The 72089-nt window shown below is 33.8% G+C and overlaps 3 protein-coding genes and 1 long non-coding RNA gene across 4 annotated transcripts; 3 read left to right on the forward strand and 1 right to left on the reverse strand.

The window, feature by feature from the left end:
• Positions 1-6258: 6258 nt before the first annotated feature.
• Positions 6259-8115, forward strand: LOC127811405 (flavonoid 3',5'-hydroxylase 2-like). The gene is made up of 2 exons (XM_052351638.1): positions 6259-7194; positions 7369-8115. The coding sequence occupies exons 1-2, from the start codon at positions 6301-6303 to the stop codon at positions 7999-8001; spliced, it is 1527 nt and encodes a 508-aa protein (XP_052207598.1). The 5' UTR covers positions 6259-6300; the 3' UTR covers positions 8002-8115.
• A 406-nt stretch (positions 8116-8521) lies between these two features.
• Positions 8522-9662, reverse strand: LOC127812104 (uncharacterized). The gene is made up of 2 exons (XM_052352783.1): positions 9053-9662; positions 8522-8741 (listed from the first exon to the last, which is right to left on the reverse strand). The coding sequence occupies exons 1-2, from the start codon at positions 9269-9271 to the stop codon at positions 8694-8696; spliced, it is 267 nt and encodes an 88-aa protein (XP_052208743.1). The 5' UTR covers positions 9272-9662; the 3' UTR covers positions 8522-8693.
• A 1947-nt stretch (positions 9663-11609) lies between these two features.
• On the forward strand, positions 11610-16423 carry LOC127792941 (uncharacterized). The gene is made up of 2 exons (XR_008021247.1): positions 11610-12618; positions 12711-16423. It is a non-coding gene; the product is annotated as an uncharacterized LOC127792941 (long non-coding RNA).
• An 11176-nt stretch (positions 16424-27599) lies between these two features.
• LOC127808828 (uncharacterized) lies at positions 27600-30298 on the forward strand. Its single transcript, XM_052347518.1, has 2 exons — positions 27600-28111; positions 29650-30298. Exons 1-2 carry the CDS (start codon positions 27600-27602, stop codon positions 30296-30298), a joined length of 1161 nt encoding a protein of 386 aa, XP_052203478.1.
• Positions 30299-72089: the final 41791 nt, after the last annotated feature.

Here is a 72089-nt window from a genome sequence, read left to right on the forward strand (position 1 = left end):
GTCGTTTAGGCCATCCGAGGGCACAATCATGGGCCCTACGGCATGGGGAATTGATTGGAACCGAGTATGGGCCGAGGGGTGGTCAAGAATGGTTGAGATTTGACGGGTATGGCCGCGATAACCGAAAAATCAGGGAAGGGAGAAGTCATGCAAATCATCACGATTTGGAGCCAGGGAAGTTCATATCAAGCATTAAAAGCTCAGATTATACTAGGTATGGCTTGATTTGGCTCCAAAATCAGGAATAAATAGCAAGGGTTGGGGTGACCAAATGCATTAAGGTTTAAGCTCTGATTTTCTCGCGTTTGAGAGCAAATCAGGAGTCGTGGATAAAGGGCTTTTGCTCTTGAGTGTGTGAGGTTTTTTTCTGGAGATTTTGGGAATTTTTTGAGTTGGTTTGATGGTGTTTTCAAAGGAGGTCGGAAACGTGAGGCGGTGGTAGGATTCAGTCTGTTTTTTGGCTTTTTGGGATAGCTCCGGTGGTTGTTTCAGGCCAAGAAGGGTGCTAAAGGGATCAACTAGAAAAGGGCTATCGAGTGGTGCAAAGAAAATCGAGATCGGGTAATCGTCGAAGACCGGCACGTGGTTGTCATGCGCAAGTTGATTTTTTCAGATCATGTGTCAGTGTGTGGGGCCGAGTGCCAGGTTAGAAAACAAATATTTGAACCATTTGGTCAACTATTGAGCCTGTGGGCTTCCTTTGAAATGTATGCTTGATTCGTAACTTTCACATTCCTTAAAGTTCGTTTAATCTTAAATTTTGAAAACGAATATTTCCACCTTAACCCGATTATCAAAATCATAAAATAATTGCACTTAATTGATGTGATGGAACCTAATTAAATGTTGAATTGTGTGAAATAGTCAATAATCTTAGAGGACAAAAATTGAGGGTGTGTGAATGTTATTTGTTATAACTTTGTTTGTGGTTGCATTACATTGGGTTACTATATTGCTTCGCATTATGATGTTGGGCCAGTGGGGAATGATCTAATGTATACCTCTGAGTTCTCAGGTATTAGCCCTTGCGGGGAATGATCTGGTGTATATTTCGCCTAGGTTGTGTAGTATTTCCTATGCTTATATTTGACTGCTCTCTCACCCTGCAATTAAAACACAATAAAAATAAAATAAAAATTTTATATTTTTTTATTTATTTTGGTGAGAGGTTTATACTCATTAGTGTATGAGTGCAATTGTAGTCCAAATTTAAATTTGTATTTTCTGGATGAGTCCAAGTCGTCCACTGAGAGATTTATTTATGACAAATAAAAAAGAATGTCACACACACACACGCATCTGGATGAATTGACAACATGATTTTTTTTTTTTTTTTTTTTGTGGATTTTCAGATAACGGATGCTAAGAAATAAAGCAAGGCGGAAATTAAAATAAACACTGAATGTAGAAATATAAAATTGGATAAGACTTGAGTTAAGGAAAATTCAGCACCAACCCGCTGATCCCCAATTTTTAGCAGAAAATATTAACAACATTAATTTAATTTTAGATATGAGGGTTTGCTATTAAATGCAATTAGAGATGATGATAGTTCTAGTTTAAGCAATCCCCATACATAATATGCGAGATTCTACTTTAAGCAACTACCATAAATCCGATTGCAATTAATACATAAAATAACTAAATTAATCATCCAAGTTTGGGTATGATACCGTTTTCAGTTTTAGTAACTCCCATACGTGGCATAAAAGCTCTAAATTAGGCTTACGCTCCAATTCAAATCTAGTGATTTCTCACTAATTAATACACTTCATACTGACATTTAAATTAATGTCACTAATTTAAAGCGAAAGTTTCTTTGGGAATCATTGGCGTTGGACACTGTCCTTACCTTAACCCAAGATTGGATTTAGCTACTCATCTTCATTCAAAAATTAATTGACAGGAATTTAAATGGCGTAATTTAAATAGCAGGATTTAAAACAATAGAAATTAACTGGTCATTTAGGCGGTGGATAATAAAAAGACGTGAATTAAGAATTGCAGAAATTTAATGGTAGAAATTAACCGACCATTTAAGTAGTGGATAATAAAGTAATAATAAATAACATGAGAATTCAAGAGAAGAAAGAAAATAAGAGAGAACAAGAGCAATTCTCAAAGAACACAACTAAGATTTCATTCAAGAATAATAATAACCTTACAAGTGCACCCAAATAAGCTATTTATAGTCCACAAAATGCAATAAGGACCACACAAATAAAATTACCCCATTATCACAAAACATAATCATAACTAAGTTAATGAGGCATTTACCAAAAAAAACAAAAGACTTTAACTAGTGGAAAGACACAAAATACAAAAGACTTTAAGTGGTAAAACACTCATAAAAATACAAAAGACTTTAGGTGGTAAATTATTCATAAAAATATAAAACAAAGAAAAGTCTTCTACAAGTTGGGCTTTTGTTGGGCCTTTGGTTGGTCTTGGGCCTTCTATGTGATTAAAATGATTGGGCATTCCTTGTGTTGGATTCATTAAATAGTTGAGCCAAGTGCACTTGAAATATCTTTTAGACTCCATAATTAGCCCTTGAATTTGAGCGGCAACAATGGGTCATCCAACGTTTTCGATTTATGCCTCTAATTAATTGTAAAAGTCAACTTCCTCGCTTCATCCTAAAAATAATATGTAATGAGTATAATTATTTATTTTAAGCATAAATATAAAATCAAAATGGGGATATAATTCATTAAGATTTAGAAAATATTGACCCCTCATCAATACTTCCATATAGGATTTTGTTTCAATGGAATTGATTACAGATACTACTTGAGTCTAAGAGATAAATTTATTCCATTCTAAACTTATTTTGATTTTAGAAGAGTCATTAATTATATGATTTTGTGCTATGCAAGAAGGGAAAATCCTAATAAGGCAGTTCATTCACATTGTGTTGCTTGAGATATGTATTTAAAGGCCTTATGGGCCAACTTATTAAGCTTGTGCTTATTTGTCTTATGGAATTGGATATATGGTTGATGTTATATAAAGAACTCATGTATCAAGAAAGTGTTGTTAAGCAAAAAGGCATGTTCTAAGTAAATGCATGAGATGCATGTGGTGCCGATCTATTATGCATGTGTAGGGTCATCTTGTGGGTGTGAAAAGGTATTTTGATAAAATGTAAAGATTTGTACTTCTTTGAAGATGTTGTTAAGGATGGAAGGCATGAACCCAGTCGATGTCTATATGTCGGGTAGTGATTTCCCTTGACTATATATTATTCATACATTTATATATCGATCTATTGATGTTTCCCTTTGTTATATACTTGCTGAGTCTTGTGACTTATTTTTGTTTCTTTTATCATTCCAAGAAAGGGGAAATAGTTATTTAGGACGAGTCCCGATTAGATGTGTACAAAGATGTCTCGATCTCAAGATCCATGGGCATAGTTTTGAGGGCGGGAATAGAGTATTTCATTTTATATTTAAAGTCTTAATTTCCTTTTATTTTGAAAATGTATGGGTGGTAAGATTGAGATGATGATGTAAAAAATATTGTAATATTTATTTTGACTCTTATTGATAGTGAGTAAATATGAAAATAAAAAGAAATTTTTAAAAATTTTGAGTATTTTTGTATCTATATCCATTTTGAATGAATCTTCTCTCGGACTTCCTATACTAGTAGGTAAATCTAGGAGTAGGTCTGACAACTAGGGGTCAAATCCCATGAACGGACCAATGGATGAAGAAGAGGGGGATGAATGTTAACTTGATTAGAAATTTATAATAAAATTTAATTAGTTTTTATGACGGTTAGTATATGTTGACATCATAATTAATCACTGCTAATTTTTTATGAACTATTTTGGGGATCTAAAGAAATTTTAGAGTAGAGCTACTGTAAATATGCAAATCTAAACAGAGTTTCCTAATATTATAACAAAAGTTAAGGAGTTGTTCTTTTTACTGTTTTCAAGTTATTTTTAGTTTTTTAAAATAGTGAAAATGTGTTTACTTTTATATTTTTAAAAATGCATTTTCGAAAGCAAAGAAAATTTTTGTAAAAAAAAGTCAAAATAATAAAAAGTCATTTTGGTTGTTTTCATCACAAACACGCTCAAAATTTCTAAAATACAAAAAATGCTATAGATAAAAAAGATGCGTTTTTAACAATCTCAAAACAAACACTCAAAACATAAAAATAAAAAATGAATTGAAAACTAAGAATTGAAACACGAAGAAAATAACTCCTAAATTTTTTATCTTTTGTCTGAAATCAAAACAACAAAAGTGGAATAAAATTTTTTAAGAAGAGAAAAGATGGAGGAAAATTTTAATTAAAATTAAAAATTGTCAAAAATTAAATACTATTTTATTATTTTTCGAGATTTCCAATTAATATTGATGCCAAAATATTGGCGTCAATATTTTATGATAAAATATTATAATATTAAATAAAAATCAAATTTCCTAAATTTTTTCATCAAATCAAAATAGTAGAGGTGAAATAAAATTTTTTGAGGGAAAGGATGGAGGTAAAGTTTTAACAAAAATTAAAAATTGTCAAAAGTTAAATATTATTTTATTAATTTTTAAGATATCTAATTAATATTGGAACCAAAAATTTGGTGCCAATATTTTATGAAAAAATATTCTAATATTATAAAAAAGTCAAATTCTTAGATTTTATTTTTAAATAAGAAATTTAATATTTTGTGTCAAATCAAAACAAAAAAGGCAGAATAAAATTTTTAAAGAGGAAAATTATGGAAGGAAATTTTTAAGGAAAATTAAATTAGCCAAAAGCTAAATATTTTTTATTATTTTAATTTTTTATTTTAGAATTTATTAATAAATTTAAATAATATTATTTATTAGAAATTCAATATTTCACCATATAATTGAAAAATAGTCAAATGAAAGGCTAATCAATTTAGGACTTAAGATGATTAAATAATTAAAAGACCTTTAAATTAATTTAAAAAAATGTTAAATAAAAAAATTATCTTGATTAGTGGAAAAATGTATATAGATAATATTAATGACATATTACATATACAACAATAGATATAGTTAATTTTTATGTACTAAAAATATATAATTAATTTTTATATATGAATCAATATTTAATAGTGGCAAAATAATTTATATTAAATTTTTCTATGAAAAAATATAATGACTAAAATTGTTTTTGACGAAATATGTTTGTTAAGATATCTAATTAATATTGACACCAAATATTTTATGATAAAATATTTTGGTCACTACATGTCTTTATTTTTTTATTATGACAAAATATTTTAAAAATTTTTGTTTTGTCACTATATTATTATTATTTTTTATGCCTAATATGAAGTATTTTTATGAAAAATGGAATTAGTCGAATTTATTTTTGTCAAAAAAAAATTGAATTTTTGAGACATGCATTTTTTTGTTATACTTTTTAAATAATATTATGTCGTGATAAAATATTTTTATAATTCAAATTATTATTTATTGTGACTAAATTTTTTATAATTACATCTTATATGATTAAATACTAATACAAAATTTTTTATGACAAAATTATTTTGTCTAAATTGGATTGATGCCAAAAATTATTGTCCCTATAAATTATCTACTTTCCTGACAAAATATTATGTTAAAATAGTTTTTGTCACAATTTTACCTATTTTTTGAATTTTACATAAAAAAAATTATTTTATCACAAAAAGAATAATTTTTATAATAAAATTTAATTTATTACAATTATTTTTTATTATAATATACTAAAATTCTTGTAGTACTGGTCCAGAGAAATGGAATGATTAATGCGTGAGAGGTAGTTGGGAGAACCGACGGCTGAGGGGTAGCTGACCCTCACATGAGAATCGATGGATGAGGGGTAGGCCCTAAAGTGAAAATGGGTTGGGTAGGCCCTTAGGTGAGGATTGATAGACGGGGCAGTTAGCCCTCACGTGCGGAGTGGTAGGTGACGGGTAGCATAGTTAAAATAATCTTTAATTGCGCATTTGAGCCTTAAATGTGGAGATTTTGTTTTAATTTTAAAAAATTCTTACCCTTATTGCGTGGATTTTGGACTATATAATAATATAAAAATATTTAAAATATCCTTAAATCTGACTGTGAGGCGTAGTCAAACGTAAGGTATTTTAGATATCTTTACACTATTATGTAGTTTAAGATATACACAATGGTATAAGAGTAGCATAGCTCTTTAATTTTTTTTTATCAACTTGTATCACATTAAATAATGTTTCGGTAGACCTTAAATACCACCCATCACTCATTCCGTTGCACACATCTGAGCTTCGTACAAGAGACAACCATGGCCGCCAACACAGTATGGTTTTGGGAGTTGGCCGCAGCAACCCTTCTCTTCCTCATCACGAAGCTCTTCATTTCCGCATTCTCAAAGCCCTTCCGCAGGCATCTGCCGCCCGGGCCAAGAGGGTGGCCGGTCATCGGCGCTCTCCCGCTCCTGGGAGACATGCCTCACGTTCAACTAGCAAAACTGGCCAAGAAATATGGACCTTTCATGCATCTCAAACTGGGAACTAGCAATGTGGTTGTGGCGTCGAGTCCAGACGTTGCCAGAGCCTTCTTGAAAACCCTAGATACCAATTTCTCAAATCGCCCTATTCATGCTGGCCCTACCCATCTGGCCTACGATGCTCAGGACTTGGTTTTCGCAGAGTATGGACCAAAATGGAGGCTCCTCCGGAAACTGTGCGATTTACACATGCTTGGCCGGAGAGCTCTAGATGACTGGTCGCATGTCCGAGTCGTGGAGCTTGGGCATATGTCGAGAGAGATCTGTCGCTTGAGCGGTAGAGGTGAGCCGGTGGCGTTGCCGGAGATGCTAAGCCACGCCATGGTAAACATGATGGGGCAAGTCATACTTAGTAAGCGAGTGTTTCCCGACAAAGGCTCGGAGTCTAATGAGTTCAAGGACATGGTAGTGGAGCTCATGACCACTGCGGGCTACTTCAACATTGGCGATTTCATACCGTCGATAGCGTGGATGGACTTGCAAGGGATCGAGCGGGGTATGAAACGGTTGCACAAGAAGTTTGACGCCTTGCTGACGAAGATGATCGAGGAGCACACAGAATCGGCTCATAAGCGTCAAGCTAAGCCAGATTTTCTTGATACCCTCCTCATCGCCAGTAGAGAAAGCTCTGGAAGCCTTAGCATGATCAACGTCAAGGCACTTCTTTTGGTACGTACATATATATTCTGATCAAAATCTTGGATATCACTCCTTGCATATATATATATATATATATATAGGCTATGTTTATAAAAGAGGATTTCTGTAAATGAAAACTAATGGTGTTTACTTATGGCAATATATATGACTTAATTTGTTCTGCTTTCCTTTAATTTGGTATAGAATCTGTTTACTGCTGGCACTGATACATCCTCGAGTGCAATTGAATGGGCACTTGCCGAGATGATAAACAACCCGAGCATCCTCAAACGATCACATGAAGAGATGGATCAAGTCATTGGTCGAGATCGACGATTGGAGGAGTCAGACATTCCAAAGCTGCCGTACTTTCAAGCTATAGTAAAGGAAGCCTTCCGGAAGCACCCATCCACGCCCCTTAATCTCCCGAGAGTTTCAAACAAGGCTTGTGAAGTGAACGGCTACTACATACCCAAGAACACCAGATTAATGGTGAACATATGGGCGATTGGGCGAGACCCCAGCGTTTGGGAAAACCCTTTAGAGTTCATCCCAGAAAGGTTTTTAAGCCCAGACAAGCAAAAAATGGAGGCGCGAGGCAATGATTTCGAGCTAATTCCTTTCGGGTCTGGGAGAAGGATTTGTGCGGGAGTTAGGATGGGCATTGTGATGGTCGAGTATATTTTAGGGACATTGGTGCACTCATTTGACTGGAAATTGCCGGATGGGATGGTGCAGTTAAACATGGACGAGACTTTCGGGCTCGCATTGCAGAAATCTGTCCCTCTCTCTGCCATGGCCACTCCTCGCCTCTCTCCAGCAGCTTATGCTGCCTAATTAATCCACGCATGTTGCAGCTATCTTAATTCCTTCCCCAAAATAATTGATCCAAGCTTATGTTGCGTAATTATTCGATGATTACTGCCTATAATAATATGCTTGGTTCTTACATCATTCTTGCAAAGGAATGGGTAATGGAATAGGCATTTAGTCAATTCCATTGCATGCATTTATATATTTGACCCATCTTGCCATCTTTGCATCGACACAAATGGACATTAATCAGAATGCAATATATTATTACTAATTGAAGTCTTGAAATGTTTGCTTGCATTAATTTCCAAATGAGAAGATGCACATAAGGGGTCTTTTTTCTCCATATATATTCCAAATGTTTGTAACTTTACTAATATTATCAAGCCTTGCCCTCTTTATATATTTATGATAAAATGGAAGTTTTTTATATTAATTATTGTGTTTTTAATTTTGTTACCCTCCTTCATTTCAAGTTGAGGAAAAATAAAACAAAACAAATATTCAAGAGAGATTCAAAGGTGCAGAAGAAGAAGATGATTAAGATGCACACACACACACAGAGATATAGGTAACTGAATTATTAATTTTTATACAGCTTTTGACCAGCTATGCCGTTACAAAATAAAGTCATGTTGCTCCCAAACCGTAGCAGGAAACATGCTATATATATCATTTAGAATCCCCTGGAAATTCCAAGACTTTGATGCAAATCATCAAGGCTTAAAACAGCAGCTAAAATAGTTTACACCCTTCTTTTTTCTCTGCACAGAATTGCGAACATCAAGGGATTACTGAGCAGAACAACATGCATACATATATATATATATATGTGTGTGTGGAAATACTCTTAATTTGTTTGCTAATTCACAAGATCAATGTACACCAGCGTGTTTTCGATCCATGTGTGTCGTTTAGCAAAGGGGAAATGGATCGAAACACAGCCTGGATACACTAATCTACTTATCATTCTCCATCTATCGTACTATTATCTTTCAAGTGGTAAAAAAAAAGCAGTATATATATGCATGGAATATGAATAAATCTACATATCAGAAAAGAAAAATTCTCTTACCACGGCATGATCTTTCGGATAAAATAGACGTTGTTGTTGTTGTTGCTGCTGCTGCTGCTTTTGTTTGATCAAAATCTCTTGTTCGTTCCCAAGGCTAGCATGTCGTGGATTGCTCTTATGCTCCTTCCTGTTGGCACGGGCTTGAGAAAACACCACAGAGTAGTTTGTTGCTTCTTCATCAGCGCTACGATCCCACCCTCCAAACTCAGGAACTGACATCCAACCAGGCGTCTGCCAAATATGTCAAAACACCAAACAATGTACTGTTAGTAAATACATAACATCTTTGTTAATTACTCTTTCAGAAAGTTCTTAATCATGCATTATCACTGCAACAACTTAATGCATGCTAATTAATGGAATATTTCATCAAGATATATATATATATATAGATACTTAATATTATATACTTGAGCTTGCATTAATTGGTTGACATCCCCTGGCTTGACACACATCAACCAATGCAAAGCAACTCGAAGTATTTGTTGGATTTAGGATTTTGTACTGTACTTTTGCACAACAAAAGAAAGTCAAAGAAGATGCATTAGAATTCTAATGGGGAGGAAAAGGTGAGCTTAGATGAAAACCCTGCACAGAGCAAGCCATTTTGCTTAGTAAGGGGTGTTGCACGTACGTAATTCTAGTACAAAGAAACAACATTAATTTATACGAGAGTTGGAAAACAATATCTAGCTACCTTGTGTGTTCGGTGATGTGGCTTTAATTCTCTAGCCTTGCTGCCAGCACTTGGATGGTTCCACATGGTAGGGTCCATGGTCTTTAATTAAGAGGACTAATGATGTTGTTGGAGTTATTGCAGGGTATGAGATTGGATGAGAACAAAATGTGGTGTTTCCCATATTCCTCCAAATTCCCTGAAAAAATAGCCCACGAGTCAGTAATTTTTCACTATTATACTTGGCAAAAAAATAAAAAATAAAAAAAGGGTGGGTGCTGGAAACGTAATGCTCACAAACAAATAATAAGAAAAATATGAGAAATGGGGTAAAGAAATATATTTATATATATATATATATATCAAAGAGTAATGAATTAAGTAATAAAATCACAAGATGAAAATAAAATGTGAAATCAATATATATATATGTAATATCAGAGATGGAACAAAGGAAAAGAGAATTGTTTATGTGAGGTCTTGATAATTAAGAGTCACTCTTGCATAAAATTACCTCATTTCGTCGTTTTTCCTCATTGGATGGAGGGGAAATATTTAGTGAGAGAATAGAAGAGGAGGGAGCAGTTTGAGAAGGGCCATTATGTTCCTTCTGATTATATTAGCATAATAATCTGGTCATCAGCTCTAATATTTATGTTGAGCTAAAGACACAACTTCTTAATCTGTTAACTTGGGGGCCGGGTGGCTGCATTCTTTCTGGGTGCAATATATATATATATATATATATATAAAACACCTTGCCACATTTTGCGCGGAGAACTCTTGGCATCCATTGAAGACACACAAACCTAATGGTGGATCTAAAAAGTTCTAATTTTAGATGTTAATTTGGAGCATAGATTAGTTTGGTTTCTTTTCCTGCATCCAAGCTGCCTGCTGATCCGGTCAATAACAAGAAAAATCATACACATATGCATGCCTAACCTAACCATATAGAATTTAACATTTCAAATTTCAAAATTATTTGTTTAATTAGATATATATTCTCTAATAAATCCAACATGGAGTTGAACCAAAAAAAGAAAAAAAAAAAAAGTAAACGAAGCAATTCAAGCAACACGGTTGCTCGGTGCTGTCGTCTGCTCTCATCCTCATTGTTGCAAATCTCAACCATCGATCTATGGGGTCCCCTTGAATGAAAGGTGCTTAGTAAGGTTTCTGGCCCACATGTAGCACAAATTCTACATTTTGACTACTAAAGTACATTTTCAACTGATAGTTTTGGTAGCTTTGCTCATTGAATTTATGCGAAATGAAAAGATCTGTTCCAACAAGACGTACAACCAAACTAAGTTATAGAATGTTTTTTTCAACTAACTTGGTTTCTGATGAAATAAGCATAAACTAAATAACATATATACATTTTATTTTTATATATAAAGAATATTTAAACAAATCTCAATATAATATGTGATTACAAAATATACAGTTTAACAAACCTATTTTGTATAGATACTTATATATGTAAGAATCATGCTAGATATACACCTATTTTATACATTTTGGACTACATAAGAGTGTATTATGACCAAAATACCCTGCGCCTCACTTGTGCCTCACGCGCCTCTATGCGTCTCATGAGAGATTTTTTGTCATAATACCCCCTTATGTAATCCAAAATGTATAAAATGAATGTACTAGTAGCATTTTCCTATATTTTCCTATATGTAATATGAAAACTGTTGACTCAAAATGACTTGGGTCAAATAATTAAATATATTGGGTTTGGGCCGCTGGTGTATGCAGCCCAGCAAGCCCAGCCCATGCATTTTATCTTTCCTGCTAATCCTAGCCGTGTCCGTTGGCCCACATCTATATATATGGATGAAATTGGGGAAATCAGAAAAAGCTTCACTTTGGCACACCGACTGTTTACACACGCACGAGAAACGCTAACTGAGAGCGAGAGAGAGAACAGATTCAAGAAGCAAGATCGGAAGAAGAACGAAAATCGGAACTGAGGAAACGCAAGGTAAATCCGATCTCACTCTCTGTAAGTATGTATTACTTGTTTATTCGATGTTGTTGGGAGCGAGATTGGTGAGATGAGAGTGCTGGGATTGCTCGGGTTTTATGGAGCGATGTACTCTGTTATTTGTGCGTGTATGGTTTATGTTTTCTGATCTTGATGTAATGTTCTTGAGTGTTGTAAGATCTTGTGAGAGGTTCTTGTATCTCTCGTTATAATCGTTTCTGTAAATATGTTCATGCATGTTATAGTGGATTGACTAGGGTGAATCCTTGCCGTGAGTAGGATCTTCTGATCCGAACACGTAAATGCCTTGTCCGATTTCTGTTTCGTTGTGTTGTGTATGTTGAGTTCATTTTCGTATCTTTGATTTGTTCGGATTTCTTGGATCGTTGGTACTGCTGTGGTTGTTTGGTCGTGTGATTTATTTCACAGGGATTCTTAACAAGTGGTATCAGAGCCACTCGAGGGCGAACCAAGATCGCGTACTGCAAGATCCAGTCGGAAGGCGATCGGAATAACGGAAGGACAGATGCAAGACGACCAGAGCGAACGAAGAAGACCGCAAGGTGATTCCAATCTCGACTCACTGTAAGTGTGAATCACTGGGGTTTTGTGAGAGAGATTGAAAGGTAAGAGTGTAAGTGTGAATCACTGGGGTTTTGTGGAGTTGCTCGGGATGTGTTTGAGCGATTGTACTCTGTGTTGGTCTCTGTTTCCGGTCTCTGATTTGTTTGTGGTCGTGAGGACTTTGTGCGTATTTTATTCTTTGATTTTCCCCTAATCGTTGCTGTGTTCTTGAGCTTTGTATCAAAACCAAAGGTAGTGGACTTGCTTGGGGAAGATCGAAGGTCGCTGCCAGTTCCTGTTACGAACAAAGAAATCGGTCGTTGTCTCTCTGTAAGTGCGATTACTCCTATTGTAAGTGTGAATCACTTGTTTTTGTGGGAGTTTTTTTGGTAAGATTGATTGCGTGTTATTACTCGGTATAGTTGGAGCGTCGTAATCATATCTTTGTACTGTTCTTGAGAGAGGCCGTGTATTCTTGCGTGTGATCGTTTGGATTTCTGTTGACTTTCAAGGTATTGTGTTCGTTTCATTTTCGATTCATATTCTGTTCACATGCTTGTATCCTGTTGGTTTGTTTGTGGTGTTTGCGTTGGCTGTGGCTTCTTGCAGTTGATTTCTTGCTGTTTTTGAATTTTTTTTTTAAATCAAAATCAAGATAGGATTTGGAGAGATAGCTATTGTTTTGTAATTTCTGAATTGGATTATCTATCTCGCTGTTGTTTCCATTTACTGTAGCATTTCCGTTTACTTTCTGTTGTAAGTGTATATCACTTGATTGTGTCAGAAAGATTGGTAAGGTTGATTGCATGTTATTGGTCAGTGCACTTGGAGCGTTGCAATCCGATCCTTGTACTGTTCTTGGGGCTGTGTTCCTGTGTATTTCCACTGTTGATTTTGCCTTTGCTGATTGGCTTTTCATGTTCTGTCCATGCACTTTGTACGTTGTTCATCTTGTGTTGTTCTTGTTCCATTTTTTCTTTTTAAATTCTGTGTTGCTGCTGTGACTTTGTTTTCCTTGCAAGAACCAAACCAAAGATGGCACCTATGAAAATGGAACTCGAAAAGTTTGATGGCCATGGGGATTTCCACATGTGGTAGAAAAAGATGAAGGCTGTGTTGGTCCAACACAAATGCGCGAAGGCCTTGACAAAACAGACAGAAGGTAAGAAAGAAAAGGAGACACTGGGGGGAATGATTGATCAAGAGAGGCAAGAAATGGATGAGTTGGCTTCTAGTCTGCTCATCCTTAATCTCTCCGACAATGTCCTAAGGTAGGTAAACGATGAGGAAACCGTTGCAAAGGTATGGAGTAAACTAGAGTCTTTATATTTAGTTAGGTCTTTGTCTAATAAGATTTATCTAAAAGAAAAGATCTTTAGTTAATTTTAAGATGGACCCTTCAAAAACCTTAGAAAAAAATCTAGATGATTTCAAAGTTATCACTATAGGCCTACCAAACATAGATGAAAAGATTTCTAAACTAGGCTATTATTCTCTTGAATTCCCTACCAGAGTCGTATAGGGATTTGAAGAATGCAATAAAGTATGGAAGGGAATCCGTCTCCTTAGAAGATGTCTTGTTAGCCTTAAGGTCGAGATCTTGAAACTAAGAAATAACAAAAATCTAGTTTTTGTTGAAGGTCTATATGTTAAAGATAAGTCTAATTAGAAATTTCATTCTAGAGGTAAGGGTGAGTCTAAATCTTAGTCTAAGGGTAAAGAGAATTCAAAACTTGTGATCTGTTGGCTTTGTAAGAAAGAAGGTCATCTTAGGAGAAATTGTCCTTCGAGGCAGAAAGAGTATAGACAAGAAAATGCAAATCTCTCAGATGGATACGAGAGTGAAGAAGGGTTAAGCATTTAGAAGTCTTGTCATGATAGATTGGGGTGCATAGGCTTGAGAGGATTGTAAGAGTTAAGCGAGTTAGGCTTGTGGATTCAAAATAGATTGGTAATCTAGAGTCTTGTGAATCCTACGTTATAAGTAAATCTCATGGATGGTTGTGTTATGGGTGAAAATCCCATATGTTGTAGTTTGCTTACCATGTCTGTAGGGTGCTTCCCATGTTCTTTACTTTTCTTTCTAGGGCCCAGTGTTCTAAAAGGCATTAGGTGCCAGGCCCCAGCCTAGTGCTTAGGCGGGGCTTAGAAAAATTATTATTTTTTTATTTTTTAATTTTGTGATGTAATTTGATGTTATTTTTAATTAAATCAAAATTGAAAAGCATCAATAATGCAACATAAACTAATAATACAATAAAAAAAATAAATAAGTGAATAACAAATAACATTAATTAATAATAATAATAATAAGTTAATAACAAATAATCAAAGTTAAAACATTAATCATAATAATTAATAAATATTCAAATAAGTGAATAACAAATAATCAAATATTAATATAAATCCTAAATTAAATAATAAAAAAACAAAAGAAAAACAAAACAGGCAACATGCAACAGCAAGCAGCAATAACGGAGGCGACTCTGCAATTGGTGTGCGAGCACGAGAGAAAAGGGGAAATCGGTGGCGGTGCGCGAGCACGAGAGAGGCGACTCTGCAACTACAAGAATCGGAGGTGACTTTGCAACTACAAGAGACAGTGGCGGCGTGCGAGCACAAGAGCGGCGACGGCGACTCTGTAATAGACTGTCGGTGGCGGTGCGTGGGAGAAAGAAGGGGAAATCGATGAGAGAGAAGGGGTAATGGGTAAGGGGAAACAAAAATCTTAATAAATCTATGCTAAATCGATTCATGTGGTCTAGGCGATCGATTAGACCATAATTGGTCAGGCGGTTCACGCGGCTAGGCGTCCGCCCTGACTACCTAGGCGCTGTCTGGTACCGATTAGCCGGGCTAGCGCCTAAGGTGGCCGATTTGGCCATAATCGCGGCGGCCAGCAGTCACCTAGTGCCTAGGCAACTGCCCAGGCCACGTTTTGATGGGTGGATATTCTGAAAAGATTTGTGGTATTCTTCCTTGGGCATAAAAGTGAATCTTTTGAGAAGTTTAAAGAGTGAAAAATCTTAGTTGAATATCAAATAAAGAAGATGATTAAGTTTGAAAAATTGATAGTTGGCCTAGAAATAAATGTCTAATCTCATAGGATTAGTCAAGTTTAAATAAACTGATGATGATGATGATGTTTAGTTTAAGGTGGAATTTAGGAAATGCTATGTTTGGTGATAGCCCTAGTGTCAGCCTTGATTATAGAAGGCATGAATAGAAGCCCTAGTTGGACAAGAAGAGAACTCATGCAAGCAGAAGCAATCTGGAAATTTGGTTTGTGTCTTTCACTATTAACTCAAGGGGTTTGAGTGTGAGAGATGTTTAGAAGATTGGTTGTGAGAGTGCTTTAATCGCTGGTTTGACTTAGCATTGTATTCTCGGTTTGTATTATTTTCTTGATCTTGTTGCCTTTAGTGGTTTGTATTAGTTAGAGTTTGTATGGGTTAATAAGTTTGAGCAAAGCAATAAAATTTTGCTCATTGTGCTCTTGATGTAATTAGGAGAGTTGTAGGGTCTCTAGTCAAATCCATTGTCAATCCATTCTTAAGTCAAGGTGGAATTTGTTATGTGTGACTCAAAATGAATTGGGTTAAATAATTAATTGTATTGGGTTCGAGCCATTGGTGTATGCAGCCCACTTAGCCCATGCATTTTATCTTTCTTGTTAATCCCAGTCGTGTTCCTTAGCCCACACACATATATATATATATGTAGATGAAATTGAGGAAATTAGAAGAAGCTTCACTTTAGTACACCCTAATTGAGAGCGAGAGAGACAGAGAGAGAACAAGAGAACAAATCCAAGAAGCAAGATCAGAAGAAGAACAAAGATTGAAATTGAGGAAACGCAAGAAGATAAATCCGATCTCACTCTCTATAAGTATATATTACTTGTTTATTCAATATTGTTGGGAGAGAGATTGATGAGATGAGAGTGCTGGGATTGCTCGAGTTTTATGGAGCAATGTACTCTGTTATCTGCGTTTGTATGGTTTATGTTTTATGATCTTGATGTAATATTCTTGAGTGTTGTAAGATTTTGTGAGAGGTTTTGTATCTCTCGTAATCATTTTTGTAAATATATTCATACATATTATAGTGGATTGATTAGGGTGGAGTCTTGTCATGAGTAGGAGCTTTTAATTCAAACACATTTGTCCAATTTCTGTTTTGTTGTGTTATGTGTTGAGTTTATTTTTGTATCTTTAATTTCTTAGAATTTCTTGGATCATTGGTACTGTTGTAGTTGATTGGTTGTGTGATTTATTTAGCAAGGAAACAAATAAATGTTATAAAATATGTATTTTATATAAATATAAAGTAAAAATAAAATATATTATAAAAGGGTAAATTGGAATATACAAGAAATTATTATTTTAAACCCAATATCTCTAAACTAAATTCAAGTGGGATGCGACCCTAAGGCCTATTTCACTTTGAATTAAATTTACCAAACAAAATTTTATTGTTGAGAAGCAATCTAACCCCCTCGGTAAGCTTTAAATTTATGTTTAATTTCAATATTTTAATTAATCTTGTTAATATTACTCATAATGCGTGAGAAAATTAGAGAATGTTACAGTTTTTACACTGTTTATGTATTTATGATTTAATTACTATTAACTTTTTAGCATTCTTGTATGTGTTTTATAAATGTAATCTTGCGTTTATAGATTTTTTATTTGTCACTTGATTTTTCTAAGGACTAGTAAATTTTGAATAATTTTAGATTATTTTTTATTTAATATAAAATACTATGATGAAATAATAAAAAAATAATAAATAAATAAACAGTGAAACATGGGGAATGGGCAGAGCCCAACCTTTTTTCGGTCCAAAGGTAGAGGGGGAATGTTAGCCCATTTGGAATAGGGAATCACTTTAAAAAGGAAAGAACCTAATGGTTCTTATTCAACTCAAGAAGCCGCTGATAGCGGATCAGCCTGTCGCTCACAAAGCCGAGGCGAGTCTGATGGTCAGAATCTATTGTGACGGTGACCGAAAGTCTTTGTGAAAAAATGGAATTCCTTAATGAAAAATTAATTTTTAGACGTAGATGATTTGATTTTTGGATATGTGAGCAACCGAAGTGGTGAAGTTGGAATTTTTATGAATTGTGTCTTGATTCCTGGGTTCCATTTCTTTGATTTTGTCTGGTTTTTAAATGAATGGGTTATTTGGATCTTGTCGATTGGTGGGACCGAGTCGGGTGATGAGTCTTCAGTAAAGAGAGAGAGTTTTTGGATATGTTGAACACCATGATTGGACAATTGAAACAGTGGGGTACGTTCACCGGAGTACCGACCGTCCAAAGGCTGCCACCGGCGTTTGGGTTGTTGTTCCTTGATATCCTGATAGGGGTTGTTTAGTGAAAGAAAATGAATTTGTCTTTTAACTTTACAAGATTATGAATTGGCCCTTAAGTTTATGAAATTAGGAATTAGATATTGAAGTTTTGAAAATTTTAAGACTGACCCCTAAACCCTACACTACACTTGAACTTAAAAGTGTAAACCATTAAGATTACTGTGTAATTGAAACGGGACAAAAACTGAGACAGTATTAAACAAAATCAAAGAGAAAATAAAAAAAGGAAAACATGGTAAAAGTTTAAGAAAGACAATAAAGGGCATTTCTAAATTTTTAGAAATAAGATTACTTAGATTAAAAATTTAAAATTTTAATATGAATTAAAACTGAATCTGTTATGAATAGTTTCCCACACTGAGTTAAGTAATTGTCTCACGGAGTCGATTTATAACCGTCAATCTATTTAGAATAAAAAGATTTTATTTATTGCTACAACTTTGTTTTTACTTTGAAATTTTTGGGTTTCCTCAACCATGGCTTTCAACTTTTGTTTTCCTCATATTGGTTGGTCGGTCGGTCAACTTGATACATTAAGATGGTGGTCTCGATGGTGAAAATTGTACAATTTAGATTTTGAACGGTTCATGTTGAGTTGACGATGCATGTGGTGAGAATAAAATTCAAGATTTTTTTTTTTTCTATTGAAGCATTTGATTGATTGTTAGGTGACACAACTAATCAATTGACGAATGAGATCAATATTTTATTATTTTAACTTTCTTTCGTAGATAAAAATTATAGTTAGATTGAAGGTAAAGATAATTCTTACACTTGTTTTCTCAATTGCTTCACTTTCTTCAAACTTATTTTGTGAATATTCAAGAATTTTAGGCTGTGTTTTATTTATTTTTTAATTTTTAATTTTTTATTTTAATAGTCCATTTTTAGAAAATTAAAAACATATTTTCTTTGTCATTTTGAAAAATTATTTTTTAAAACAGAAAATTAGAAAACGTGTTTTTTTTGAAATTTTAAAAATAAAATTTTAATAATATTTTATTCAATAAATTTGATTATTCAGTAAATTAGAAATATTTAATATTAATATATTATTAAAATATATATTTTTTAAAATTAATAAATTTTATAATATTTTTTTTCATTACAATAATAAAATATGAATAAAGAAATAAATAAATGTGTTTTGATTTTAGAGTTTGTTTTGGATGAAAATATTCAAATTAACTTTTTGTTGTTTTGAGTTTTTTTTACAATTTTTTTTATTTTTAAAAATATATTTTTAAAAACAGTAAAAAGAACGCGTTTTCATTATTTTAAAAAATCGAAAACTAAAAATAACTTAAAAACAGTAAAGAGAACGCAACCTTAATTTTTATGTTCTTGCACTATTTGGTGTGGCAACTTGGTTATTTAGACCCATTATTTGTTATTATCTTTTGTATAACTTATATTTGCTGGTTCTTGGTGTTGCAGTGGTGATTGCTACAAGGTATTTTTTTTCTTAACAAGATGACATCCAAGGAGCTACGATGTGCGAAAGAGAATGCGGTTTGGAGCATTTCATCGGTGTCAATTTGGTCAAGGTTGTGAGAAAGCGAAATTGATGTTTGTAAATTAAACATGTTGCAACTTATAAGTGGTCTGGAGTTTAGATAAGAGAATGCCTAGTTTTAGGGAGTCATATGTATGTTTGTTGTTCGACCTTTGCCATGACAGGTGCGCTTGCATGGCCGGTCATCTCTCAATAAAAGTATACTTTTTGGTGTTTGAGGGGAGATCGCACGGGGCTGTTTTTGCCTTGGGTTCTCTCCTCAAGTGTGTGTTCTTGTTGCTTTCTTTTTCTTTTTTATGCTTTCCTTTCTCTTGGATAATGGACCGTTGCATATTTGAAAGCAAGCTCAACAATCTCAATTGTATTCTCTATCGTCAAATGAGACATATTGTCACACCTTGGTTATCTTTGGTATTCATGATTTGATGAAGCAGTGAAGCCGAGAGGTTATTTTAGAAGATTTTGAAAGTATGTAAGAAATCTTAAAGAAATCTAAGTCTTTTAGATAATTTTAAAGAATTCTTTTAAGAAAATACTTTGATAATGTATTTTAGATAAAAAAAAATTATTTTTTAGAATGTTCTAATTGTAGTTAGATGATGAGAAATAAATATGATAAATCTCACACTTAAAATTGTAGTATGAATCTTACTTATCCTTTAAAATAATAAAAAATAGAAAAAATTAAAAAAAAAAAATGCACTGTTCAAGAAGAATGGCACTGTTTAAAATTCAAGGATAAATCTGTAGATAATGTGTACACACGCATGTATACACATATATATATAAATTTAAAAAAAAAACATAGATTTGGAGATGACTTGTATATTTCAAAGATATTTTTGTTTAAGGAACATGAAATGACTGATCAACCAGAAATTTAAGAGCATCAAAATATCATAAATTGTTCGTTTGAATAAATTTTTCAAAAATAATAATCGGCATGTGAAAGTCTATTTTTCACATTTTATCAGATACTATTCGACATAATGCTGCACAATAATGTATTTTCTTGTCAATTTATACAAATAAAATGATTATGTTTATAAAAAAAAACTAGAGAAATCTTCTTTCAATTTCTTGTTTGTGATCTTGACATCCAAAAAAATATTTTACTAAGCCTTAAATATTTTTCGAGCACTTGATATTCTTCTAAATATTTTTACTCATTTTTTTTGTTTTATTTGGTCCATTTTAGGATTTTATTCCACTTTTTTACATTTTTATTTCTCATCATTTTCTTTTTCTTTTCTTTCGTCATTCTTTTTCCCCATTCTGGCTCTTCTACTGTGCTTGTCCTATTAACGTGCTCCTTAACCATCGTTTCCACTCATCTTCTCCAATCATCTTTTGTCATTGGCAATTATTGTATCCTATTGGTTTCTTTTTTTTTTCCTTTCTCATCCTCTTATTTTTTTTCTTTTTCCTTCATGTTTGGCCAAAAAGAACTTTGCAGCTACAACTTTCAACTTGTCGAATTGGTTTTTCTAGTAAAAACGTGATTTTTCAAAGAGCCTAAAAACATGTTAAAACATATTATTTTCTCCCAATCGCTTTCTATTGATATTTTCTACCAAATTTCTCAAAATCAACCAGAACAAGATCAGTTTGCTTTTCATTTTCGACCAAACTATTGCCTTTTTAAAGTCAATTTTACTAGCCTAAATCTTTTGATCTGTATCATTCATACTTCTCTTCTTCATCCCTTGGTCCGTTCATGGGATTTGACCCCCAACGGGTGCAAGTTGCAAGACAAGTTGGTGAATTTAGAGAAATTACACTTATGTCCCTCAAATTTGGTTAATTCTACTATAACCCATTGTTTACAACCCTCAACCTTTGGATTGCTGCACTATGACTTCCATAAATTATAAACTGACAAATTAAGTGTTTGCTGAATCCTTGAATTTTTTTTTCAACAATCTTTAAAAAATTAGACTGAGGCCTTATACTTAGGGAATTTATATCAAATGAAATCGATAGATAAATTGTAAAAATACCCAATGATTCAACATAAAAAGGGGTCTCAAATCCTTGCAGTATTACCAGAATGCTGTTAAATTATAACAAATTACCATCAAACCTATTTTTGAATTAATAAATCCTAATTTCTAGAATTATATTAAAAATTCTAAGTATTACAGGTGTTTTGTTATGGTAAGGACTACTTAGAGAAAAAACACTTTTGTATTGCACAGAATGATGGTTTAAGTTTGAGTTTATGAGAATCGTCAATTATTTTTTTATCTATTATGCATAATTTTTTTTTTTTAGTTTATGCATGTTTTCCATTTATAAATTGAGGGCTTCAAAATGCCGAACCCTCCCACCTTTGGAGTATAGCAATTGCATTTATTAAATATTATTAAAATACTCAAAATACAATTAATTTTTTATAGTAAATTCGTGAAATTAAAATGTAGCCTAAATTACTATTAGGAAAAAATTTTAAACTTTCAAAAATATATCATTTTGTTTGGATTCATATTTCTAGCGAGTTGGGTTGTAAATATTTGTTGAGTTTAAGGGGACTTTGATATATTATAGTTTCAATTATTTATGAGTTATCATAACTGTGTTTGAGATAAAAGTTGACAATCATCATTACTGAATCCTATACGTTCTAGGTGATGTGGGTGAGATAAGCTGAGTTTGATTATATAAATACATTTAGTAATTTCTCAAACTAAGCAGAATTTTAATTATAGCCGTTTGGTAAAATTTGTGAGGACCCAAAATTTCTCACCTTTTTTTTTTTATAAAACCAATAACAACTTTTCATTAAGCAACTGAAACCTTTTATAAACATTGACATCATCGTTCATTTAACAAATTCTTTAGGGTCTACCCGTCCATACATCTAAAAATAAATGACACAAAATAAAATACAAAATTAAGCTCATTTCTATTGCCCTCAACACAAACCTCTACGGATTTTTTAGTCAAAATTGCTCTGTACACATAACTAACCCATGTGAGTCAAACTTCGTTAGACACACTCTCATCCAAGGCTTTTCTCTTATCTGGAATTATGCAAAACAAATATGAGGTATAAGGCCTAACAAGTATAATATAGAATAAATGGGAAGCAATAATAAAGGAAAGAATGACAAAATTTCCCACTTACACTAAGCACCCCATTATGCTTCATAATATCATATAACATAAAAGAAGCAATGGAGAGAGAGATAATAAGATTTTTTCCTTTTTTACTAAACACAAACATGCCATGTTATACATCATCATATTCCCGTCCATATGCTATACCACATCATACGCCTATGCCATGTTACACAACATTATGCCCCCATACTATGCCACATGTCATCTTTGCAACACATGCACGTGCTTAAATATATGCATATGACCCTTAGAGCTCACCATTACCAATATACTCAAACCATGTATACATCCCTTAGGGCTCACAAATATCATAATGGCACCAAGGCCTCAAGATACATACAAAACCATATCTGCAAATATACAGAGGTTCTTAGCCATAGTTCCCCCGCGTCAAGTACTCGCCCACCAAACATTTGGATATCCTTTTCCCCTCTCGCGGTCATAGTCGCTATGCAAAATAATAATTACACAAATATATTTATCATGTATACAAACTCAATACGTAAATATGTATAATTTCATGCATGATCACATGCTCCCAAACATTTCATGCAAATGTTAACCAACACATATAAGCTCCATGGCAACCAACTAAAACCTAATGTTAATAACTAAACATATTGATAATTAATGTGATTTCGATTTATATACATAAAATTACACGTAATCATAAGTATTTTACCACTTCACTCTCATGGTTGTATAATAAATTCAGCTTAAGGCCCATATTGAAAACTTCGATGCATAATAAATTCCCATGCATAATCTACTCAATGCACGACTCCAAACCAATATTAAATTTAACGAATGAACTCATCACTAATTAACAATGACAATTGGGGGTAATACGAAAGCTAAACAGGAAAAATTAGCCGACAATCAGGGAAGAACTGTCAACGGATACATCCCAACAGCCGTCCGCCAGTGCCTGACCTCATAATTGGTTGACAATCACATCCCAATGGTCGACAGTTAGTGCCCATACATCCAACGATCGACTGATAGACCCCAGCAACACAAATGACAGCCACGAGAAACCCAGAATACAAGCAAGATAACACCAAGATCTCGCATAATTTGAATCCTAATCAATCAATGCATCATTCCTTAAGAAATATAGGATGAATCGAATCCTATTTAGGCTTTTGAGAAAGACACATCAAGTATTCAAGGGAGATCAACAAGATTAAACATGATAAAATAGGCAATGATCATGATTTCAAACATAGGAAGAATAACCAATACAAAAAGGATTAATTAGGCAAACTTTCACAAAAAATTCAGATTTCAAATGGTAATTTCAAAGGCCTATTTCGGACTCGTATCTTAATTGAATGTTATGAATAATATACTCAAATCAAAGCCCTGGATCTAGTTTCTAAAACAACAAACGGATTCAAAATTAGAAATAACCACAAGAAGTTATTACCCAAAAATTAAAGCAAGGCAGATTACTCGGACAGTAAAATTTCTAGATTTTTGGCAAAGATTAACAAGGTTGTTACGAGCTCAAAACGTAACCAAATCATGCAATTAATATATTGAAATGAAATTTAGGACGTCTAGTTTATGTAACAAAAAATGGATCTTAAATCGAATATAATTACAAAAAGTTATACCTTAAAAACTGAAGCATGAACATATTACATGAAAATAGTAAGTTTCAGATTTTAAACAGAGATTGATAGGATGATTACAAGCTCAAAATTAACCAAATAATTTATGTAATATATCAAAACAAAACCCATGAAGTCTAGTTTACAGAGCAACAAACGGATTTCAATTTGGATATGAACACATAAAGTTACAAGCCAAAAACCGAACCAATGACAAATTACATGGAAACAGAAATTTCAGATTCGAGTGGGTATTTCACAGGGCACTTACAGGGTCAATACTTGGCCAAATAATCCAAATTATATATCAAAACAAAAATTAAGAAATCTAGTTCATAGAGAAATAAACATATTTTAATTTGGATATGAACACAGAAAGTTATACAAAAATAGAAAAACTAAAGCAATAATAGATTATACAAAAATAGAAATTCTAGATTCAAGTAGGTATTTCACATGGTACTTACAGGCTCAATACTTGGGCAAATAATCCAAGTAATATATAAAATTAAATATTATTAAGTCTAGTTTACAAAATAATAAACGAATCTACATTTGGATAGAAATACAACAAGTTATAGCTCAAAATGTTCAACATGCGCAATTTAGCCGAAAATTTAATAACTTCGAAATGAAGGGTACGAAAGGAATGGAACTTGTCTTGATTGATTATTAAATTTGGAGAAGAAACAACATGTTGATTGTTACAATTTCACTCCTTGAAGCTCCAAACTAGAGAAAAGAAGTAGAAGAAGAAAACAATTGGTGGAGAGATAGAGAAAGGGACAAGAAGGAAAAGAGGGAGGGAAATGAGGAGGAATTTGGGGAATGTCCGTCACCTCACTTCCCCAGTTGGTCATTCCCAAATTTTCCCCTCCCACTTGCACACATACACATTTAAACTATGCCCCTTTATGTCTTTTTACTTTTTTTTATTATTTTCTTATTTTTTTATTTAATCCACTTTAGACAAATTATCATATATATATTATATATATATATTTCTACATTTGACAAAACATGAAATATATCTAAATGTGTACATACACACAAAGTCGACCAGTCAGTTAAGCCAGGAAGGCAGTGTAACGCCTAGTCAGTATGGTACTGTTACGTTATTATTTTGGGAAATTTCCTTTTATTTGAAATAACACTAATTTGGGGACTTAATTTGGTAGGTTGAAGGGAAGGTGTTGACTAGTCAAGAGAGATTGAAAGAAATTCAAAGTCAAGGCAAGAAGTGAGCAAGACAACACAAGGGTAAGTTTGGAATGTTTAAAGTGAGATAAGTGGGCTTCTAATTAAAAGGGGATTAAGGGGTAAGAAGAGAGGATTAAGGGACTTAAGTGGGCTGGATATTTAATAATAAAATTAAAATAAAATGAGGGAAGTATAAATAGAGATAAGTTAAAGAGGAAGAGAAGCATGAGGCGGTGGAGAGCTTCGGGAGTGAGCTTCCAGCTGCTAGGGTTCTCCCTCTTCTTCATTCTCTTCTTCTTGTGGTTGCTAGAGGTTTCAAGGGAAGAATTCAAGGTATGGAACCTATCTATTAGCCCTTCTTCAGCTTAGAATCTAGCTTGTCCCCTATTCTGTAGATAAGAAGAGCAGAAAATTCCCATGTATGGTAGGTTACGTAAGGAGTTAAAGGTTAAGAAAGGCAAGGGATTGTTAGAAAAGGAATCTAAGGCAAGTTCTAATCGCTACTTATGGATTTAAACCTGGAATTTCAATTGTTGAAAAGAGTTTTTAACAAACCCTCTATTTTTTGAATAAACTCCTATATGGTTGTAAATTACTTGTTTCTTTTTGTTAATTCCATTTCTTAAAGCTTCCAAGGGGTTTTGTTTTCCCCAATCTTGCTTGGGAATGATATGTTTCGTTGGATTGAAGATTAGGCATATAATACCCCATATTTTCGTAAAGTTGCCATGTATTTTAAGTGAGTTTAAAATATCAATAAATATACTTGAAATGACAACAAGTGACCGAATTAACTACAAGGAGTGCCCTGGAGCTTAGATACCTAAGAACAAAGATATATCTTTGACGAGCGTCTCGATACGAGATTTATGATGCTGAAAGAAATTAAATCAGAGACGGTTTTTGATTCAGTTAAGTTGTAGCCTAAAAGATCGAATGATGGTAAGGGGCTTTCGGGAAATCAACGAAACCCTGAGGAGGCTCTAATTTGTAAATAAAACAACCCTGAGATAGTTTCGGGATGAAACAAAGGTCCTGTGAGAGACTGGGAGGAAATTGTATTTATCGAGTAATTTTAAATTATTAATTTTGGATTTTAAGTATCTCGATGAGAATTAATTTGATGTTTGAGAGTGTAATTGTAATTAGAGAATTATCCAAACGAAATAAGAATGAAATTAAGAGTTTATGTGATAAAATATCAAAGTTTGAGAACTTGAAATAAGGGTCAAAATGTCATTTTGAAGAAGTTTGGGGTATTAGCTTAGATTTCAAAAGCCATTCAATTATAGCTTTGAGTCTTTGGAGTCTATGGCTTAGCTTGTGACAAGTGGCACCTTGTGATTGGTTTAAAGAATATAAAAATAAGGCCATGGGGTTGTCTCCAAATCATTCCAAATGAGTTTGATTTTTGAGAGGTTCTAAGGTGGGGATCTACTCTTGAGAGAAGAAAGGGAATTCTGCAAGAAGAAGGGAAGCAAGCGGTGGAGAAGCGGGGGAGAACGAGCCTCGCTAAAGTTGCAGCTCTTCGCCGGAGTTCACCAAAATCAATCAGAAAAAAAGTGAGACAAGTCCCTTTTCTTTTTTATAATCTTGTAGAGGAGAAAGAGAGAGTCACGTAGATTCAAACGGGGGTAGAATCGGAGTTAAAATGAGGAAGTTATGGCCGAAAAACTAAACCGAGGCGAAGCTGTCTGAAACTGGTAAGCGGCGCGTGAGATACACGCGCTGGGAAGTGCTGCGTGTGAAGGCGCGTGGCCCACCTTCCCAGGGAGCGTGAGAGCGCGTGAGGGGCCCATTTTTCTTCAACTTTTCCAATTTTTTCTTTAATTTAATGCCCCTCAACCCTATGTAAAAATATTTAAGCTTAGGTTTATCAAAATGCGTATTTTCTGCAAAAACCTAGGCCGCTTGCAGTGAAACCGTACCGTCCAAGAGATAAACCAACAAGTTGAGACTCCTATACTCCAAATTCTATTTTTTATTCTCTTATGAGAGACTTCTATTGCATGAGATGTGTTTTGTGAAGTTCTTGTACGTAAACTCTTGTTGTTTTCTTACGTGAAATCATGTTACTTATATAAAATATATTTTTTGAAAAAAATATATGCTGTTAGTTTTTAACTATTGCGTTAATAAAATTTGTGTGGCCATACTGTTACACCTATTGTTGGTCGAGGACAAAATTCGGATATCCCCCGAGAGGCGCTATGCGTGCGCCATCGAGAAAGCTCCCGAGGAGGATTGAGGCCAACCCCGAGAAAATCTGAGCTCTACTTGACATGCAATCGCCCACCAAGACTAAGGAACTACAAAGCCTAAATGGACAGGTCTTTGCCCTCAGCAGGTTCGTCTCCAAATCATCCGATAAGTCCATCCCATTTTTCAAAGTTTTGAAGAAAGCAAATAGCTTCGAATGAACAGAACAGTGAGAGACTGCTTTCCAACAGTTAAAGGAATATATAAGGCGGGCTTCCCTCATGTCAAAGCCAAAGGAAGGGGAGGAACTGGTTGTCTACCTGGGGGTGTCTAAATACGCAGTTAGCGCCGCACTGGTGCGAGAAGAAGACCGAGTCCAATGCCCAGTAAACTATGTAAGCCACAGACTACTTGACGCCGAAACAAGGTACTCCCCCATGGAGAAGCTCGCTTTTTCCCTGGTGATCGCATCCCGAAAGCTACGCCCCTATTTCCAAGCTCATCAGATTAGCGTGATGACCAAACATCTATTGAAGCAGATCTTACAGAAGCCTAATTCATCCGGTCGCCTACTCAAGTGGGATATTGAGCTCGCCCAATTCAACATAGAGTACAAGCCAAGGATGGCCATAAAGGGTCAAGTACTGGCAGACTTCCTTGCAGAATTCACAGGACCAGTGGAAAAACCAGCCCCCTTAACCTCTTCAATCTGGGAGTTATTCATCAATGGCTCTTCCAACGAGCATGGGTCTGGAGCTGGTGTACTCCTAATAAGCCTAGAAGGACATAAGATGTTAGAAAATATTGATCTGATCATACACAGCGAAAAATAAAATATGATTTTATTGGTATCACGTTTTTCAAATCTTACGGTTAAATCGAAGACATAAAACGAAAAGTTACCTCGAAACGAAATCTGATTTCGTTGCCGATAACCTGCCTGATATCTCTCACGCGTGAGATGCCGAGTCGGTCCACCCGAAATCGTCAAGACTTCAATAGACTTGAGAGAAAAAGGGACTCGGAAATTTTCTCTAAAATTTCCGTTTTGATTCAACTAATTGATTGATTGGATTTTGGGTTTAATGTTATATTTATAGACAAGAAACCCTAAAACCCTAAATGCTATTGGGCCGGGCTTTAGGTGCTAGCAAAAAGCCCAATCCAAATTAATAATTAAATAAATAATCATATTACTTATTTAATTATTCTTATTTCTTAAATAATTGCATTTATAATTTAATAATTCCATAATTACTAAATTTGCCCCTTTTTCTTTTAAAATGACTTCTATTGGGTGGGACTTTCTGGGTTCACAATTAAATTGGCAATGAGAATTAATCAATTATTAATTCTCGTAAAACATGAGTGACATCTAGCAATATGTCATGATTACCCAATTTAATGTGAAGCGGGAATGTGAACCTTACACTACGGTGCCCTATAATACAGTCCCTCTATCATACTATATCCTGACGAGATATGAAATCACGGTCAGTAGGTCAAATCTCTCGATCTTGTCGTATGACCAAATCCAATAATCACACTTGACTAATATGACACACCCTCTACGGAATCCAAATTCCGTCGTCATATTACCTCGGCCAAGGATTTATCGTCAAGTGACTATTGGATCGCATAGGACATTCTCCTCGTATATCTCGAGGTGATAGATTCCATGTCTGATGCACATATACCTCGTGTGTCACTGAACTAGGCACATAGATACCTACGGCTATCCCTGATTAGGACAACCATATAATATCTCTGATATCCTAATCCACTAATACACAGATATCCATGTCATCTCAAGTCTAAGAACTAATGCAAATTCGTAGTTAATATTAAATCATTGACCCGTGAGATAAAACCCATGTGATTCAATATTAATAGTCTCGTTCAGTGAACTCGTTCCTATAACGAGCACCCACTCGTCTTCCTTCTGTATCTTATACAGAGTGGTACGAGACCCACCAATCTTGTCTTTTGGTATCTTATACCGAACAAGGAGGAAGACGATGTGCCAGCCTTTGCGAGTTACTAATTATCCAAGTTAGGAACTCTATGGCCAAGAACATGTTTATAGTATAACGTATTGTGGATTATCCATCTCGATTATTCTTAATAATTAAGAATGGTATTCACTCCTTATTATACTAAAGGATATTTGTATGTTCAATTCAAATCATATTGCAATTTCAATTAAACATAAAACTTGCCATTAAATAAGGTTTGAAGAATTACAAGATCAAGCCCTATTGTGTCACTAGAACTGGTCTTAAGGGCTTATATCTAACATAAGATTCCCCACGCACTAAGGTTCGGTTTCAGGGCGACCAACAACGAAGCGGAGTACGAAGCACTTCTAGCTGTTCTGCGCTTGGAAAAGGAAGTCAAGGCAGAGCGATTGAAGATTTTTAGCGACTCCCAGCTTGTGGTCTGTCAAGTACAAGGGGAGTATCAGACAAAGGGCCCAAAGATGGTAGCGTACCTCCAGAAAGTTCGGGAATTGTTCCACTTCTTTAAGGAGTGTGAAGTAAATCAAGTCCCGAGGAGCCAGAACTCTCACGCCAATGCCCTAGCTCGTTTGGCGTCGGTTGGAGAGGCAGACTCATTGGGGGCCATCCCCATAAAGTTCCTAGCAACACCGAGCATGGAGGAAAAAACTGAGACATTGACAATTGAGCTAAGGCCAGATTCATGGATGAAACCGATTGTTGACTATTTGCAAGGAGGACAATTGCCAAACGACAAGCTAGAGGCACGGTGTATTCGAGCCCGGGCGGCCAGATATTGTATTTGTGATGATGTGCTATATAAGCGAGGGTTCTTAGTCCCGTTACTTAGATGCATCGACGAGCCTGATTGCCTAGTGGTTCTCACTGAAATCCATGCCGGCCACTATGACAATCATGTTGGGGGAGTATCTTTGGCTCAAAAGGCATTTCACCAGGGTTTTTTTTGGCCTACCATGAAGTGAGACGCTACGAACCTAGTGAGGAAGTGCAATGGATGCCAAAGGTTTGCGAAGGTGCCACGAGCTCCCCCCGCCTATCTTCAACAAATGAGCAGCCCTTGGCCTTTCGCCATATGGGGCATCGACCTGATCGGCCTGCTTTTAACAGCTCGCGGCAGGTGTAAGCATGCTATCGTGGCCGTAGATTACTTCACCAAGTGGGCAAAGGCGAAGGAGCTCGCACAGATATCTACCGCGAAGGTAGAAAATTTCGTATGGAATAACATTATCTGCAGGTTCGGTGTCCCTCAACAAATAGTCACTGACAACGGGACCCAGTTTACCAGCGAGCAGTTCATACAATTTTGCAAGTCACTAGGGATCAGAAAAAGCTTCACAGTCGTGGACCACCCACAAGCCAACGATCAAGTCGAAGTCGTAAACAAGATAATCAAGCAAATATTAAAGACCAGGTTGGAATTGAGAAAGGGAGCCTGGGTGGATGAACTACAAACCGTGCTCTAGGCCTACCGAACTACAGCTCGCACAACCACGGGAGAAATCCCATTTTCTAGGGTATATGGATCTGAGGTAATGATCTCGGCGGAAAATGAAGTAACAAGCCAGCGAAGAGCTACTTTCGACCCAGAGAATAACGACCAACTACTAGCCTCAAGTCTCGATCTGCTTGAGGAAACGGGGGAGACAGCTCGCTTGAGAGTGGCAACTTACTAACAACGCGTGGCAAGATACTATAATCGGAAGGTCTGAGTCCAATGCTACAATGTCAAAGACCTCGTGCTGTGCCTTGTCCTCCCCGGAGCTCGTAAGAGTAGCGAAGGGACATTGGGCCTGAGCTGGGAAGGCCCCTATACTGTAAAGGAAAACCTCGGCAACGGAGCATACCACTTGGCTGACATGGACGGAGCAGCTCTCCCGCGAGCTTGGAATGCGGAGCATCTGAGACCGTATTTTCGACAAGCAAACATTTTTTCCCTTTCTCGCATTTTCAATTATTAATTGACGTCTCAACTTTATTGATGTTTGCTTTATTGAATCGAGCAACAAAATTCTGTTTGAACTATATTAATGTGTCTTTCATCTTTGATAAATCTTTTTACACCCACACTTTAGTTGTTAAGAATGAGAGTCAGAAAATAATTTGGGGGGGGGGGGGTTAGAAGACTATGGTTTGCGAGCTGGGGCCCATTCAACTTAGCTAACGTTCCATGGTTTGCGACTTATCTGAGCATTCATCTTAGTCTTTGCCCCAAATCGTGGTTGGCAAAATGAAGCCCATTCATCTTGACCGCAGTGTCATGGTTTGACGCTAAAATGAGTCATCGCCCTTAAAACTTCTGAGTCATGGTTCACCAGCCGAGGTCCTCTTATCTTGACAAAACTCATGAATGTAAATAAGAAAATACCCCCCATTTGGATTAAATAAAAATATCAAAAAAATCAAAATCCATAACAATAAAAAGATAGAATTTTGGTTTTAGTACAAATTCACGAATTTGCGATTTTACCACCCTTGAAATACATAGTTTCCGTTTTTTGAAAAAATCATTAAAAATCATTCTTACAACAATGAAGGCTGGTTATCAAAATACCGGGAGTTAGTTTTCAAAATGAAGTAATTTTCAAAAATGTGTTCTAATTGGTCCTTCGCCTTAGAAAAATTTCAAGATTATGTTTGACCAACAATTTTGCGTGGGGTAGTCATTCTGATTGCATGGGGGCTAATCATTGAACTATGAGCACGAATGCAAGTAAATGCATACTATCACTGATTAAATGAAATCACAACAATCATATGATGAGAAAAATAGTTATTAAATTTATAATGCTCCTCAGCTAGTGAATCGAGATTTAATATTAAATAGCATCTCTCAAAAACTATTCTTGTGTTATAAATACCTCAAGCATTTTCGTGTCATAAATTACATCTTGAATGTGGTAAACGTTATGAGGTAAGATATGTTGAATTTATCTGATGATAGAAAAATACTCGGTATGGGTAAGTGATGTTGAAAGTATGAACATCGCGGAATCAAGAATTTAAATACATGTGGTTAGGAAATGCATACATGTGCATGTTACATATATATATATATGTTTTGCACAACTATTATTTTGCGCGGAGGGAGAAAGGGTACCCTAGAGCACTTGACGCGGGACGAGGTGGCCATAGCCCGGCAGGTTGGCTCCATATTTATTGTGAGGTTTTATGGAACTTATGCACTTTTGCATGCATCGATTCGTGGCTTGTGAGCCGGAAAAATTGATATTGATAATAAAATGATGCACTATTACATGTATTGATTGATGGCTTGCGAGCCTGTGAGAATTGATAATGATATTGGAATTTTATGCACATTTGCATAGTGATACATGGTGACATGATATATTAAGTTGAATTGATAAATTCATGAATTATGAATGTTGTATATAATTGTGGAGTCCTTATTACTCTTCTCGGTGTCATTATGTTCTTGGATCCTATATATTGTTCATTGTATCTCAAATTTGCTGAGCCCTGTGGGAAAGATTACTATTGGGGCGAGTCCAGTAGGACTGCTGTAATACCCATGTTTAGATAAGGTTGCCACATAATTTTAATAAGTTTAAAATATCGAAAAATTGGCTTGATAGCAGTTATAAGTACCGAATCGACTGCAGGGAATGCCTCGGAGTGAAATTGTCTAAAGAAAATTATATGGTCTCGACGAGCGTTCCGAGATAAGATTTATAGTAGTGAAAGAAATCAGATCGGGAACAGTTTTCGTTACAGCTAAAATACAACTGCTAATTAGGCTGTAAAACCGAATCGTTGTAAGAGGCTCCCAAAAAATCAACAGAACCCTAGGGGGCTCCGATTTTTCATAATGAGCAACCCTTCAGTGGTTTCGAGATGAAACAAAGGTCCCGAGATGACACAAAGGCAAAATCGTCTATATCGAGTAAAATTTAGGTTATTAATTGTGGATTTTCGGTATTGTAATGCAAATTAATTTGAGATTTAAGGGCATAATTTCAATAAGAGAATTGCCCAACTGATATTATAATAAAATTGAGGTTTAATGTGCAATTTTTATGATATATAGTGTATAAATATATATATATAAATGAGGGCAAAGTTGTATGCGTGTGTGGGTGTCCAAATCTCTGCAACTTCAAGCCATGCCCTGCAACGTGATGGTTGTCAGTGGAGTGTTCTTCACACAAAGTATGGGCAAGAAAGCATGAGGTGATGGTGAATCTCGGCTATAAATAGGAATGGAGACATTAAGGGAAGCAGCCAAGGAAATGGCAGCAAGTAGCTTCTGCCGAGAGAGAGGAAGAAAAGGCTTGCGAGTTAGAGGGAAAGAGATCGTGAGGGAGAGGTCGGCTGAGGCAGTGGCGCGCGGGGGTGGCGGAGCAAACCGCCACAGCAGCAGCAAGTGGCCATAGCCGCGAACTCCCAAGGTTACAGCGGCCATGGCCGCACGAGAAGCAAGCTGGGCGGAGTTGAGACAATCGCAAGGAGGCCGGTTGTAAGCACCCCCGCCCGGATATTCCCAACCAGTCGGACTACCCGAACATGAGCACTTACGGAAGGAGAAAGAATGAGACACAAGACAAGAACTACCCTAGCATGCAAACACAAAAATAAGAACGGAAGCGAAGCTAAACACATGCATGCACTACGGGTACCCCGCTAGCACAGCGGTCACATGATAAATAAATAAACACAGACTCCTGTGCCGACATACACGAGACTCGAGAAAAGACCTAGCACAGTATAAAATAATAGAGTAAATCCTACTTAAACATCAAAGTTGACAGGGATTGACGAGATTACCTGTACACCATACCGACTCTGTCGCTAGAAGCTGACTCCCTTGCCCAGACCCACACTGCCACTACCTGGAATGATGGAAAGCAAGGTGAGTCAAGAGACTCAGCAAGCATAAGAAAAGAAAGGCTGAAGGCTGTATAAATCCAATAAACTCTCCCCCAGAACATCAACCCCCGAGCAGACACAAGCCATGAGACGCTACAACACAATAGCATAACATAATAAAAGCACATACCGGTCCTTGGGGCCCACACAAGACACACGGCACCCAAGTCCCATACCAACTTGCCGCTGCCCTGAGAGGTAACATGTATCTCCAACAAACCTGCACGCGCTGTCCCAGATCGGTACTTCCATCACCTGTTCATGTCGGTACTCCCGACACCCAAGCCATAGGCTTCCTCGAAACGGTACTCCCGTTTGAGAACTATATACTACCAGTAGCCATGCAATGCATATAAAAATGCAATGGCGTAGTGAGCATCAACGTGATACACTGGCGCCCATACATCCAGGCATCAGGCCATGCTCCGCCCACATAGTAAACCACACGCGATGCATGTGCCTGTGCTGGATGTAACCTAACCAAGCAAGAATGTTTGTGTCCAAGCATACTCAATAAATGAATATCCCAACATGCAACTCATACCCATGTGCATATCAAATTATGAACAGTAATACAATGTATATAATCATGCAGTAAATCACATACCGGCAGAGCTAGATAGTAGTACCCGGCACCGATCAACGGCCAGTGACTAGGAGCGTCCACCCGACGGTCCACATCAGGGCCGTTCAATAATCTACCACAACGTCACCAACAACTGACCCCTGCCCCACTGCTCGATAGCTCTAACCGAAGCATAAATAAATCAAAGAAAAATAGTAAATAAACCCGCACGTCTAGGAACCTAGTCCCCAGGCTGGTTCAACATCATTCTCAAAAGGAGTGGGGGCTATACAAACCCCCGTAGGCTCACAACGAATAAAATTCTAGAAGCCTCGGATTTAATTTAAATTAAAACAAATGAACAATAATTCAACAAATAAGGCTAGGCGCCGAATTAACGTAAGGGAGGGGATAAAATACTAGAAATCATGGGGTCTTTCACGGGAATTAAAGATCATGAGGAGAGGGTTAAGAGCTTGCCTTTTCACTGTCGTTTCTTGCTTTTCTTGCATTCCCGCTGTGAAATAAAACGTTTAATAACAATTAATAAAACCCGTGGCTCACATTAATTAAATCTAACTGTATAATATAAATAATTTAGCCGTCTAAAATCCCATGTAGGCGCACCATAAATAAAATCCCAATATGTCTCATATTTATTTTAAATTAAATCACGCTAATAAAATCCTCGTTTCGTATAATTAATACACGAAATCAAAATGAATTAAGGAAAGGCGTGGGGTTCACCAAAGGGAAAGAGATCACAAGGGTAGAGGGAGCTTGCATTGTTTAAGCTGATTACAACGTTTTTATGCTTGAATCCCACCAAAATAATACACACTGCAAATTAATATAAACGTCCAAAATTAACAAAATTGGACCCAAAACGAAATTTCAACTATATAGAATATTTAATACATAATTATTTACTTACCTGATTAATTAAATCGCATTTAAACCACAATTAATCTTTGATTTTCCCCAAAATTTCCTCCATTTGCTCACTGCGCGCGCTTCTTCTCTTTCCAATTTTCCTTTCTATTTCTTGCCCAATTTCCCCCGATTTCTGCTCCAATTCGTGGCTTAAAAAGCAAGGGAAAGGGGACCACCAGTGGCTGTCGTGTGGCAGCCCAGCTGATGCCACCGCCTTGCCCAAAACGACGTCATTTTGGGCAAGGTTTTGGCCGAAAAATCAACCAAATTTTCCCTTCAGTGCGCGCGCCTCCCTCAGCTCGATCCCGCGACCTGCCGCAAGCCCCTCCACGCACGCAACCATCCGCTCTAGCAGCTCCTTCTAACATGCATATGCCTTCAATTATATTTAAAGTAATTTGCGACCACTTCCGCAAATCACATTTTAACCCCCACAACATCCTTTAATTACACATACACCCCACATCTAACTTCCGAAAATGCCACTCACACCCCACATTTCTTTTATTCCTTATTTCACTTTCACCCCATAATTTTCAGAAAATCCACTAAATTAATTTATTTTCCTATTTCCATAAAACAACATAATTTATTTATTTATTTTTCTTAAATCTCCAAATACCCAAATAAATTAATATTTCCTTTTAACCCACAATATCCAATAATCACCACAAATACAATAATTAATAATTATTAACCATTTCCAAATAATTTAATTAATTACCTTTAATTCCTTATTTTTCTCAAACCCACATAAATAAATACTTCCTCTTAAATTCTCAAGTATTCAATAATGTCCTCAAACACCAATTTGAATAATTATTATTTATTTCCAAATTTCAGGATATTACACCGGTGGCAGCCTGGCAGTGGCTGGCAAGGCCGGTGGCGGCGAGCGAAGGCTGAGAAGCGGCCGTTGAAGGCGGAAAAGAAGGCCGAAGTCAGCCATGGTAGCATCCATGGAAGCACCGCGAGGCAGGGGAGATAGTCGCGGGCGTGGTGCAGCGTCGCGGTGGCTGCGGCTGTGCACGGTGGAGCGAGGGCGACCGGCGTGGTCGTGATGGCCGGTGGTGGTGGCGGGCACGAAATAGGGCAGGCAGAGCAGCTGCTGGGCGAGCGGCCATGGCAGCAGTCGCGCGCAAGAAGGAGAAAAAACAGGGGAAGAGAAGAGGAAGAAGAAGAAGAAGAAGAAGAAGAAGAAGAATGAAGAAGAAAAGAAAAGAAAAGGAAGAAAAGAAGAAAGAAAAAGAAAAAAAGAGAGGAAGAAGAAGCTAGTTCGTGGAAGCAGGGAAGAAGAAGGTGAATAGTAGAAGAGGAAAAAGAAAAGAAAGAAAGGAAAAGAAAGAAAATGAAAGAAAAAAATAGAAAAAATAGAGGAAATGTGAAAACAAATTCTAGAAAATAGGAAATAAAGTTTTATGCTTATTCCGAAGATTTTGGGCGAGAAAATGGTTCTGGCATGCGTTTCGAGATCAAGGCACGCATATCAAGAAAGCTAGAGATGCTAAGTTAAGGTAAGTAAAATTTTCTAGAAAATTTCAGAAATTTAAGAATATTATTTTATGAATTTTCGTAGTGAAATATTTGAGAAAATATTTTAGAAATATTTAATTTGGATTTATTGAGGAAAAATAGAAAGAAATAGAGATAAAATTAAAGAAATTATGGAAAATAGGTTTTAATGTTTATTTAAATAATTATGGTGATTAGGATGCTTTGAGGCTTAAGTTGAAGTGATTTGTGCAAATTTTGAGGTTGGCACACAAATTGAGGCGATACGTGAATTTCGAGACAGGCGCGAATATCGAGATAAGATTGAGAAGGTAAGTGGTACTTCCCAATTGGATTTAGTTTTATGGAAAATGCTTGGTTTATAAGTGATGTATGTTCCTCGAAAATATTTTCATCATATTGACATACTCTGATATGTACCCATCACGTAGACTGCATACATGACATGACTATGAAATGCATAAATACACGTTGATATCATTGATCACTCGTATTGAGGCAGTAGGGAGTACGAACTGGAACCGCTGCTTTACCAAGGGTGCACCCATACATCCCGGCTTTGAAAGAGGTGGCCGCAAAAATGGCAGGTAGCATAAGGGGTGCAGTTGACATCTACGAGGTAAGACATTGCATACATACATGACATAGCATTATGTACCCTTACTTAGATGATTCATTATCTAATTTGGATTTTTGCCCCTGGAATATTCAAACGTTCTAGATGGAGATTGTAGCAGATACAAGGATAAATGAGGCATAAAATGACACTTATCAGAGTGCATGAAGAATGGAATGTATGTTACGTAGCCCTTGTATTTAAGTTCTGCTACTTTAGATTCTGAACGTTTTGAGAATGTTGAAGATGTAAGAATTTATTTATGATTAATGTTAAGATATCAAGTTTCGATCATTGCTTCCGCATTTGATGTGTATAGTTATTCTCTTTCGAGATAAAATGTATGGAAATTCTGAGACGAATTCAAGAAATGATGTGATTTAGTTTTAAGTTCGAAGAAAAAAAAAATTGTCCCAGAATTGTCCCAAGTTATAACGCGCCCGGGAAAGCGGGGCGTTACAACTGCAACCAATGGATAATGGTGTACGGAGACGAGTCCTAACTTCAAATATCCTAGTTAGTGATTTGGTGAGCTTTATAGTGAGAAGAATCTATTATGTTTAGTGGCATTTGAGCCTCTTTTCATTTTGTATGGCCATCGAGCCTAGAGTTATGAGATATTAGGAATGTAATTGAACCTTAATTTAATTTTCGCTACTAGAAATGAAATGAGTTGTTATTTGAGTTCAGTTTTATTCTATATCATCTATGTAAGGACCTTCTTTCGAATATTCGAAAGCGGGCCTTACATTGACAGTACTGTTCAGTGTTCACATTCGATCGACATCGACGATCACTTCTTTGGTGAATCGGTGTTTCTGGGTGAGTTCTATCCCCCCCTCTCTCTCTCTCTCTCTCTCTCTCTCTCTCTCTCTCTCTCTTTTGCATGTCAGGGTCACACGTCGCAGACTCGTAGCCTGCCTCTCTCACTTCAGATTTCAAATTTCAACAACAACAATCACATCTTCGAAATCAATACGCACTTTAATTTATTTTTACTTTAACTTTTATTTTTGGGTGTGTTATTTTTTAGTTGTTGTGGTATGGGTGTTTTTATTGAAGTGTATGTTTTTAGGTGTTCTTTTGTTTTTGAGTGTGTTCTTTTATGTTTTTGGCTTTGATTTGTTTGAAATTGAGTCTAATCCATGATTTAAGTTACTGATTTAAGTTTAATTTTACAAAGATTATGTCTATTGTGGTTTAAAACTAGAATTTGATATTTGTCCAATTTGTATTTATATTCTTCTATGAAATTGAATGCTAATATTCAATTGATTTTCACTCAATTAACACTCAAAAATTTATTTTGGTTCATATTAGGATTCAATTGATTTGATCATCGTTGAGAAAAATCACTTGAAGAGTCTAATTTGGATTTTGGAAAATTTTGGAATTGCTATATAAAGACTTTCCAGGTGATACATTTCTTTTTACTCAATTGCTTAATTTTTATCGCCAAGTTAATATGTCTAATAGAAAATATCCATCAAGGTATGAGAAACTTAAGAAAAAGAGGAGAATAGATAATTTAATTCAATATAAAAAATGTGCTCTTGAAAAATTTATCACAAATAATAAGAGAGATCTAAATAGCCAAAGTAATGAAACAACTGAACGCACAACTTTAAATAAAATAGGAGATAATGAGATGATGGTAGATCAAACTATAGAAAATTATAATGATGGAAACTGTGATAATAATATGGTTGGTGAAAAATGTCAAGAAAATACGGAAGAAGAGAAAATTAATGTGCAAACTAAGAATATTGACAATAACCTAAGTAATGTTTCTATTAATATCTATGATTCGGGAAGATGGAAAAATATTGATATTAAGTTAAGAGACTTGTTAGTTGAAAAAGATCCAATTAGAGAAAGTGATTTAGATTTTTCGAATGATAAAACTTCTAGGCATTTCTCCACTTTTTATTATACAAGGTGGCTATCAAATGGGGAAACTCGTGATAAGAGATGGTTGGTATATTCAAAGGATTTTGACAAAGTTTATTGTTTTTGTTGCAAACTGTTTGGTACAAGACCTAGTGGAAGCCAATTTGGCAATGAAGGAAATTAAAAGATTGGAAAAATCTTAATGCTAAGTTGAAAAGTCATGAAACAAGTAAAGAACACTTACTTAACATAAATGCTTGGTTTGATTTAGAATTGAGATTTTCTAAGAGGAAAGAAATTGATAAGAATGTGCAAGTAAAAATTAGTAAAGAAAAAAAATATTGGAGAAATGTTTTAAAAAGAATCATTATTGTTTGGCATTTCATGGAACTAATGAAAAGATCTATCATGTGAATAATGAAAAAAATTTAAGTCTTATTGTGATACCCCAAGAGCCCAAGGTCACGTCCAAAAAGAGACTCTAGAGAAGCTACTATATGTATTAAGGATAGTAAAGAAAGAAACAACACCAATTGGATATCTTTTGGTCTAAATGTGGATAAAGAACTCCCAGATTAAGTGTGCTTAAGCTAAGATAGCTCAAGAATGGGTGACCCTTGAGAAATTCGCGTAATCCCATCAGGGTTAGTTGATTCGATCCTTCTTATCGCTTGATGAGGGATATTACAAGTGGTATCAAAGCGGATCCTTGGAAAAGGTGATCCGATGATAACAGGGAGTGGCATTGGGGCGCAAGGGTCTGGACAAGAAGCGACTCCTGGCAGGCTTCTAGGATGACAACCCCTAAAAGAGAGAAGATCTGAGACCAGTTGTAAGGTCACATGACGAGGACATCATGTGCTCAATGGGGGAAGAATGTGATACCCCAAGATCCCAATGTCAGGTCCAAGAAAGGATTCTAGAGAAACTAATATATATATTGAGGATAGTAAAGAAGGAAACAACATCAGCTGGATACCTTTTATTCTGAATGTGGATAAAAAACTCTCGGGTTAAGCATGCTTGAGCTAGAGCAGCTCAAGGATGAGTGACCCCTGAGAAGTTCGCATAGGCCCATCAGGATAAGTTGATCCGGTCCTTCATATCGCTTGATGCAGGATGTTATTAAGATGATAGCTGAATTTAATCCAATATTACAAGAACATGTCCAGCATATTCAAAATGGTAAAATTCATAATCATTACTTGGGACATAAAATCCAAAATGAATTGATACAGATGTTAGCACAAAAAGTCAAGAGTATGATTTTGAAGAAAATTAAAGAGGCAAAATATTTTTTTCATTATACTTGATTGTACTCTAGATTTAAGTCACCAAAAACAAATATTTATCATATTAAGGTGTGTGGATATTTCAATTGGTCCAATAATAATTGAAGAATACTTTGTAGGATTTTTAAAAGTAGATGACACTTTTGAAAAATGCCTCAATAGTGAACTCATAAGAGAAATTAAAATTTTGAATCTTGATATCAATGATATAAGAGGGCAAGGATATGGTAATGGGTCTAACATAATGGAAAGCAACAATGTAATACCCTGAGAGCCTAGAGAAGTTAGTATATATCGAGGATAGTGTAAGAAAGGAAACAACACCAGCTGGATACCTTTTGGGCTGAATGTTGGCAAAGAACTCTCAAGTTAAGCGTGCTTGACCTGGGGTAATCTAGGGATGGGTGACCCCCTTGGGAAGTTCGTGTAGGCCCATCAGGGTAAGTTGTTCCGGATCTTTCTATCACTCGAACGGGATGTTACAAATGGTGTCAGAGCCGACCCCCGAGCCTCTTATCGCTTGAGAAGTTCGCGTAATCCCATCAGGGTTAGTTGATTCGATCCTTCTTATCGCTTGATGAGGGATATTACAAGTTTAATATTTTGTTTTATTTCATTCTATAGAAAATTCAGGAATGTATAATTTGTTTCTTGACTTACACTAACTTTCTTAGAGTTTTAACAAAAATTAGTTTTGTTTTTTTTTTATTTTTTATTGTTATTGTGTCATAGGTAAAAGTCCATTAAAGGGTCAAGTAAGCCTAAAAGCCCAAAATGTCTTTTTGGGCTAAAAGGCATAAATTTCTCATATGTGGGGGGGTCTCGCACAAAACACGCAAACACGATAGGTCCGATATTCAAAAATCCTTTTGAATATTCCAAGAAGAGGATAAATAATTATACATAACGAATTCTAAATTTTGAAATAGTTATGAAATATTTGGATAAGTATTATCCCTAAGAAATTATATCCCTAAAAAGGATAAGATAAATATCATATATCAAGATAAGCATTATCTGTAATTCTGTTACATTTGAAATCATTCTATATTTCTCTATAAATAAGGAGTCATTCATTCCTAAAAGGGGGAGGTTTTTTATACTATTTCAATACAGTTTCTTTCATTATATTCAGTGTCTAACTTAAACGTCGAAGTATTTGCGCAGGGACCTCCCCGCACCTTCTGACTGTTTTCTTATTTTTGCAAGCTCGTACGGCCTGAAGACGATGTTTCTATTCTACAAATTTATTGTTGTATCCATGCCACAACAATTGTAGTAAGTTGTTTGGTTTTTTTTTTTTTTGAAATATTATATTTTAATTAAAAATTCACTATCGTTAAGAGATTATTGTATTTTGTAGTTAATACACACATAATAATCTCTTTTTACAACTCATTTAAATATAATATAAAACATATATTTATACGGTCAAGACAGCTTCTTCCAATCCAAACCCAATCTCTTTCAAATTTGACTTTTTAATTTAAATTATTTTAATTACATTGATCAAAATATCACACGCACAAAAATAATAGCCAAATAATTTAGACTCACTAATAGATCATTCCAATTTGAGTATGTTAAATGCTAAAAATAACATATAAGTTATAATTATAAACAAATAAGCATAAACTAAATAACATATATACATTTTATTTTTATATATAAAGAATATTTAAACAAATCTCAATATAATATGTGATTACAAAATGTATAGTTTAACAAACCTATTTTGTATAGATATTTATATATGTAATATGAAAATAAATAAATTTTATAAAATATGTATTTTTATATAAATATAAAGTAAGAGTAAAATATAGAAATTGAGCATTAGAATTTAAAATTTATCTTAAATATTATAAAAGGATAAATTAAAATATACAAGAAACTATTATTTTAAACTCAATTTCTCAAAACTAAAATTAGGTGGGATCTGACACAATTTTTGAGTTGAATTGGTTCAATTCAAATTTATCAAACACAAAATTTTTATTGTTTAGAAGCAATCTAACCCTCGTAAAGTTTCAAATTCAGGATTAATTTTAATGTTTTAATTAGTTTTATTGATATCATCCATAATGCATGAGAAAATTAGATAATATTAAATTTTATCTTGTTTACTTTTTTATGATTTAATTACTATTAACATTTTAGTATTTTTATGTATGTTCTATAAATGCAATCTTATAATTTTATACGGTAAAATAATAAAAGAAGTAGAAAAAAAAAAAGAATAAATAGTGAAGATAGGGAATGGGCTGAGTCCAACCCTTTCTCGGCCCAAAGGTAGAGGGGGAATGCTGGCCCATTTGGAATAGGGAATCACTTTAAAAAGGAAAGAACCCAATGGTTCTTCTCTCATTCGACTCAAGAAACAGCCGATGGCGGACCAGCCTCTTCCCCTTCGCAATCCCTTCTTCTCCGGCGGATACTGCGACCAACCTTTGGTAAGATTTTCGGCGACCGGTTTTCAGATCCATATATGTGTACACACGCGTTTGGGATGGGTTATTTCGAAAATGAAATGTAGATCCACCAAGACCTAGCCGTTAGATCTTTTTGGGTTTCGGGTACGTCGCTCCCAAAGCCAAGGCGAGTCTGAAGGTAGGAATCTGTCGTGACGGTGACCGGCGACCTTTGTGCAAAAGTGGGATTCTTTAATCAAAAATTAATTTTTAGATGTAGTTGGTTTGATTTTTGGATATGTGAACCACCGTGACTGGTGAAGTTGAAGCTTTTATGAATTGTGTTTTGATCTTTGGGTTCTGTTTCTTTTATTTTCTTTGCTTTTGAAATGGATGGGTTCTTTGGATCTTGCCCATCGGCGGGACCGAGTCCGGTGATGGAGTCTTCAGGACCGCTTTTAAAGAGAGAAGGTTTTTGGGTATGTCGAACACCATGATTGGACAATTGAAACAGTGGGGTACGATCACCAGAGTACCGGCCGTCCAGCGCCGTCCGAAGGCTGCCGCCGGCGTTTGGGTTGTTATTCTTTGAAAGAAAATGAATCTGTCTTCCAACTTCACAAGATTATGAATTGGCCCTAAACCCTACACTTGAACTTAAATGACTCTGCAATTGAAGTTAGAAGTGTAAGAAAGGAAAACATGGTAAAAGTGTAAGAAAGACAATAAAGGGCATTTCTAAATTTTATAAATAAGATTACTTAGATTAAAAATTTAAAATTTTAATCTGAATTAAAAGTTAATCTGTTATGAACAATTTTTCACTTTGAGTTAAGTCAAGCAGTTGATTTATAACATTCAGTCAATTTAGAATAAAAAGATTTTAATCATTTATTAATTATATATTTTGAATATAAATTATAATTTCTCGTATTTTAAAACTTTTCAATATTGCCTTAATTCCGTTTTTTACTTTGAAACTTTTGGGTTTCCTCAACCATGACTTTTCAACCTTTATTTTCCTTAAATTGGTCAACTAGTCGACTTGATACATTAAGATGGTGGTCTTGATAGTGCAAATGGTGTAACTTAAATTTCGAACGATTTCTATTGAGTTAATGATGCATGTGGTGAGAATAAAATTCAAGATTTTTATTTTTTGTTTAAGTATTTGATTGATTGTTAGTTGGATTGAAGGTCAAGATAATTCTTGCGCTTGTTTTCTCCCTTACTTTACTTCAAATTTATCTTGTGAATGTTTAGGAGTTTTAATTTTTATGATCTTGCACTATTGGGCCCGGCAATTTGGTTGTTTAGAACTATTATTTGTTATTCTATTTTGTATCACTCATATTTATTGGTTCTTGGTCTTGCAGTGATGGTTGCTATAAGGTATATTTTGCTTAACAAGATGACCTCCAAGGAGCTATGACGTGCGAAAAAGAAGCCGATTTAGAGCATTTCATTGGTGTCAGTTTGGTCATGATTGTGAGAAAGCGAAATTGATGTTTGTAAATTAAACATGTTGCAACTTGTTAATGGTCTAGAGTTTAGATAAGAGAAGGCCTAGTTTTAGGGAGTCATATGTATGTTTGTCGACCGGCCTTTGCCATGACAGGTGCGCTTGCATGGCAGGTCATCTCTTAATAAAAGTATATTTTTTTGGTGTTTGAGGGGAGATCGCACGGGGTTGTTTTTGCCCTGGGTTCTCCTCTCAAGTGTGTGTTCTTGTTGCTTTGTTTTTCCTTTTCATGCTTTCCTTTCTCTTGGACAATGGACCGTTGCATCTTTGAAAGCAAGCTCGACAATCTCGATTGTATTCTTTATCGTCAAACGAGACACATTGTCACACCCTGCTTATCTTGGCATTTATGATTTGACGAAGCAGCGAAGCCAAGATGTTGTTTTAGAAGATTTTGAAAGTACATGAGAAGACTTAAGGAAATCTAAGTCTTCTAGATGATTCTATAAAATTTTCATAAGAAAAAATTTTGATAACGTATCTTAGATAAACTTTTTATTTTTTAGAATGTTCTAATTGTACTTAGATGATAAAGAATAAATATGATAGTTTAGAATAAATATGTTGGTAGATAGATTAATGAGTTTGGTAAGAAGTTGCATCAATGTATTAAGCTATATATATAGAGTTAACTCTTTTTTTTTGGTGTAATAATTCATGCACTTGAATAAAATTTGTAAGTGTGTATGTGTGTTTTTTTACTTTATTTTTCTAAATTCTTTTGTTTGAGTATTACTTTGACTTTTTTTTAATTATATTTTAATATATTTAGATAAATGTAAACGGATCGTACCCTACTTGTCATAGTAATGAACAATTTAAATATTACTTTTAGGTGATTGTCACACTTGAAATTATAATATGAATCTTATTTATCCTTCAAAATAAATAAAAAAAAAAAATAAAAAAATGCATTATCCAAAAAAAAAATTGTACAGTATGCCAATATGGAACAATATTTCATCATTTTAGTAAGATTTCTAATTTTTATCAAAATTCCTATTGCCTATAATTATATATCAGGTTACAATTGGCATTGTAACATCTCACTTTTCAAGCGTGTTATAATCTTAAGTATTCGACATCTTAGTTTTAATAATTTTACTTTGATCTCTAAGTTTTTTAAAACTCTTTTTTTTTTATTAGTCTATATATCGATCTCAATAAAACGAAATTAAGATAGATATCAGAACCTATAATTAATGAAATGTAGTCTAAGTTGAACCTAAATAAAATATAAAATTTCAAATGAACAACATATACACACACAATACCACATCTAAGTTGACTTCAAATGACAATTTAAAATTTCTTTAAAATAGAAGAAAAAGGAATATAATTTGAAACATTAAATATAAACACCCAGTAGGTGTGAAACTCCTAACGAACAAATTTGATATCTTCACGACTCATTCGTCAACTATTATTTAATTCTGCAGATAGTTTGTTACATTTACACACACATATACAAATATATAAATTTTAAAAAATATACATTTGGGAATGACTTGTATATTTCAAAAACATGTTTGGATAAGGAACATGAAATGACTGATCAATCATAAATTTGTGAGGATCAAAATATCATAGATTGTACATTCGAATAAATTTTTCAAAAATTGTAATCGACATGTGAAAGTCCATTTTTCACATCTTGTCGCATACTATTTGACATAATACTACACAATCACATATTTTCTTGTCAATTTATGCAAATAAAATGTTTATATATCGTAAAATGATTATGTTTAAAGAAAAACTAGAGAAATCTTTATGTCAGTATCAACTTTCAATTTCTTGTTTGTGACCTTGACGTCCAAAAAAATATTTTACTAAGTCTTAAACATTTGTCAAGCACTTGATATTCTCCTAAATATTTTTATTCATTTTTTTTTGTTTTATTTGGTCCCTTTTAGGATTTTCTTTCCACTTTTTTACATTTTTATTTCTCATCGTTTTCTATTTCTTTTCTTTTATCCTTCTTTTTCCTTATTTTGAAACTTCTATTGCGCGTGTCCTACCAACGTGTTCTTTAATCATCGTTTTCACTCGTCTTCTCAAGTCGTTTTTGTCATTGGCAACTATTGCATCCCACTGGTTTCTTTCTTTTTTCTTTCTCCTTCTCATCTCTTATTCTTTTCTTTTTCCTTCATTTTCGGCCGACAAGAACTTTGCACTCGCTGAATTGGTTTTTCTAGCAAAAACATGATTTTCCAAAGAGCCTAAAAAATATGTTAAAACATATTATTTTCTCCCAATGTCTTTCTATTGATATTTTCTACCAAACTCCTCAAAATTGACAAGAACAATATCTATTTACTTTTCACTTTCGGCCAAACCATTTCCTTTTCAAAATCAATTTTACTAGCCCAAATCTTTTCATTTGTACCATTCATCGCCCCCTTCTTCATCCCCTGGTCCGTTCATGGGATTTGACCCCCAACAATTGCAAGTTGCAAGACAAGTTGGTAAATTTAGAGAAATTACCCTTATGTCCCCCAAATTTGGTTAATTCTAGTAATACCATTGTTTATAGCCCTCTACTTTTGGATTGCTGCACTATGACTTATATAAATTATAAACTGATGACCACTTAAGCATTTGCTGAATCCTTGAAATTTTTTGAGAATTAAGCAAAAACTGCAACAATCTTTAAAAAAATTAGACTAAGGCCCTATAATTAGGGAATTTATATCAAATGAAATCGATAGACAAATTGTAAAAATACCCATGATTCAACATAAAAAGGGGTCCCAAATCCTTACAGTATTACCAAAATGTTGTTGAATTATAACAAATTACCATCAAAACTATTTTTGAATTAATAAATCCTAATTTCTAGAATTATATTAAAAATTCTGAATATTACAAGGGTTGTGTTATGATAAGAACTACTTAGAGCAAAACACTTTTGTATTTGCACAGAATGATGGTTTGAGTTTATCAGAATCGTCAATTATTTTTTATCTATTGTGCATTAACTTTTTTTACAATTTATGCATGTTTTCCATTTATAAATTGAGGACTTCAAAATGTCGAACCCCCCTACCTTTGGAGTACAGCGATCGAGTTTATTAAATATTATTACAATACTCAAAATACAATTAATTTTTTATAGCAAATTCGTGAAATTAAAATGCAGCCTAAATTACTATTAGGAATTTTTTTTAAACTTTCAAAAATATATCATTTTGTTTGAATTCATATTTCTAGCGAGTTGGATTGTAAATATTTGTTTTGAATTTAAGAAGACTTTGATATATTGTAGTTTCAATTATTTATGAATCATGTCATTTCAATTATTTATGAGTCTATCATAATTGTGTTTGAGATAAAAATTGACAATCAATCATTAGTGAATCCTAAACCTTCTAGGTGATTTGGGTGAGATAAGTTGAGTTTGATTATATAAATATATTTAGTAATTTCTCAAACTAAGCAGAGTTTTAATTATAGCCGTTTGGTAAAATTTGTGTGATGACCCAAAAATTTTCAATTTTTTTTTTTTTATAAAACCAGTAACATCTTTTCATTAAGCAACTGAAACCTTTATAAACATTGATATCACTATTCATTTAACAAATTCTTTAGGGCCTACTTGCCCATACATCTAAAAATAAAGGCACAAAAAAAAAAAAAAAATTAAGCACATTTCTATTTCCCTCAACACAAACCCCCACGAATCTTTTGGTCGGGATTGCTCTATACACATAACTAACCCACGTGAGTCAAACTCCGTCGAACATGCTCTTATCCAAGGTTTTTCCCTTATCTGAAATGATGCAAAACAAATATGAGCCATAAGACCTAACGAATATAATATAGAATAAATGGGAAGCAATAATAAAGGAAACAACTACGAAATTTTCCACTTACACTAAGCACCCCATTATGCTTCATAATATCATATAACATAAAAGAAGCAATGTTGAGAGATAATAAGAATTTTTCCTTTTTTACTAAACACACACATGCCGTGTTATACATCATCATATTCCCATGCACATGTTATACCATATCATATGCCTATGCCATGTTACACGACATTATGCCCCCATACTATGCCACATGTCATCTTTGCAACACATGCACGTGCTTAAATATATGCATACAATCCTTAGGGCTCACTTATTACCAATATACTCAAACCATGTACGCTTCCCATAGGGCTCACAAATATCATAATGGCACCAAGGCCTCAAGATACATGCAAAACCATATCTACAAATAAACCACTCACTTGTGGTCCGAGTTCCACTTACTAAGGTTCTTAGCCTAGCTCCTTCAAGTCAAGTACTCGCCCACTAATCATTTGGATATCCTTTTCCCCTCTCGCGGTTATAGTCACTACGCAAAATAATAATTACACAAGTATATTTATCATGTATATAAACTCAATATATAAGTATGTATAATTTCATGCATGATCACATGCTCCCAAACATGTCATGCAAATGCCCACATTTGCACATACTCAACACATATAAGCTCCATGGCAACCAACTAAAACCTAATGTTAATAACTGAACATATTGATAATTAATGTGATTTCGATTTACATACATAAACTTACACGTAATCATAAGTATTTTACCACTTCACTCTCATGGTTGTATAATAAATTCACCTTAATGCCCATATTGAAAACTTCAATGCATAATAAATTCCCATTCATAATCTACTCAATGCACGACTCCACACCCACGGTTATATTTTTACCCCGCAAAATGTCTAACCAATATTAAATTTAACGAATGAACCCATCACTAATTAACAATGACAATTGGGGGTAATACAAGAGCTAAACAAGAAGAATTAGCCGACAATCAGGGAAGAACTATCAATGGATACATCCCAATAGCCGCCCGCTAATACCTCACCTCATAATTCATCGGTTGACAATCATGTCCCAATGGTCGATAGTTAGTGCCCATACATCCAACGGTCAACTAGTAGACCCTAGCAACACAAATGACAACTGCGAGAAACCCAAAATACAAGCAAGATAACACCAAGATCTCGCATAATTTGAATCCAAATCAATCAATGCATCATTCCTTAAGAAGTATAGGGTGAATCGAATCCTATTTAGGCTTTTGAGAAAGACACATCAAGTATTTAAGGAGATCAACAAGATTAAACATGATAAAATAGGCAATAATCATGATTTCAAACAGAGGAAGAATAACCAATACAAAAATGATTAATTAGGCAAACTTTCATATTTCAAATGGTAACTTCAAAGACGTATTTCGGACTTGTATCTTAATTGAATGTTATGAATAATATACTCAAATCAATGCCCCGAACCTCTAGTTTCTAAAATAACAAATGGATTCAGAATTAGAAATAATCACGAGAAGTTATTACCCAAAAATTAAAACAAGGTAGATTACTCAGACAGTAAAATTTCTAGATTTTTGGCAAAAATTAACAGAATTGTTACGGGCTCAAAACGTAACCAAATCATGCAATTAATATATTGAAATGAAACTTAGGATGTCTAGTTTATGTAACAAAAAATGGATCTTAAATCGAATATAACTACAAAAAGTTATGCCTTAAAAATTGAAGCATGAACATATTACATGAAAACAGTAAGTTCTAGATTTTAAACAGAGATTGATAGGATGATTATAAGCTCAAACTTAACCAAATAATTTATGTAATATATCAATATGAAGCCCATGAAATCTAGTTTAATGAGCAACAAATAGATTCCAATTTGGATATGAACACATAAAATTACAAGCCAAAAATCAGACCAATGACAAATTACACGGAAACAAAAATTTCATATTCGATTAGGTATTTCATAGGGCATTTACAGGGTTAATACTTGGCCAAATATTTCAAATTATATATCAAAATGAAGATTAAGAAATCTAGTTTATAGAACAATAAACAGATTTTAATTTGGATATGAACACATAAAGTTATACAAAAATAGAAAAATTAGGGCAATAATAGATTATACAAAAATAGAAATTCTAAATTGAAGTAGGTATTTCACAGGGTACTTACAGGCTTAATACTTGGGCAAATAATTCAAGTAATATATAAAATTAAATATTATTAAGTTTAGTTTACAACGCAATACACGGATCTCGATTTGGATAGAAATACAACAAGTTATAGCCCAAAATGTACAACATGAGCAATTTAGCCAAAAATTTAATAACTTCAAAATGAAGGGCACGAAAGGAATGGAACTTGTCTTGATTGATGATTAAATTTAGAGAAGAAACAATCTGCTAATTGTTGCAATTTCACTCCTTGAAGCTCCAAACTAGATAAGTAAAAGAAGTAGAAGAAGAAAGGAAGAAGAAGAAAACAATTGGTGGAGAGATAGAGAATGGGACAAGAACGAAAAGAGGGAGGGAAATGAGGAGGAATTTGGGGAATGTCTGTCACCTCACTTCCCCACTTGGTCATTCCCAAATTTTCCCCTCCTACTTGCACAGATACACATTTAAACTATGCCTATTTTTCTTTTTACTTTTTTTTATTATTTTTCTATTTTTTTTATTTAATCCACTTTAGACAAATTATCATATATATATATTATATTTATACATTTCTACATTTAACAAAACATGAAATATATCTAAATGTATACATACACACAGAGTCAGCCCATCCATTAAGCCGGGTAGGCGGTGTAACACCCCATTAGTATGGTACGGTTATGTTATTATTTTGGAGAATTTCCTCTTATTTGAAATAACACTTATTTGAGGACTTAATTTGGTAGGTTGAAGAAAAGGTGTTGACTAGTCAAGAGAGATTGAAAAAAATTCAAAGTCAAGGAAGGAGGTGAACAAGTCAACATAAGGGTAAGTTTGGAATTTTTAAAGTGAGATAAGTGGGCTTCTAATTAAAAGGGGATTAAGGGGTAAGAAAAGAGGATTAAGGGACTTAAGTGGGTGGACATTTAGCAATAAAATTAAAATAAAATGAGGGAAGTATAAATAGAGATAAGTTGAAGAGAGAGAGAAGCATGAGGCGGTGGAGAGATTCGGGAGTTAGCTTTTAGCTACTAGGGTTCTTCTTCTTCTTCATTCTCTTCTTCTTGTGGTTGCTAGAGGTTTCAAGTGAGGAATTCAAGGTATGGAACCTATCTATTAGCCCTTCTTTAGCTTAGAATCCAGCTTGTCCCTTGTTCTGTAGCTAAGAAGAGTTAGAAATTCCCATGTATGGAAGATTACGTAAGGAGTTAAAGGTTAAGAAAGGCAAGGGAGTTTAGAAAAGGAATCTAAGGCAAGTTTTAATCTCTACTTATGGATTTAAACCTGGAATTTCAATTGTTGAAAGGAGTTTTTAGCAAACCCTCTATTTTTGGAACAAACTCCTACATGGTTGTAAATTACTTGTTTCTTTTTGTTAATTCCCTTTCTTAATGCTTCCAAGGGGTTTTGTTCTCCCCAATCTTGCTTAGGAATGATGTGTTTCATTGGATTGAAGATTAGGCAAGAGTTTGAGCCCTTTTGCCTAGGATTTGTGTGTGAAAAGTAGGGGAATCGAGTATTCGCGGGTTTTGTCTGTCGACAGATGCCAAGGCATATATTGACCGACAACCCCTGTTTTGGCTTAAAAGCCTCCTACAAGCTTTGATTCCATTTTTCTTCCTAGTGGTTCGGGTTCCTTTGTTCATAAATACATCCCATGCTTATCATCCATGATTAAAGGAGTGAGCTAGCCTCATACATCTAATATGAAGAGATCTTATGGATGTATTTATGTGCATGTTGTTTTATGTGGTTAAGCATGGCTATGAGCATAAAGCATGTATGCATGCATGCATCATGTGTATATTGTTTATCTTATTGAGCATGGTTGTGAGCATAAAGCATGTTATATATGTGGAATGTCCCCTATGGTGCTACATCGTTAAGCTTGGGTGACTTGAGAGTTGGACTCGTGTAAGCTCGAGTAGTTCGTAAGGCCGGACTCGTGTGGGACCCAGACTTCCTTACTAAACTTGTTATATGTGTTGTGTTGGTAATGTAGAAGCATGCATCTTACCTATGTATGCGTTGTGATGGCCTGAAGCTTGCAAGCACATGATTACCCTCCTTATTTCGTGCATAGGTGGGATATTAAAGGCCATCTCCATACAGTTCTTCTCATTCTACTTGCCCTTTTATTCTATGTACTTGCTGAGTTTTGTAGCTCATTTGTTTTGGCATCATTCCAGGTAGGGGCAAGACTGTGGCTGACGGGGAGCCTAGCCAGGCGGGGTCTGACGTCTAGGTGGGTATAGAGCCGTTCATGACCGAAAGATCTTCGGGGTTTGTGGTGTGTGCTTGGACTATAGATGTATAGTTTTGTGGGCCATGTTTTGTCCTTTGCTGTGACATTTCAAATGTATGACCCATTGTACATGGCAGCATGTTGCCTAGCTATTTATAAAGTCTTGTTATCTTTTCCAGTCTTGGGTGTTTGGGTTCCCCGTAACCCCAACAGGTACCGTTTCTTTTTGACACCTTCCTCTTGGTGCCTCGGTCAGGGTGCCCAAGGGTGGGGTCGTTAAAGGAAGGGTCACTTAAGGCCCCCAATAATAAGAAGGCCCCTAAAGTCAAAAAGTCATAATTTATATATGTATATTTTATTTTTTAATAATAAATATTTTATTAAAAAAATAAAATACAATATATAATCTAAACCTAATGCTTGGGTATTCCTTCCCAGTTCCATATTCTTGTTTTTTTACCATTGTCAATCGAATCAGTCCTTCAACTTTAGGCTTTTAAGAAGCTATTGTGTTCTTATTCCTCTCTCTTTCTTTCTCGCGTGCGAGCACGCATAGAGCTCTCTTCAAGCTTCATTACTGCTTGCTTCAGCATCTGTTGTGTTAGTGTTACACTGTTGTTAGTCTATTACTATTGTGTTGTGTACTGACAGGACTGTTTGGCGTTTGCATTCGATCGACATCGACGATCACTTTTTCGGTGAATCGATGTTTCTGGGTGAGCTCTTGCCCCTCCTCTCTCTCTCTCTCTCTCTCTCTCTCTCTCTCGCAGGTCAGGGTCACGTGTCGCAGACTTGTAGCCCGCCTCTCTCGCTTCAGATTTCAGATTCCAGCAACAATAATCGCCTCTTCGGAATCGATACGCACTTTGATTTATTTTTACTTTAACTTTTGTTTTTGGGTGTGTTGATTTTTAGGTGTTGTGGTATAGGTGTTTTTTATTGAAATGTATGCTTTCAGGTGTTCTTTTGTTTCTAGGTGTGTTCTTTTATGTTTTTGGCTTTGATTTGTTCAAAATTGAGTCTAAGCCATGATATAAGTTTAATTTTACAAAGATTATGTCTATTGTGATTTAAAACTAGGATTTAATATTTGTTCAATTTGTATTTATATTCTTCTATGAAATTGAATGCTAATATTCAATTGATTTTCATTCAATTAACACCCACAAATTTATTTTGGTTCATGTTAGGATTCAATTGATTTGATCATCACTAAGGAAAATCACTTGAAGAGTCTAATTTGGATTTTGAAAAATTCTGGAATTGCCAAAAAGGCGCTCTTGAAAAATTTACCACGAGTAATAAGAGAGATCTAAATAGCCAAAGTAATGAAACAACTTAACACACAACTTTAAATGAAATAGAAGATAATGAGATGATGGTAGATCAAACTATAGAAAATTATAATGATGAAAACTGTGATAATAATATGGTTGTTGAAAAATGTTAAGAAAATACAGAAGAAGAGGAAATTAATGTGCAAACTAAGAATATTGACAATAACCCGAGTAATGTTTCTATTAATATCTATAATTTGGGAAGATGAGAAAATATTTATATTAAGTTAAAGAGACTTGTTAGTTGAAAAAGATCCAATTAGAGAAAGAAATTTAGATTTTTCGAATAATGAAATTTCTAGATATTTCTCCTATTTTTATTATACGAGAAGGCTATCAAATGGGGAAACTCGTGATAGAAGATGGTTGGTATATTCAAAGGATTTTGACAAAGTTTATTGCTTTTGTTGCAAACTGTTTGGTACAAGACCTAGTGGAAGCCAATTTAGCATTGAAGGAACGAAAAGATTGGAAAAATCTTAATACTAAGTTGAAAAGTCATGAAACAAGTAAGGAACACTTACTTAACATAAATGCTTGGTTTGATTTAGAATTGAGATTTTCTAAGAGTAAAGAAATTGACAAAGATGTGCAAGTAAAAATTAGTAAAGAAAAAAAACATTGGAGAAATGTTTTAAAGAGAATCATTGTTGTGGTAAAAGCTCTGGCAAAAAATAATTTGGCATTTCATGGAACTAATGAAAAGATCTATCATGTGAATAATGAAAATTTTTTAAGTCTTATTATGATACCCAGGAGCCCAAGGTCAGGTCCAAAAAGAGACTCTAGAGAAGTTAGAATATATATTGAGGATAGTAAGGAAAGAAACAACGCCAACTGGATATCTTTTGGCTTGAATGTGGATAAAGAACTCCCGATTTAAGCATGCTTGAGTTAGGGTAGCTCAAGGATGGGTGACCCTTGGGAAGTTCACGTAGGCCCATCAGGGTAAGTTGATCCGGTCTTTCTTATCGCTCGATGTAGGATGTTACAGATGGTATCAGAACCGACCCTTGGAGAAGGCGGTCAGATAAAGACGGGGAGTGGAGTTAGGGCGCGAAGGCCTAAACAAGGAGCTGCTCTTGGTAGGCTTCTAGGATGGTAACCCCCAAAAGAGAGAAGATCTGGGACCATTTGTAAGGTCACATGACGAGGACGTCATGTGCTTAAGAGGGGGAGAATGTGATACCCCAAGAGCCCAAGATCAGATCCAAGAAGAGATTTTAGAGAAGCTAGTATATATATTGAGGATAACAAGGAAGGAAACAACTCTAGCTGGATACTTGAGCTAGGGTAGCTCAATGATGTGTGACCCCATCAGGATAAGTTGATCCGGTCTTTTCTATCGCTTGATGTAGGATGTTATTGAGATGATAGCTGAATTTAATCCAGTATTACAAGAACATGTCCGACATATTCAAAATGGTGAAATTCATAATCATTACTTGGGACATAAAATTCAAAATGAATTGATACAGATGTTAGCACATGAAGTCAAGAGTATGATTTTGAAGAAAATTAAAAAGACAAAATATTTTTTTCATTATACTTGATTGTACTCTAGATTTAAGTCATCAAGAATAAATGTCTCTCATATTAAAGTGTGTGGATATTTCAACTGGTCTAATAGTAATTGAAGAATACTTTGTAGGATTTTTAAAAGTAGATAACACTTCTGGAAAATGCCTCATTAGTGAACTTATAAGAGAAATTAAAATTTTGAATCTTGATATCAATGATATAAGAGGGCAAGGATATGATAATGGGTTTAACATGAAGAGAAAGCAACAAGGTGTACAAAAAAGAATATTGAAGATAAATTCTAAAGCATTATATACAACATGTGGTTGTCATAGTCTTAATTTAGTAATTTATGATGTGGTTGCCTCTTGTGTTAAAGTTGTATCATTTTTCGAAGTTCTACAACGCATATATTTATTATTCTCTTCTTCACCCAAAAGATGGAAAATATTAAAGAATAACATATCTAATTTAACTATCAAATCATTGTCACAAACTTGTTAGGAAAGTCATATTGAAAGTGTCAAGGCAATTAGATTTCAAGCTTCAAAAATATGTGATACTTTCTTTGAATTAATAGAAAATAGTGATGATCCTAAAATAAAGAGTGAAGCTAGATGTCTTGTAGTGTATGAATTAAAGAATTTTGAATTTTTGTTGGGCATGACTATTTGGTATGATATTTGTATACAATTAATTTAGTTAGTAAGAGCTTTCAAAGTAAAGATATGCGTATTGATGTTGCTATAGATTAATTAAAAAGTCTTCTTTCTTTTTTGAAACTTATAGGGAAAACGGATTTGAATCTACTATGGTTTCTACCAAAGAACTTGCAAATAAAATGGAAGTAGAACTCATATTTCGTGAAAAACGTGTGGTTCATAGAAAAAAATAATTTAATGAAAATGTCGATGATGATTAAACATAATCTGCTGAAAAATCCTTTAGAGTTGATTATTTTATATACATGATTGATCAAGTCATTTCTTCACTTAGAAATAGATTTGGGCAATTTGGAATATATGAAACAAAAAATTGGATTTCAATGTAATTTCAAGAAATTAAAATCAATAGATGAAGATATTTTAAAAAGTATTGTTTAAATCTTGAAAATGTTCTTAAATTTGATTAATTTTCTAATGTAGATGGTTTGGATTTATTTTTATAATTGAGAGTGTTAAAGAAAAATTTTTCAAGAGGAAAAAAATAGTCCAATGGAAATTCTTCATTATATCAAAAGAGTCGATTCTTTTCTGAATGTATATATTGCTTATAGAATATTGTTCACAATTCCAGATTCAATAATTTCTGCAAAAAAAAAAAATTTAAAATTAAATTTGATAAAATCATATTTGAGGTCAACTATGTCTCAAAAAAGATTAAATAGATTAATTATATTATCTATTGAACATAATTTATTAGATAAACTTAATTATGGAGATTTAATCAGCAATTTTGCATCTCAAAAGGTAAGAAAAAATAATTTTACATAAAACTGAACATAGTTCAACACGTGTTGTGAGATAAAAAGTTATTCATTATTGGTGAATTTTATCTTTTTAACGAGTCATTCCAATTTAAGTATGTTAAATGCTAAAAATAACATATAAGTTATAATTATAAACAAATAAGCATGAACTAAATAACATATATACATTTTATTTTTATATATAAATAATATTTAAACAAATCTCAATATAATATGTGATTACAAAATATATAGTTTAACATACCTATTTTGTATAGATATTTATATATGTAATATGAAAATAAAGAAATTTTATAAAATATGTATTTTTATATAAATATAAAGTAAGAGTAAAATATAGATATTGAGCATTAGAATTTAAAATTTATTTTAAATATTATAAAAGGATAAATTAAAATATACAAGAAACTATTATCTTAAACTCAATTTCTCTAAACTAAAACTGGGTGGGATTTGACACAAATTTTGAGTTGAATTGGTTCAATTCCAATTTATCAAACACAAAATTTTATTGTTTAGAAGCAATAAAATTAAATATCATCCATAATGCATGAGAAAATTAGATAATGTTACAAATTTTATATTGTTTAGGTATTTATGATTTGATTACTATTAGCATTTTAGTATTTTTATATATGTTCTATAAATGCAATCTTATAATTTTAGATTTTTTATTTGTCACTTGATATGATTTTTGTCAGGACTATAAAATTTTGAATAATTTTAGATTATTTTTATATTTAATATAAAATAATACTGTAAAATAATAAAAGAAGTAGAAAAAAAAAGAGAATAAACAGTGAAAGATAGGGAATGGGCTGAGCCCAACCCTTTCTCGGCCCAAAGGTAGAGGGGGAATGCTGGCCCATTTGGAATAGGGAATCACTTTAAAAAGGAAAGAACCCAATGGTTCTTCTCTCATTCAACTCAAGAAACAGTCGATGGCGGACCAGCCTCTTCTCCTGCGCAATCCCTTCTTCTCCGCCGGATACAGAGCTAGCCCAACCAATCTAAGGGCTCTAGGCAAAAAAATTTATCGAGACCTTCTTAAGAGTATTAATTTTTTTATAAAAAATAAATAATATATTTTTTTACTAAAAATTTTTATTATTTCATTAAATTAAAAAAAATTAAAGTTCAATCAACTACAAAATCTGATAATTTCTTAATGATAGTAAATTTTTAACTAAAATATAATATCTCAGAGATTAAAAAATGCTAAACAACCTATTACAATAAACAAAGAAAAAATAAAACTAATTTTTTCTTGAAACTAAAGTTAATGTAACTCGAGTAAAAAACTATACATTTATGATTTTTCTATAGAAGAAAACAAAATAAAATATTAAACTGATAACATTAAAAAGATAAAGTTCACAAATAATGAGCAAATTTTATTCCACAAATATGAGTTAAACTATACTCAGTTTTATGTAAAATTAATTTTTCTTACTTTTTGAGATACAAAATCGTTGATTAAATCTCCATAATTAAGTTTATCTAATAAACCATGTTCAATGGATAATATAGCTAATCTATTTAATATTTCTTGTGACATAGTTGACCTCAAATATGACTTTATCAATTTCAATTTTGAATTTTTTTTACAGCACAAGCCACTGAAACTGGAATTGTGAATAATATTCTATAAGCAACAATATATGCATTTAGAAAATAATCAACTATTTTGATGTAGTGAAGAATTTTCAATATACCATTTTTTTTCCTTTTAAAAATTTTATCTTAACACTCTTAATTCTAAAAATAAATCTAAACCATTTATATCACAAAGTCCATCAAATTTAAGAACATTTTTAAGATTCAAACAATATCCTTTTAAAACGTCTTCATTTATTGATTTTAATTTCTTAAAATTACATAAAAATTTTATATATTCCAAATTACTCAAATCTATTTCAAAGAAATAACTTGATCAATTGTGTACTTAATAATCAACTCTAAAGGATTTTTCAACAGATTTTATTTTATCATCATTAATATTTTTATCAAATTGTATTTTGTATTTAATTTTTTAATAAAATATTTATTATTAAAAAATAAAAATATATATAAAAAATAAATTTTTAAAATTTGGGGCCCTCCTAATTTGGGGGCCCCAGGCTTACTGGCCTTACTATAGGGCCAGCTCTGGGCGGATACTGTTAGAACAAGTAGGTTCTATGGCACACACCAAGAGGGGGGTGAATTGGTTATTTTAAAAACTTAAATGATAAAACATCAATATAAAAACTTTTTGATACAGATTGAGGATTTAGAATTTTAAAGCGTAAACCATAAAAATGACAAATGAACAAAGATAAATATGAGAACCGAGGAGGAATAATGAAATGCTTGGAAAGATAAATATATCAAAGAACACAAGCATAAGAAAACACAAGGATTTATAGTGGTTCGGCTTAACCAAGCCTAATCCACTACCTTAGCTCCTCACTAAGGATTTTTTAAACCATCCACTAAAACCCCCTACTTAAACCAAGTAGGTCCTCTAGTCCAAGACTAGGAATTACAACCTCTTGCTTATACAAGCAAACCCTCTAGCACCTAGCTAGGAATTACAGCCACTTGCTTTAACGAGCAAGTCTTCTAGCACAAAGCTAGGAAAGTAAGAGTGATACAAATGTAAACGAGATGCTAAGAGTGGGCACTCTTAGTTACAAGTTCTCTCACAATAAAAACAAGGCTTGAATGAATTAATACAAGTTAAAATCAAAGCCTTGAAGAGAGAAAAAAATTGAAGCACAATCACTGTAAATACAAACGAGTAACAGTAAGCTCAAATTAATTCATTCCCGTCCATTAGCCTTCTCTTGATCTCCTTGATATGTATATATAAGCTTCCCACAAGATTGAAGAGAAATGAAGCCGTTTGTGACCGTTGGAGAATGAGAAACTAGCCGTTGGAGATTGAAAAACTAGCTGTTGTAAGTTTCTGTGAAACACATAGTCGACAGATCAAATAGGTTAGTCGACTATTTTATCAAATAAAACTAGTCATAGTCGACAGACAGAAAAGCATAGTCGACTATCTTATAACACAAAAATCCCATAGTCGACAGATACATATGCATAGTCGACTATTGCAAAAATGTGAAGAAAATTTTGAATTTACAGAACAAAAATAGTCGACAGATGAAATAGCATAGTCGACTATCCTTTCACAATAGTCGACAGACACAAAAATAGTCGACAAATGCAAGATATAGTCGACAGATTGAAGAAGCATAGTCGACTATCCTTATGCATAGTCGACAGATTGAAGCACACAGTCGACAGATGAAGAAGATTTTCAACAGAATGAATTTTGAAAACATTACAACATATTTACATTTCTATTTTACCTTCTCATTTTGTTTAATTTATATTTTACCTTCCATTTACTTTAATACATAAATGTAAATAAGAGAGTACCCCTCATTTGGATTCAATAAAAATATCTAAAAAATCAAAGTCCATAAGAATAAAAAAGTAGAATTTGGATTTTAGTAAGAACTTAGGATTTTGCGATTTTACTACCTCCAAGATATACACTTTCTATTTCTTGAAAAAATCGTTAAAAATCATTTTATCACTAATAAATGTTAGCTATTGAATTACTGGGAGTTAGTTTTCTAAAAATGAAACATTTTCATATATGTCTCCTTATAAGGTGCTAGTCTTCCAGACTTAGAAAAATATTGAAGCGTTATCAAAACGAGTTTCAAGACATGATGCATGAACTAAAGGATTTTTTTCATACGATTAAGTTTCAAACCAAAACCTTTCATGCATGCTTCAAAATATGAAAGCTTATTCTGAAGAATGAGATTAACATAAATGATTTTTCATACTTAAGATTGAATTTTCATCAAACACATTTATGTTCAAGTTGGTCTTTTGCCTTAGAACAATTTTAGCTCTATGTTGACCAACGACTTCAAAGCTAATTTGAAAATCATTTTAGGAGATTCTTTTAAGACTAAAAACTTGACTTTACAAATCTCTAACTAAAATAGAAAATCATAAATCTTTTTGGTTTTCATTTTAACAATGCACTTGAAATTGATTTTTTGTTGAAAACCACTACCTTGATTCATGACTTAGGGATTTAATAACATATGTTTTTCATCATCAAAACTAAGCACAAGGGTAGAACATCAGATACTGCGACCAACCTTTGGTAAGATTTTTGGCGACCGATTTTCAGATCCATATATGTATACACATGCGTTTGGGATGGGTTATTTTGAAAATGAAATGTAGATCCACCAAGACCTAGCCGTTAGATCTTTTTGGGTTTCGGGTATGTCGCTCCCAAAGCCAAGGCGAGTCTGATGGTTGGAATCTGTCGTGACGGTGACCGGTGACCTTTGTGCAAAAGTGGGATTCTTTAATCAAAAATTAATTTTTAGATGTAGATGGTTTGATTTTTGATCTCTGGGTTCTATTTCTTTGATTTTCTCTGCTTTTGAAATGGATGGGTTCTTTGGATCTTTCCCATCGGCGGCACCAAGTGATGGAGTCTTCAGGACCGCTTTTAAAGAGAGAAGGTTTTTGGGTATGTCGAACACCATGATTGGACAATTGAAACGGTGGGGTATGATCACGGGAGTACCGGCCGTCCGAAGGCTGCCGCCGGCGTTTGGGTTGTTATTCTTTGAAAGAAAATGAATTTGTCTTCTAACTTCACAAGATTATGAATATTTTATTATTTTAATTTTCTTTGTGAATACAAATTATAGTTGGATTGAAGGTCGAGATAATTCTTGCACTTGTTTTCTCTCTTACTTCACTTTCTTCAAACTTATCTTGTGAATGTTTAGGAGTTTTAATTTTTATGATCTTGCACTATTGGGCCTGGTAACTTGGCTGTTTAGAACCATTATTTGTTATTCTATTTTGTATCACTTATATTTATTGGTTCTTGGTCTTGCAATGATGGTTGCTATAAGGTATTTTTTGCTTAACAAGATGACCTCCAAGGAGCTACGACGTGCGAATGAGAAGCCAATTTGGAGCATTTCATTGGTGTCAGTTTGGTCATGATTGTGAGAAAGCGAAATTGATGTTTATAAATTAAACATGTTGCAACTTGTTAATGATCTGGAGTTTAGATAAGAGAAGGCCTAGTTTTAGGGAGTTATATGTATGTTTGTCGTTCGGCCTTTGCCATGATAGGTGCGCTTGCATGGCAGGTCATCTCTTAATAAAAGTATATTTTTTTGGTGTTTGAGGGGAGATCGCACGGGGTTGTTTTTGCCCTGGGTTCTCCCCTCAAATGTGTGTTCTTGTTGCTTTGTTTTTCTTTTTCATGCTTTCCTTTCTCTTGGACAATGGACCGTTGCATCTTTGAAAACAAGCTCGACAATCTCGATTGTATTCTTTATCGTCAAACGAGACACATTGTCACACCCTGCTTATCTTAGCATTCATGATCTGACGAAGCAGCAAAGCCAAGATGTTGTTTTAGAAGATTTTGAAAGTACATGAGAAATCTTAAGGAAATCTAAGTCTTCTAGATGATTCTATAAAATTTTCATAAGAAAAAACTTTGATAACGTATCTTAGATAAACTTTTTATTTTTTAGAATGTTCTAATTGTAATTAGATGATAAAGAATAAAAATGATAGTTTAGAATAAATATGTCAGTAGATAGATTAATGAGTTTGGTAAGAAGTTGCATCAATGTATTAAGCTATATATAGAGTACTAACTCTTTTTTTTGGTGTAATAATTCATGCACTTGAATCAAATTTGTACATGTGTATGTGTGTTTTTTTTACTTTGTTTTTCTAAATTCTTTTGTTTGAGTATTACTTTGACTTTTTTTTTAATTATATTTTAATATATTTAGATAAATGTAAACTCATCGTACCCTACTTGTCATAGTAATGAACAATTTAGATACTAGTTTTTGGTAATAGTTGTGATTGTCACACTTGAAATTGTAGTACGAATCTTATTTATCCATCAAAATAATAAAAAAGAAAAAAAATGCATTATCCAAAAAAAAAAAAAACTATACAGTTTGTCAATATGGAACAATATTTCATCATTTTAGTAAGATTTCTAATTTTTACCAAAATTCCTATTCCCTATAATTATATATCATGTTACAATTGGCATTGTAACATCTCAATTTTCAAGCGTGTTATAATCTTGAGTATTCGACATCTTAGTTTTAATAATTTTACTTTGATCTCTAAGTTTTTTAAAATTCTCTCTTTTTTTTTATCTATCTATATATCGATCTCAATAAAATGAAATTAAGACAGATATCAGAACCTGTAATGAAATGTAGTCTAAGTTGAACCTAAATAAAATATAAAATTTCAAATGAACAACATATACACACACAATACCACATCTAAGTTGACTTCAAATGACAATTTAAAATTTCTTTAGAATAGAAGAAAAAGGAATATAATTTGAAACATTAAATATAAACACCCAGTAGGTGTGAAACTCCTAACGAACAAATTTGATATCTTCATGACTCATTCGTCAACCATTATTTAATTCTGCAAATAGTTTGTTACATTTACACACACACATATATAAATATATAAATTTTAAAAAATATACATTTGGGAATGACTTGTATATTTTAAAGACATGTTTTGATAAGGAACATGAAATGACTGATCAATCATAAATTTGTGAGCATCAAAATATCATAGATTGTACGCTCGAATAAATTCTCTCGAACTAGCTATTTGAGACCAACTACCACTATAAATGTTTCAGAACTTGAGACGTGGATGTCAAGGGGGACTCTAGTAGGCCTTCTCTAATGTTCGTAATCGTTTGGGGTTGTTAAGCAAGAAGATTTGCTTTTGCTTTAGGTTCTTGAATTATGAACACATTTGATGATATTGAAAACTTACCACCAATATATTTAATAAGAAAGCGAACATACCAAATGACAAAAATTCCAAACAGATTGCAAAGATGTTGGTAAACTACAAAAAAAAAAAAAAAAAAAAGCTATGATAGATTGCCCCAAAACTGATTGGGAAAGACACTCTGATATTTAAATTAGACAAGCAGTAAGAAGAGGGATTAGGTGTCTAGAGATAGTTTAAGATTAAGAATGAATTGAATGATTACCCTAGAAAGGAGATTCTCCTCTTTTTATAACTATTTTATAGTTATGTAGATAATCCTTAGCTTAGAACCAAGTCTTTTTGTTCGTTAACATCTAGGAATCATAATCCCAAATAAATTATGAGGATTAGTATTTGTAAGGACCCGCTCCCGAAAGTCCCAAAAACACAGGAGTTTCAAGAGGAAGCCCTCACGGAAAGGATACAGATGCAAACTTCAACAAAATATCTCAAATGAGATTTACATTAATAAACACAACGGAAGCAAAAATCTTATAGAATACATTCTTTGATGACAACATTAGGGCTCACATGCCCGCACACACAAAAACACCATGTCTAGCATAGCAAGACAATATCCTTCCTGGACTCAAAACAAGACAAAACGTGCAAGAATCTTCCGGTTAGGGTGCCTCTGTACACAATATCTAACATAGGGAGAACTAAGCTTGGTCCCACCCTCGACTGCTTTTCCACGCTTACCTGGAATGATGAAAAGTAAGAGTGAGTCACAAGACTCAATAAGTGTATATATAAAAAAAAAGGATAACATGTCTGATAGCTGACTCGCCCATAAACACACCCACCCATGATATGTATCGCATATTAAACCATGTCATGTACCACGATACCAAATCATAACGTAAACGCATCAATGCACACACATAGTCCTTGGGGTCCACACAAGACAAGACACGCATTGGCCCCCAAGTCCCGTATATAAACCTATTGTAATCCAATATAGGCTACTATAGACTTCCAAGGTATACATCAGATCATTCCCCGAAGTCTAAAAATACACCATGGAGTATACACCAGATCATTCCCCACCGGGTACACCCGTGGAGTATACACCAGATCATTCCCCACCGGGCCCAAATAACTTCCACATCCAAAGACTCCCGAGGTATGCACCAGATCATTCCCAAAGTCCCATATCCTCAGCATTCAATGCAACAAATAAAGAAATGCACAACTTATGCAGCATAAACGTGATGTCAAGGCCCCCATAAGCCAAGCACCAGACCATGCTACGCCCACATAAGAACTCACACATACACATGCTCCATGTGTCCATGCTCACCTACAATACACAGGTCGGTACTCACAAGCCAACCATGTCATGCCAATGCTCATGCCACCATTGAACACAAAACATGATCCCAGATGTATGGAAACCCATACCCCAATGTCCCAATGCATCACCATGCAATGTGTAATCATAAATAAATCAAAATATAATACCACCCCAAATAGAAACCATCTGGAACCTACCCCGATAAGGTTCGGCATCATTCCACAAAGAAATGTAGGGAGAAATAGCCCTACTTGGCTAGCAAATACAAAATGCATTAATAATGCTCAAGGAACCTTTTCTATTCTCATAAAGAATTACATCTAGAAGCATTATAATCTAGCCTATTAGTTAATCTCATCATACTCCAATGATGCCCCAAAATAAACTATTTATCTCCCAAACATTGGGGTAAAGCAAATCGCTCAAACGGAAGAACTCCATATTCCATGCCAAGATTGGCTGGGTTGCTACGGCCTCAAACATATTCAAATAATCCAAGATACATTCCAAAACAAAGATTAACAAGCCTATTTTATTCTACAAAAATGGATTTCAAGTTGGACAATACCACAAATAGTTATGCCCCAAACACCAAAGCATTATTGGACTGGAAGTGAAGATTTAAATTTCTAGCTTCTAGTTCATTGGGCTTCAACTCATCCAATTTTTGTCCAAATACCCACAAATTATATACTAAATTGATTCTTATTAAGTCTAATTTATGAAACTTCAAACGGTTCGTCGATCGGATATCTACACAAAAAGTTATGGCCAAAATAATATAGGGTGCGCAGTGTAGTCTACCGCGGGAGTCGACTCTCGAGGCAAAGTCAACTGTCACATGCCCAGAGTCGACCTAGCCGAGAACTCTTCATGTAAAGTCGACTCCTAACACCCCAGAGTCGACTGTTGAACCTCCAGAACTCAAAAATGACGAACAAAATACCCCCAAAACCCTTCAAACCCCTTCCAAACCTTCCAATACTCCAATAAACTCCAATTCCACCATAATCCCTCATCCCAAAGGTGCTACAACCTCTATTTCAAGACCCAAATAAAGCCAACAAAATCAAACAAAGGGTTTGAGAGATTTACAACAATTTTTACATAGCTTTTCAAATCAAGCTTTTCTTGAAAAATACCAAAGCTAAAGGAATCAAAGGGAAGAAAAAGGAGTTTAGAACTTGCCTTGTGGATTTTGTTAGCCCCACTAAGCTTCCAAGCCACACAAGATACTATCTTTTTCTCCCAAATCTTCAAATCTATGGAGAGAGAGAAATCCCAAGAGGAGAAGAAGGGATGTTGAAGAAGAAAGGAAGAAAGAAGAAAGTGAAGAAGAAGGAGAAGTAAAGAAGGAAAAGTGGCTCACGCCACCACCACCTTCTCCCTTTTATTCTTTCCCCCATTTACCCATTTACCCATTTGTCCTTTAAGTTTAGCTCTTATTCCCTCCATGACCCTTAGCCATCTAAGTAAATGCAAATATCCTATAATTCATTTAAATAAATCCTCTTGATATAAATGCATAATTCTTTTCTTTTCCATTTCTCATATAATATCTTACACACATACATTGCAAAGTCGTGGGTCCCTTTTCGTCATAGTCAAATCCCTAACTTTTCCATCATTTTACCTTCTGTGCCAAACCAACTAAAAACATCACATATAATCCTTCAAAAATAATGGCTCAAACAAAGCAAATATTTTATTCCCACAGTTAACACTCGGATCCGCTAACGGGTCGTTACAGTATTTTTCTTACAGAACATCTTTCTAAGATTTAGGAGAACAAGTCTATCTTGAGTTTATTAGGATATAAACTGATAACTAGATTTTACTTGCAAGTATTCAAAAGTTTCTCTATTCAAGTTGTGAAAGATCCCTTGTAGAGTACGAAGGCCAATCAAGGCTTGTTCTATGGGCCAAGGCTGAGTAGGGCTTGACCCATGAACCGATTCATTCTCAAGTATCATCAACATATCTCACACTAGAAACTTTTTTGAAAGCTTCACTATGGAGCTTTAGGGGGGCATCTCTAACGCCTTCAATGTTTAGCTTTAGTTTTTCCCAAATTAATGTAGCCATAATCCCCCGATCAGTTTGCGAAGTATCAAATATAACTTATCTTTATAAATATGCATGACTGCAACTGAATTTGTCACCCAGATATTTTCAACAAATTAAATCACATGTCCCAATATTTGTTCAATTAGCTAAACATCTCCAATATCAACTAAGCTAGTCAAATTTGATGGGAAATCATAAATATCAATCTTCATCCTTCATTCTTTGTTGTAGTTGTTTTAACCTCTCCAAGTCTTCTATCAAAGTTGAATTATGACTTCTCCTCTTATGTTAACTCCTCCCTTGGAGGTACACTTGGATATATCTCATCATTCTTTCATTCTTGTATAAAATTATTATTAATTACATCATCTAAAGATGCCAACAGGAGCAATGTATATTCTTTTTATCTTCAAGTTTTTCCCCTATTTTTAGCAATAGACACACTAAGTGAATGCATTGATATAATAATGTAAATTATCTCATTCTTCCATTAAGAGCGAGTAAAAATATATCTTCATGTTATTGTTATCAATATCGTTCTGTACATGTTGATTGTCCCCAAAAAAAAAGTTGCACAAAATCATCTTTGTTCCATTCTGATTAAGATGTTGGTCCACAAAACAGTGTTGAATAATATCATAATAATGGTACCAGCACTGCCAACAATACCATTCTTACATTCAGAAATCTTTTGAAAGGTACCATCATCCTAGACATAAAGGCTTGCTATAGAAACTGGTTATGCAAATTGTTTTGGCTTCACAAAATCTTATTATGTTATAGTATATAAATATATATACATATCTTCATAGTGTTGTGTTTGTGGAAACACACTTATGAAACATGTTTTAACTATTTTATTTATGGGTTTAGAAAGAGAAAGCATAAAGATGGTCTTACAACGGTCAAATAAACTACCCTTGTAACTATAAAAGAATTTTTATAATCAAATAAATTACCCATTTAACTTTAAAGGATATTTAAGATCGCTTAAAATGTTAGATGCACTCTATTGCTCCATATTTCTATTTTTACTAAATTTACATACCACATACTCTATTTTTAACCTACTCAATTAATTATTCTAAAGTTTTTCTGTTGCCCAAAAAAATAACCCAAGGGAGACGAATTGAGTTTTATAAGATTTAAAAATTTTCTTTCAAAGTTGAGTTTAATATGTAATTTGTTGATGGATAGATAATAGCAAGTAATGAAACAATCAAATATAAACACACAAGATTTTATAGAGATTAAACTTTAAGATTCTACTAAAAAGAATGGGAATAATCTTAGTTTTTATACAGGAGCAAATAAGAACCCTCACAAAGCGAGACCACATCACATGCAAGTGAATTAATACAAACAGATTTACAACCCTTTTACATCAAAACAAAGAAGGATTTGCAACAACAGTGCTTCACACTTAAATGTTTTAAGAAGCCTTGAACACCTTCTGTTTTGAATGCACAAAGAGCTGAATAAGTTAGTCCAAATGATTGGTAGATGAGCTGCTTTTACAGCTTTGGTTCTAACTGGAGGTAAAACAGATCACTTTTGTTGTATTTGAAACATTCTAAATCCCTATACAAAAACAACTTTGTAGGGGAAGATAAAGATCATATAGTCTTAACTTGATACAGAATGAATCAAATAATAACAGACCATCCATATTTAATGACATGCAAAAAAGGAGAAAGAACAGTTTGGTGGTCTGCTAGGCCTTCTCGAAAAAATAGAAATGAATTTAAACATTTGATATGCGAAAAATATAAATATGGTTGAAGCCATATTAACTACTTTCAGAAGTATGGAAAGGGTACAACTATAGAGTAGGTTATGACTTGCAGAAATGAAAAGAAAAAGAACATATGAGGTCATAATAATGTTTTAAACTATTTGTGGCTACTTTGGTGAAAGGCCTAATTGCCTTAGTAACACCTCACAAGTTTGTCTTTTAGGTCAGAGGAGGGAATCATAAAGAAAAAATCATGTAAAAATAGTTTATAGATGTTTAGAATGAGATATGAGATATGAGAATAGCAAATAATACAATTTTCTAAACTTAAAAATTCATTTTTGATAGAACTTAGTCGACCAATCCGGCCTTTCAGAATCAATTGTGGATGACATTAGTTAACCAATCAAGCCTCTTTGTAAAAATTGGTGATTGTTCCCTTGAAGTTAACAGTTTCCTTTTCATACTTTAAATTTAAATTCCATTTCTTCTTTTGTTTTATTTATGAACATTTTTACCTATATACGTACTAGAGATTGTACGTCCACAAGATGACTTGGATAAACTTGTTTTTAATTAACCCCCAAGGGATTTTACCTTTGATTTTATTAATATGCTTATCTCTCATGATAATTAAGAGTAATATTACATAATAGAATTAAACCTAATCACAATATAAATTGCTACTCCCATATATAATTTCTTGTGTAAAACCAAGATCTATGTTGTTTACCAAATCATCTATCATTAGAATACAGACAACCAAAATGCAACTAAACCAAAGCTATTAAAGATTCCCATTTTTAACCGTGTTATAGATTCTACTATTCCTCAAGCTTTCCCTTTTTCACTGAACCAGCTATATCTACATATATATATATATATATATATTTCATAACATAAAATACGTACACTTATGGATGATGTTTGTCCTCAACAACAAAAAATAAATAAATAAATACATTTAAGAAGGACTATACATTTTACAATATGTCTTGCATGCAAGTATGAGATGAAGGTACTTCAACAACTTTAAATGTTACACATCATCTTTAAATTACAATTTCAAAATACTTTCACTAGAAGAATTGAAAAAAAAAAAAAAGGCTTTTTCAAGCAATTTTAGCCTAAAAAAATGTTGAAATTTTTTCCTAACTTTTACAAATCTGAAAAACCATTCTTGACACCAACTTTTACTAGAGTTTCTTGCAAATGTCACAATAAAATGCCTAGTCTGGTCGATTATTAATCCTATCTAAGTGAATACTGATTATGTGGCCGAATATATGTAGCCAGGCTTCCCCATATTTTGTGAGATATAAGAAGATTAATATTATTGAAAAAATAAAATTGGGGCCAAAAAGTACCCCCAAAGTGACAACCCAAAAGTTCAATAGAAATCTGAACTGGCATGATGGTACTGCTAAAACCAACCTCTCAAAGCACAAATTAACCAATACGCCTCCAAGCAGATTGCCCCAGTGCTAACATTTATATAATACAATTCCACCCTAGTTTATAATAATTAGTTTGATTATAATTTTGTTTCTTAATTCTAATTAAAATTCTCCAATTGTCTGTAATCATGATCGATCTAACCATTCTAACTTGAAATAATTATCACATAATCAAAAATTATGATCTCTTTAACTTATAAGAAAAAATTTCAACAATTGATTACATGCAGAACCCTACACAGAGGGCAAACACCCTTTTGCTTAAGCCACTTGAAGATCAGTGGCGGAGTCACGTTTTGGCCCACTGGGGCCTTGGCCCCAATTGACTTTTTTATTTTTTTGATTTTTTTTATATATATTAGTATAAATTATTATAATTTTTATAATTTGGTCAGGGATAAAATTATACTTTGGTCCGAACAAAAATTCTTTCTAGGCTCTGCCACTGTTGAAGATGCAATAGCCATGAAACTTGTGCATGCAATTGGACATGGCTTTGACATCCTCATCCCCCACCAGTACAAAATTAACTTTTTAGAGACGAAAAATTTTGTTGTTAAATTTTTTAGCGATGGATTTAGTGATAGTCACCTATCCGTCGCTAAAACAGGCGTCGTTGAAATTTAACGATAGAATTTTTAGTGACGGAATCAGCAACGAGATATAACATCCATCGCTAATTTAGCGACGGGATAACCCCCATCGCTGATTTAGCGACGAGTGTTATAGCCGACGCTAATTCAAAAAAAAATAAAAAAATTATATGTAAATAAAATAATAATAATAATAATAAAATATAAATTATATAAATTAAAATTTGAACGTAAATTTTTATATTCATTTAATCTAAATATATAAATAAAATTTTGATAATTAATAATTTATTTTAATTAATTAATTAAAATAACTTACTCACTAACAATATTTATAACATTATATTTGTACTTCTTATTTTAAAATACAAATAAGAACTAATTAAAATACAAATATTAAACTTTTTATTTAAAATTATTATAATATATTTAATAAATAACTACTTAAAATTTTTTTTACAAATAAATTGTATATCCATTTTATTTTTTATGTA

The sequence above is a fragment of the Diospyros lotus genome, chromosome 1 (genome assembly GCF_014633365.1).
Source record: "Diospyros lotus cultivar Yz01 chromosome 1, ASM1463336v1, whole genome shotgun sequence".
Lineage (NCBI taxonomy): Eukaryota > Viridiplantae > Streptophyta > Magnoliopsida > Ericales > Ebenaceae > Diospyros > Diospyros lotus.

Coding starts and splice junctions, on each gene's coding strand:
- LOC127811405 (XM_052351638.1), top strand. CDS start 6,301: ATGGCCGCCAACACAGTATGGTTTTGGGAGTTGGCCGCAGCAACCCTT. Junction 7,195..7,368: donor ACGTCAAGGCACTTCTTTTG/GTACGTACATAT, acceptor AATTTGGTATAG/AATCTGTTTACTGCTGGCAC.
- LOC127812104 (XM_052352783.1), bottom strand. CDS start 9,271: ATGTCAGTTCCTGAGTTTGGAGGGTGGGATCGTAGCGCTGATGAAGAA. Junction 8,742..9,052: donor ATCCGAAAGATCATGCCGTG/GTAAGAGAATTT, acceptor AATTCTGTGCAG/AGAAAAAAGAAGGGTGTAAA.
- LOC127808828 (XM_052347518.1), top strand. CDS start 27,600: ATGTCAAAGCCAAAGGAAGGGGAGGAACTGGTTGTCTACCTGGGGGTG. Junction 28,112..29,649: donor AGCCTAGAAGGACATAAGAT/GTTAGAAAATAT, acceptor GTTCGGTTTCAG/GGCGACCAACAACGAAGCGG.